The sequence below is a fragment of the Nicotiana sylvestris genome, chromosome 2 (assembly GCF_000393655.2).
Source record: "Nicotiana sylvestris chromosome 2, ASM39365v2, whole genome shotgun sequence".
NCBI classification, from domain to species: domain Eukaryota; kingdom Viridiplantae; phylum Streptophyta; class Magnoliopsida; order Solanales; family Solanaceae; genus Nicotiana; species Nicotiana sylvestris.
This window is the reverse complement of record NC_091058.1, coordinates 158,966,391-159,038,479: the sequence shown is the minus strand read 5'-3', so window position 1 is coordinate 159,038,479 and position 72,089 is coordinate 158,966,391. Positions and strand designations below refer to the sequence as shown.

At 38.2% G+C, this 72,089-nt stretch overlaps 2 protein-coding genes across 2 annotated transcripts; both read right to left on the bottom strand.

The window, feature by feature from the left end:
- Nucleotides 1-24,212: 24,212 nt before the first annotated feature.
- LOC104221597 (autophagy protein 5) lies at nucleotides 24,213-36,173 on the bottom strand. The gene is made up of 8 exons (XM_009772671.2): nucleotides 35,900-36,173; nucleotides 34,340-34,464; nucleotides 33,587-33,653; nucleotides 31,077-31,166; nucleotides 30,427-30,514; nucleotides 30,095-30,238; nucleotides 26,431-26,559; nucleotides 24,213-24,902 (listed from the first exon to the last, which is right to left on the bottom strand). Exons 1-8 carry the CDS (start codon nucleotides 36,020-36,022, stop codon nucleotides 24,553-24,555), a joined length of 1,116 nt encoding a protein of 371 aa, XP_009770973.1. The 5' UTR covers nucleotides 36,023-36,173; the 3' UTR covers nucleotides 24,213-24,552.
- An 8,720-nt stretch (nucleotides 36,174-44,893) lies between these two features.
- LOC104221596 (expansin-A13-like) lies at nucleotides 44,894-49,607 on the bottom strand. The gene is made up of 2 exons (XM_009772669.2): nucleotides 49,042-49,607; nucleotides 44,894-45,521 (listed from the first exon to the last, which is right to left on the bottom strand). Exons 1-2 carry the CDS (start codon nucleotides 49,509-49,511, stop codon nucleotides 45,212-45,214), a joined length of 780 nt encoding a protein of 259 aa, XP_009770971.1. The 5' UTR covers nucleotides 49,512-49,607; the 3' UTR covers nucleotides 44,894-45,211.
- Nucleotides 49,608-72,089: the final 22,482 nt, after the last annotated feature.

Sequence of the window (72,089 nt, the reverse complement as noted above, 5' to 3'; positions counted from 1 at the left end):
CTCGTTTCGATTGTCACTTAAATTGGAAAAAAACTCCCTTATACCCTTCCGGGGTAGAAAAAGGAGGTGTGACAGCTCTGGCGACTCTGCTGGGGACAAGAACCCAGAATCTATGGTTCAGGATTCAAGAATTCGAGCTTAGAATTATTGTTATATTTGGCTTTATTTATTATCTAGTTTTATTACATGTTTGGGCCTAATGTGCTAAATGCCACTTTTTACTGCTTTGATATTATCTGAACTGTATATAAACTGCTACGAAACTCTTCTCTTTTCATCTTCGGGGATGTGCACGCTAGAGTGACTCCTCTTCTGTTAGTGTCATACCTTAAATTAGGAAGAGGCTCGGACAAGTTACAAAGCCGGATGGCCTTTTGGTTCCCGGTACGTATCCCTCCCTCGGCTCGAGTTGTCCGCTCGGGTACACAAGTCTAGAACAACATACCCAGGTTTTGAACTTAAAATAACTCAGCCTCATGCCGGATCCCTAGTAGGAACAATTGTTTGCATCATGTGCATTTGACTTTGGGGACCCAACATAGGGGTTGGGTCCGTCTAGGATAGGTGTACCCAAATTAAAAGACTAATGTTCTAATCGTCAATACCACACAAGAGGGGGGTGATTTGTGTAGTACCCAATTTTCTCTCTAGAAGAACATGGTTCTTCTAGGTGTTCTAACTACTACTGTTTGCGGAATAATATGTACATAAAATAAAGAATACAGAGATTTTTACGTGGAAAACACCTGGCTCAAAAGGTGAAAAAACCACGACCTACTACTCAGTAGGATTTTTCCAAACATCCACTAAAATCACTGAGCCAAAACAGTACTTACAAAACTCTTTGTAAATCTAAGGATTAACTCTAATCCCGTTGTGGCACACAGCCTCAACTGTTGCGACAACTTCAAGTTAGCTATAACTTGAACACTCTAAGTACCTAATACAATTGCTTCTATGAAAGCTGAAAGGTACAACTTTAAACCACCTACTACAATTGAACTAGAATAAAAGAAAGACACAATGGAACTGGTTCTTCTATCTCGTTCAAGTAGCTTCAGGAGTGCACACTCAAATCTCACATAAATTGCTTGCAAAATCGCCTTACTCTTTTGCTCTCAATTTAGTTTAACTTCTGCATTTGTGCAATACCTTTAAAAGAGAACAATCACTGTCATTTAATAAGTTAGTAATCAGAGTTTGATTGGGACTTAATTGTTGATCTTCTATCGTTATTGAGTCCTTGAAGATCTCAAACTCCAAAACTATCTTTATCTTGGATTGTGTTCTCTTCATATAAGGAGACTTTCTTCCCTTATCCAATATGCAAACGTTTCGATCAGATCAGAAGATATTGCTGCTTGATCAGTATGACTTATCTCTTTCGTGTGCACCTCACATGTATAGGTTGATCATGATTGTGCTTCACAAGATGGACCTGGTCCATGACTGAGTTCATTTGTCATTCTTCAAAACTTCACCTGTTCTTGGGCCAACAAAGACCATCCAGATGCATTTTACGTGTTACTTGCGTATCTGTCTGTTTCAGCTTGCATGTTGACGGGCTTCTAGAATAGGGAAAGAAAATGAAAAAGAAAAAAAAGAAAAAAAAAGAAAAAAAAAGAGAAAGAAGAAAAAGAAAAGAGAGTAAGAGGTAGGTATTTGAAATATCCTCAAACTCTGCCGAAATTGTTTAAAAAAAAAAAGAAAAAAGAAAAAAAAGTCATTTCAAAATAAGTCATGTTTTCCTGTTGCGTCAAAACTGGCGAACTACGCAAGTCTGATTCTTACCGGATGTGAGATACGTAGGCAAACCTCATCGGTTCCGGCCCCAATTTTTAAAAAAAAATTAAAAAATATTTTTCATTACTTCCTTCTTTAGAAAGTCTTTCTCTTAGACCCCAATTTCTAAAAAAATACAAAAATATTTTCTTTTAATTTCTTCTCAAAATCTAAAAATATTTTTATTCTTCTTTCGAAAATTGAAAAGAAAATTCAAGATTCAAAAAATATTTTCTTTTTTCTTTAGAAGTATTTCATTCATAAATTCAAAATAAAAGTCCAAAAATCCAAAAATATTTCCTTTCTCGACGTTTTTCTTTCGAAATTCCAAAAAGAAAAAGTTAAAATTTAAAAAAAATTATATTTTCTTTCTTCGTTAGAAGTCTTCTTTTAAAAATTCTTTAAAAAAATCGAAAACAAAAAATTATTTTCTTTCTTCTTTATAAGTTTTTCTTTCGGAAATTAAAAAAAATTCAAAAAAAGAGAGTTAGTTTATTTACTTTATTCCCAATCTTCCCGAACTACGCAAGATCTGATTCATGTTCACACATGATACATAGGCAACCCACATCAGGTTCGATCAACCATTGAAAAAAGAGAAAAAAATGAAAAACAAAAGTGAAAAAATGTTGATAATAATAAGGATTGACTGAGTTCATTCTAACGTGTCTTTTGTTTTGAATTGTGAAAAAAGTTTGAGGTGGTCGGTTTGTGGTAAGCGGACAACACAAGATCCAAGGAAAAATGATAATTGACATCAAAGCTGTTACAAGTGCTCAAGAGACTCGGGGTCAGAGGTTTCGACAAGAGTCTACTATGTTTGAGGAAAATAGAATACTGAAACAGCAAATGACCAAAATGTGTCAAGCATGGGCCAATGGCCAAGGACAGCTTTGTCATGAGTCACAATTTGCTACCCAGCAAGAGTAGTACCACTCTCCTGAGTACCACTCGTACTTCTTTGATCTTCCTGCAAACATTGAGAAGCCTGCCCGAAAGATGGCACAGGAAGAAATGACCCAAAGAGTGAAAAGCTTAGAGCAACGGTTGAAAAACATGCAAGGGTTGGCAGGTCAGAAGATTATTGCCTTCAAAGATCTATGTATGTTCCTCGATGTCCAGTTGCCTCCTGGTTTCAAGACTCCCAAATTTGAAAAATATGATGGACATGGAGACTCCATAACCCACCTAAAAAAGTATTACAATCAACTAAGAGGTGCGGGAAGAAATGAAGAATTGTTAATAGCTTATTTTGGGGAAAGCCTTACAGGAGTAGCATCCGAATGGTTTATAGATCAAGACATATCTCGCTGGTATGTCTGGGATGACATGACACATGCTTTTGTCAAACAGTTCCAATACAACATTGACATTGCCCCAAACCGCAATTCCCTTTCAAACCTGAAGAAGAAACCAACTGAAATTTTCAGGGAATATGCCATTAAATGGAGAGAACAAGCAGCTAGAGTTAAGCCACTCATGGATGACCACGAGCTAATCACTGTCTTTCTTTAGGCTCAAGAGCCAGATTATTTTCAAAACATGATGTTCGCAATGGGTAAATCCTTCTCGGAAGCAATCAAAATGGGGGAAATGGTTGAGAATGGTCTTAAGACAGGCAGAATTATAAGTCAAGCAGTTCTCAAAGCCGCAACTCAGGCTGTCCAGATTGAATCTGATAATTTTAGTGACACAAATGAGAAGGACGAAGAAATCATGATGACATCAGGGTCGAGAAGAGGTCCTAGGAGAACGTCTCGAAGGTATGACCAGCCTTGTCTGTTTTCCGATAACTCCATGAGAATTACTATCCCCCTCAGAACCCACAATACTTTGTCGCTCCACCTCAGTATGTTGTCCAACTACCAAATCACCCAAGAAGGCGAGCACGAGCATCACAAAATCTCCACCAGCCTCCACAAAATTTTCAGGTGCCTTATAACCCACATCCAAGCCAAGGGTATAAAGGGAAACAAAGGTTGAAAGATAATTTTACACCAATAAGAGAGTCCTATGCAAACTTATTTGAGAAATTAAAGTATCATGACATGATTGCACCTATTACTCCAAATCATGTGGACCCACGTGCAAGAAGCTTTGACCCTTCTAAAAGGTGTGAATACCATTCTAATGCCCGAGGGCACAATGTTGAAAGTTGTCGGGATTTGAAAAGAGAAATAGAAAGGATGATCCAGGAAAAACTGATTGTGATCCAAGATAGTGACACCCAGAATATCGTGCAGAATCATTTACCTGCACATGATGATGCACACTTTGTGGGGATGATGCCTGGTGACATGGAGTATGAGAATCCTCTCGGGAGCTTGTCGACTGAAATTGGAGAAGGCCATGGTGATTCTGATGAGCAAATTTGTGGCTAAATGTCAAGCTTAGAAATTGAAAAGTTATTCTCTCCTTACTATGAAGGAATCTTGGTAGCTTCTTTTGATGTTTTTCCTACTATCTGGGTTATTTTAGGGTTGTCATCTAGATTTTATTTGTTTTATTGAGTCAAACCCTTTTAGCCCTCCATTCTATTTGTTTGAGTTTTATCATTCTGTTTTGTTGCTATTTTCATTATCCGAGTTATCTTAGGGTTGTAACTCGAATTTTGGGCTATTTGTCTTTTTGTCAAACCCTTTCATCCTTTACTCAATAAAATACAGCTTGTCCTTTTGTGTCATTCTGTTTCTAGTTCTTTTATCGCTAGTTCTAATGACATGATATGCATGCGGAAATTTTGGCCAGATCTTAAAAACTAATTTAATCTAGAGTTGGATAATTGAAAAAAACACTTTTGAGGATGAATAAAGAGTTGAAGTACTTTGTGAAGTAAGGTTGAGTAAAATTCACCTTCAAATCATTGTGAAGATCGGGCTTGAGGATGTTTAATCAATTGAAGTTTGTTGGAAAGTTTGACATTAAGGGATGGAAAGTGTCTTGTGACCACGACACACCAAGAAGACAGACATGTTCATCAATGCTGTGATCGCGAAAAGATACTATGATTGGCGTTCTCGAGGCTGGGAGGCCCTTTTTATGCTACACAAACACTTTATATCCTTTGCTACCCCTTTTGAGTCTGTATTATTTTCTTTGACCACCCTCTTTTGGAATCAAGTTTAGAGTCAAGAGTCAAAAAAAATGAAAAAAGAAAAAAAAAGTCTATGTCCCGAGAGTACAAACTGGGGCAATTTTCAAGTGAAAAAAAAATGAAGAAGAAAAGAACTGGCAAAGGTTCATGCCCCCAGAAAATAGAAGTTGGGGCAACCTGTTTTGAAAACCAAAAAAAAAGACAAAAGGAAAAAAAAGACCGAAAAAAAACGAAAGATGAAAAAATAGTTAGGTCGGATGTTTGAACTACGTTCGACCTGATTCCTTAAAAAAAGGATATATAGGCAACCTCACGGTTCGGTCAAACCAAATAAGAATTCGAAAAAAAAAGAAAAAAAATAGAAGAAAAATCCCAAAATAATCTCCAATAGCTGAAACTGGGGCAGAGATTTTATTTCATTTTGAAAGAGTCGATTCCAAGAGTTGTCAGTATACACCCCCATCATTTTGAGTCAACTTTGAGCCTTCATGCAGTCCTTTATTTCCAATCCTATCCAAAAACCTTCCAAATCAAGACCTCTCGATATGCCTTCAAGAACGTCAAGAGAAGCATGTAATGAGCGACGGTTCTCACGCGACAAACACTGTCAAATTGCTCACACAAGAAAGCAAAAGAAAAAGAAAAGAAAAATGAGAGTCTTACTAGTGAAAATCTTCACAGGCACTGTAAGACGACTGTGAGTAGAGAAGAATGAATGAGAGAGACTTGTTGGTGAAAACTCCCCGTGGCACCACTAGTCAAAGTGAGTCGCGAAGCTGATGCAAAGAATTGGCACGAACAAGCCTGACTTCAAAGCTCATAAGAATGGTAAAAGGAAAAATTAGATTAGTTAATAGATCATGCTGTTAAGTCCAAAATGCATGTCATTATCATTTAGGCTAGTTATTGAAAAGAAAGAAGAAAAAAAAAAGAAAAAAAAACCTTCTTTCTATCCTTCTCGACAGAGACATTTCTTGCTAATATTATTTCTTTGCATCATTTGTGTCGTTCACTCTGAGTCCGTCCTTGTCAAAACAAGCAAGAAAAAATTTCAAAATCTGCTACCAGCTTTTCAATTGCACAAAGTAAAATTGGCCAGTACACTCAGTTGTCACTTTCAACATGCCCTGAGGATTCATGCAAAGTCTCTCCCCAAAAGACTCTTGTCAGCCTACTTGGCGCAAACAAAGATAACTTGTGACTCTATCTGACAAACAAATTGCTCAAAAAGCAATAAGTCATTCATGATATCAGAAAGGGTCATCTAAGCAAAGATCTCCAGTTGTGATAAGGCTGATTAAGCTGCAAATACAAATGATACTGGGTGTGAAACAATCAGAGTGGGTGCAGAACAAAAATCTCTTGAGACCGATTGAGGCCGATCGAGCAAAAGCCAAGCTGCTCAAGACTCAAGGCCACAAATTGACCACCATTTTTAAAACTGACAAATTTTTATTTGTTGAAACAGGAACAAAGCAGTGCAAAGAAAATGGTTCAAAAAAAATGAAGAAGAAAAAGAGAAGAAGAGAAGAGCCGACAAAGGGAAGTTTCTCAAAACTGACTTTATTTGTTTTGCTATGATGCATAAAATCTTGCCATTGATCTTCACATTTTTCCTCCTAGGATAAAAAGTCCTAGTCTGATGGATTTTCCTCCCAATAAAAATCTTAATCTGATGAATTTTTCTCCTAAGATAAGAAGACCTAGTCTGATGAACTTTCTCCTAGGATAAAATCTTAGTCTGATGAATTTTTCTCATAAGATAGAAAACCTAGTCTAATGAACTTTCTCCTAGGATAGAAATCTTAGTCTGATGTATTTTTCTCCTAAGATAGAAGACCTAGTCTGATGACCTTTCTCCTGAGATAGAATACCTAGTCTGATGAACTTTTTCCTAGGATCAAAATCTTTGTCTGATGAATCTTTCTTCTAAGATAGAAAACCTAGTCTGACGAATTTTCTCCTAGGATAGAAATCTTTGTCTGATGAATCTTTCTCCTAAGATACTGTAAAAGAGACCTAGTCTGATGAACTTTTCTCCTAGGATCGAAATCATAGCCTGATGAATCTTTCTCCTAAGATAGAAAACCTAGTCCGATGAATTTTCTTCTAGGATAATAATTAAAAAAAAAAAGAAAAAAAGGAAAGGGAAGTCTAATTTGAAAAAAAGGGGGTCAATTTTTAGTTTTCTTAAGTTATCAATGTTTAGTTTTCTTGAAATCAGGGGGGCCGCCTGGAGAATAGGGTCAGTCTTTACTTTAGTCAAGTTTAGTATATAGTTTTCCGCAAGTTTAATCGCATTTAGGAGACGCACATCCTAGTCGAGTCATTAATTTTACTCTCATCATTGCATCCTTCATCAGCAGCGTAGGTGATTTATAGTTCTGCTAACAACTCACAAATCTTCCTAGTGCAAACTGGGGCAGAAAAGTTTCTTTTGTTGTTTGTTTTGTTGTAGTATCAGGCGCCTACCTGGAGAACAAGGAAAGACAGTTCAAGTTTCAAGGGAAAGCAGTTTCGAAGGAGGACAGTTCATGTTCAGCAATCAGGCGCCCACCTGGAGAACAAGGGAAAACAGTTCAAGTTTCGAGGGAAAACAGTTCAAGTTTCGAGGAAAAACAGTGCAAGTTTCGAGGAAAAAGCAGTGCAACTGTTGGAAATCAGGCACCCACCTGGAAGAACAAGGGAAAGTAGTTTAAGTTTCAGGGAAAGACAGTTCGAGTTTCAGCAATCAGGCGTCCACCTAGAGAACAAGGGAACGCAGTCCAAGTTTCGAAGGAAGACAGTTCGAGTATTGGCAATCAGGCGCCTACCTGGAGAATAAGAGAATTCACTTCAGAATGCAATTTAAGTCAGCAACAAAAGAAGCTCGCGACAAGAATGCGAGTCAACAGTCCGAGAGTCACAATCCAGAATAAAAAAAAGGCAAGAAGTGAATCCAAATGCAAAAGTAAAAAAAGATGTGAACTGCTCAAAACATGGCTGGGGTCACAAGCTCTGCATGTCCCGTCTTGATTTGAAAAAGCTGAAGAAGATTGAACCAACACCTGCAGCTAACAAGCATCAAGATTCAGAACAGAGTCCGCGTGAAGAACCAATCAAGACTCAAGATCAAGCTTCAAAAGACTCATAGATATGAATCTTGTAATTCGTAGCTGATAGGCTTAGTCAGTCTTTTTCATTTTTGATTTTGATGTAATAACGGGACCTCAGACCGGAACCTCGACGGCACCTCAATCGGCTCTCCACCTCGGTATACTCCATCATCTCACTCACTTCTGAACTACACGTGGCTTAATTCCTTTATAGCCAAGGATATGTAGGCAGCTCAAATACCAGGGATCGGTCACACTCCCTTTTCTCTTAGTTTTGGTCTCTCCAAATAAGGTCGAGTCAAAAATTTGTCTAATCATTCTTTGTCTGAAAATACTTCGTGTTTCCAGTCAAAGAGGGCAGCTGTAGACATGTGATTTTTGACCCTCCCCGAAATTTCACCCATTTTAGCGTAAAATATTTAGTTTAGGCCTAATCTCGATATTTTAAATAGTTGTGAATCTTTTACTTTATTTCATCACAAAAAATAAAAATTACAAAAATATTTTAATTTACGTATCTTTCATAAATTTAAATAAAAAATATACAAAAATAGTACTTTATACCTTATTTTTATATATAATCTTGAAAACACAAAAATAGTTTCATGTTTTAATATAGTTTAGTTCAATTAATTAAGATTAGTTTTATATTTTTATATTATAATTGTATATAATTTTAGAAGGAGGAATTAGTTTTGGGTTGGTTTATCTCGTCTTTATGAATTTTTTAGTCTATTTTTTTAGTCTTTGGCCCAATTTCCAAGCCCATAATTTCTAGGCCCATACCCCCTAACCTAAAAAATCCTATAAAACAAACAATACTTAAGACTAAAAGGGACCTAGAATCCCTGACCCCTTGAAAAACCCAAAAACGACACCTGCTTCTTCAACATACCCTCCTGGATCTCATCTTCTACGACACACCCCATATCTACGGGTACGGTTCTCGTAACGTAGTTGTGATGCTTAATTTCTAAAATCTGGGGGTACATTTATGTGACCCGGCCACAATTTAATCTTGTTAATAAAATAAACACATTGTGGATCGTGAGTACGGTTTCCGTGACATGATTCGCAATGTGTAATCAAATAATTATTAGTATAATAATTGGATTATTAAAAGCGGTTTAAAAGGAATAGAAATGTGCATAGGTTTCAAAGATGTTTTAAAATCAAATAAATAAGCCAATAATAACAATTGAGCGACCGTGCTGAAATCACGGAACCCGGGAATGCCTAATACCTTCTCCTGGGTTAACAGAATTTCTTACCCGGATTTTTGTATTTCGCGGACTGTAAAACAGAGTCAATCTTTCCTCGATTCGGGATTTAAACTGGTGACTTGGGATACAATAAATTATCCCAAGTGGCGACTCTGAATTTTAAATAAAATAATCTCGTTTCGATTGTCACTTAAATTGGAAAAACTCTCATATACCCTTTCGGGGTAGAAAAAGGAGATGTGACAATTATTAATTGACATACCCAAAAGAACAAAGAGCAAAGTGGGAAAATAAAAAGAAATATAATGGAGTTCTACTATTGCAATCACAAGTAAGCAAGTACTCCCACCGAAAAAGACATGCCGCAGGATAGATCCTATACATTAAGGTATAATAACTATAATTCAGAAAAATGATACGTAATTCTTTTATTATAAGAAAATGATGAAATTTTCAGTTCAATCTCTAACTCATTTGTCATCTCAATACTAGGTCTCTTTTGCTCTCTATTTCTATTCGTTAAATTTTGGATGTAGCCATATCAGGTTTGGAGTACCTTATTATGTGAGAAAGAATTAACTAATTCAAGTTTTATCATCTCTCCCTAAACCTTTTACTTTTCCTTCTTAATATGGCTTCGGGATTGAGGAGGATGTTATTGTAATTCTCATATTATTGTTTATCCTCAAAATCGGATAACAATTAAATTTGTAAATGCTTTTAAGGATACGTAAATTAATTTGACACAAAATGATGAATTGAATTGTAATTAAAGAGAAGAATGATTAAATAAATTCAGATCGTGCCGAGATTTCCGTCGTGATACTCGACCATTTACGGCATTTACGGATATTTCGCCTTCCATTATTCGGCCTGGCAATGTTTCCTCGAGCACATTCGGGGTCAAGGACTCGATGTTCTCCAGGACGGGCATTCTGACATCGTATCTTGGTTCGATGGACGAGCCCAATTTCAACCTATCGTGTTTCAATCCCAATATGTCGTGTAATAGACGAGCCCAATTTCGACCGTATACAGATAGTCCCTTCGTTTTTCAGAGAGTAAACGACGAGAAATGATATGAGCCCTCGATTTTTGCCTCAATACTCTGCGTTAGAAGCAAAAAAATGAACGTAACGTCTTGCCAGTCACGTCTTAAGAGAATTAAATGCTTGTCAGTTGCTGGTCAACCACTCCTGGTTTTGAACCATAGTTTGAAAACTATAAATACCCCATTTTTCATTCATTCAAACCTTCTCTACTCTTGTTCGTAAAAATCTTTGCATTTTATAGAACGTGTGCCCAGATTTCTTGAGCTCGAACTATTGCTTGTCTTCACTCCAAATCATCAAGTGTACCCTTTTCACTTCCTCTCCTTTATTTTTTACCCTTTATTTGAAAAGAAAATGGCGAAGACTTCTAAGACAGTTCCTCAAAAAGAAATTGCTTCTTCATCACGGTCGGCCGGTGAGGAACCAACGGCAAAACCTCCTCTTGACGCATTTATTCCTGGTGGGTGTTCGGTGGCTGCTGACTTCAAAGTTGAAAAACCTTCACCCGTTCTGGGTCGGGGCAAGAAAGTATCGAGGTATATTTGCTCGATTACCGAAGAGTCCCTTCCTACAGTCATAAAGGACTACAACTGGTCCGGAAAGGATGTGGTGGTTCCTGGGCCGAAGAATATATCACTACCCACACTAAGGGATACTTAAGTGTTTACATTTACCCCTTTATGTTGGGCCCGTTAGACCCGGTGATCATTCAATTATGTAAAAGGTACGAGGTATGCCTTGGTTAGATCCACCCCTCGTTCTGGAGGATAGTTATTCTTCTCCATTTCTTCGTGAGCAAGATTAATGGATGTCCATTCACCGTTGACCATCTGCTGCACCTATACAGTCCCCGATTCTTCTAGGGGGACTGATTAAACTTACGCGCTTGGCCTCTAAAGCCCCAATCTCGATCATCGATGAAGATCGAGACCGAGGTTGGCTAGGCCGATTTGTCCAAGTGAAGACCACGGACCTGATCCCGACCAAGGACATGTCGTTCCCCGAGGAGTGGAACACAAAACGTAAGTAAAGTTCTATTTTTCCCAGAATTTTATTTTTACTCTCCTTTTCTCCTTTCTTATGGATGTTCGGTGTCGATGCAGCTATTGCTCGGGTTCCGGATGCGGTTCCTTGACTCAAGGAATGGGTTAAGAACATTGTCTCACACAAAAATGTATTCTGAGCGCGCATGGCGCGAACTTTCGAAGGTCCGGAGGCTCGTTCTCACGGTGAGATTACTTTCTTAAGTGAGCAACACTTGAATCCCCTTTGTGATGTTGAGTTATTGATTATTTCTTTTTTCTTTGTAGGTCTTTCCAAGGATGTCGCCATGAGCCCTCTATCTGGTGACAAGGACAGCCCCAATGAGTCCCCTGCTCCAAGGCAGGAGAAAAAGAGGAAAAGGGCTCCGAGTTCTCCGAACTCGAAGAAGAAAAAAACGTAAAAAAGGCTGGTGTGAAAATCCAAGGGAAGCACTAGTGCCCAAGAGCTCCCATCGGACTCAATCCACCGGCTGAGGGATGAGTTTGAAGAAGAAGAGAAGAAGAAGAAGAAGAAGAAGAAGAAGAAGAAGAAGAAGAAGAAGAAGAAGAAGAAGAAGAAGAAGAAACTTCCCAACTGGTGGCCCGGGTACGAGGCAACATCTAACTGCCTCAAACGAGGGGGGGCGATGAGGAAATAGGGGACAAGGCCTCCGAACCAGAGAGGGGCGAGGCCGATTTGCCCCAAGTTGGGGAGGCCGATAAAGAGGCTGTAGCTGATGATCCTCGAGCAGAGGATAATGCCCTGAAGGATGCACTTGGAGTGATAGATCTCTCTGAGTTGCCCTCATTTACCGACTCCATGATACACGATGCCCAGAGGCTAAAATGACGCCAAAATGAGGGGGCCCAATGGGTGGTAGACCCCTTCCACAACTTCTTTGAAGTTTTAGACTCTACCGTCTTGGAAGACGTCACCGGGTTGGGTAAGGTACCGGTACCAAAGAAGAGTCCATCTTCAGGAACTAGCAGGCTTTCTTCGAGCCCGAAACTAGTAAACCGATTCCCAGCTTTGAGTGCAGATCCTGATCGGAGGCGGTCGATTATTATGTCTATTCTGGAGGATGCCCGATCCTCTTTGTCCCTATGGGGGTTGAAAGCTATCTTCGGTGCCTTGTGACCGAAGAGGATCAAGCAAAGATGAACGAGGTAGACGTGCCCTGGCTGTTCAACGAAGACCAACAAACATTAAACCGGGTACCTTCGAATGCTTATTAAAAGCATTTATTATATACTTAGATTAAGTTATAAAACATTGTAACTCTTTCCTTTGTGTTTGTAGGCCTTGGTGCTCCATCACGAGACTTTTCTCCGATATCGAGAAGAGTTTACCCAACATGAGGCCGAGACATGAGGGCTCATTGACAAGAGGGATGCTTAAAACTTCTTAGTAAGCAACGTGATGGGAGGTCATGAAACTCCAAGCTAAGTTAGAGGCGGCTCAGAAGGAGCATGGCAACCTGGCCAAGTAGGTAAGGAGAGTATTTGAGGTTAGTGACAATGAGTCAGATATAGTGGCTAATGGTCCGAACCCACAGGTCCAATAGAAGCTTGACCAGATCGGACAGCTCCGGGTAGAGGTGGATGCGGCAAAGGCCGAGAACGGAGAATGGAAAAAGAACATGGACCTTCTGGCCTTAGAAAAGGAGACCGCCCGGGTCCAACTGGCTTCGGCTCAGTTCCAGCTCCGAGCTGTAAAGGAGAAGTCCTTGGTGCAGGCCAAGAAGATCGAGAAGCTCCAGTCCCAATTAAATTCAGCAACCTCTGATCGAGAAAATTTGGCAACGGGGCTTGAAGCAGTCAAGTCGGAGGCCAAAGCAATTAATGTTGATACAGATGAGATGGTGGCCATTTATAAGGCCGATGTCAAGGCGGATCAGGTTCGAGCAAAAGATATCATCGAGCACGCTAAGTGGCAATATCGAAGGGAGGTCCTTGAGGAAATTCATGCTCGGGTTTCGAATTATCAGCTGAGATTGAGAGTGCCAAAGAGCACGAAGACGAGGCCAAACAATTGGCCTATCCCGAAGATGACGAGGAGCCCAAATATTTGGGCGAGTCCGAGGATGGAGAATATTTTGAGGGTGACGAAGCGGTCTCCGGCGAAGACTAGGCTACTTAGGCTATTTGTAAATATTTCTTGTTTTTTTACTTTTCATTTTACCTTTTGGTTGAGGCCATTTGGCCTCTGTAAAGAATTTGTGTCGAGGTCGTTTCTGCCCTTGTAAGAAATTTTTGATATGTATATAAAGCTTTTTTTCCCTTCAGCAATTTCTAAGTTTTTTGCTTTCTCATTTATATTTTCAAAGATTAAAATGTCTTAGCATGAAATAATTAGGTTATGCTCGGGGGTTCGAACAAGCCTTGCCTTCAACATTATTTTGTTTGTAAGGCATCATGGGGTTTCGGCATGACCGAAAATTTTTCCCCAAAGTACTTATACTTTCTTAGATCATAGTTTATCGAGGGTAGCTTTTAGAACCGGTTAAGAATTTTTAAGGCTTTTTTATTATGGGTCTCGGACGTCTTTGAGCCTATTTTAATTTAGCCGTAGCCTTTTCAGTTCGGGTGTTGCCCAGTGGGCTGGTCACCCTGAGTTATCTGGACTTGCCTAGGATAACAGTCCCCGAATGGGGATGGCCGTGGTCTTTAAGATTTGGGCATTGCCTGATAGGTCTTATGCCTCCGAGCTCCAATATCCCGGAACATCTGAGTTTGTTTTCGGACGGTGGTCCCCGAGTGAGAGTGATTGTTCGAACTCGAATTAAGATGGCCCTTGGGCTCGATACCTTTAGGGGATCAGATGTAGGAAATTCAATGAGAAATGCAAGAATTTTTTTTAAAAGGGCGAAATATTTATCCGCAAGGAAGAGACGTTTTTTTATTTTTGTGTGAAATAGTTATACATGCGTACATGCTTTGTGCTAGGGCTCGAGCAATTTATGCGGGCATGGTTAATTTGATTGTTTGGCCCTTACAATAAGTCCTATCTATCGAGACCCTTCAATCACTAAGTTTCTTTCCTTGCTAAAGTCCATATTCGAGTTTAATGCCCCCCAAGTATTCGAGGTTGATCGTAGAGAGAAGCCTCGGATATTGTTGATGCAAATTGACACTGATTCATAATTGGCCTTCTATTTAAGTTAGCACGATCCATTGTTGCCTCATTAAAAACCTTGCAGAAAAACCCATTTGGGACAAAACCGATTCAAGGGAAAAAGAGTGCAACGCGTGCTTTCAGACCTAAAAATCAATATCACTTCTTGTTGGTTACCTACAAGTGTTAGTTCAAAAAAAGGTAAAAATAAAATGAACGGGGTCGTACCTTAGAAGTAGTATCGCTTCAAGTGAGTTATATTCCAGTTATTCGGTAGTTGCTTGCCCTTTATTGTTCCAAGTTTATAGGACCGCTTTCCGGTGATCTCGATAATCTGGTATGGTCCTTCCCAGTTCGGTCCCAACTTCCCTTCAGTCGGGTTTCGGGTGCTTAGTGTGACCTTCCTTAGTACTAAGTCCCCGATATTGAAGTGTCAAAGGTTGGCCCTTGGATTATAATATCTTTCGATCCGCTGCTTTTGGGCGGCCAATCGAAGAAGGGAGGCTTCTTGCCTTTCATCCAATAGCTCTAGGCTCATGCTCATGGCCTTATTGTTCAATTCCTTGGTAGAATATTGGAATCTGATACTTGGTTCACCGAGCTCGACCGGTATTAGAGCTTCGGCACTGTAAACCAACAAGAATGGGGTGGCCTCAGTACTAGACTTCGAGGTCGTACGGTATGCCCATAAGACTTCGGGCTGGATTTCTTTCCATTTTACTTTTGCTTCAGTTAACCTCTTTTTGAGGTTTTGGAGTATAGTTTTGTTGGTTGATTCCACTTATCCGTTCCCACTATGGTGATAGGGTGTTGGCAGGTTCCTTTCGGTCTTATGGTTTTCGCTAAATTTGGTCACTTTGCTGCCGATAAATTGTTTCCCGTTGTCGCACATGATTTCGGACGGCATTCCGAACTGACATATAATGTGGTCCCAATTGAAGTCAATGACTTCCTTCTCCCTTATCTTCTCGTATTCTTAGGCTTCAACCCACTAAGAAAAATAGACAGTCATAAACAATATGAATTGAGCCTTATTGGGTGCCCATGGAAGGAGGTTAACGATGTCCATTCCCCACTTCATGAATGGCCATGGTGACAAAACCGAATGCAGCAGCTCTCCAGTTGATGTATTGTCGGAGCATGTCTTTAACATTCATCACATTTTTGTACGAACTCCTTTGTGTCCTTTTCCATACCTATCTAGTAGTAACTTGATCTGATTACGTTTCAAACCAATGAATTGGTGCCTGAATGATTTTCACAAGTGCCCTCGTGAACTTCCCTCAGAACGTACTCGGTCTCTCCTGGCCCTAAACATATTGCTAGTGGGGCATCGAACGTTCTTCTGAACAAGGTTCCGTCTTCGGACAAGCTAAATTGGCTGCCTTTGTACGCATGGTTATCGATTCTTTTGGATCTGAGGGTAGTTTCCCAGTCTTCAAATATTCTACATTTTTGTTTCTCTAATCCTAATTCAAGCTTGTAGAGTTTATTTCGGCATGACCTTCTTCCTTTATCGATCTCATGAATTGTACGAGTGCCCATGAGTTAAGCTCGTTATACTCGACCGATGACCCTAAGTTTGCAAGGCTATCAGCCTCGCTATTCTGATCCCAAGGTACGTGTTGCAAGGTCTACTCCTTGAATCTGTGTAATGTTACCTGCAACTTATCTAGGTACCTTTGCATTTGTTCTTCTCTGATCTTGAATGTCCCATTAACTTGGTTCACCACAAGAGGGAGTCGCATTTAGCATTGATCACCTCCGCCCCAAGCTTTTGGCTAGTTCGAGACCTGCAATCATGGCCTCATATTTGGCCTCGTTGTTAGAAAATTTCATAGTTCTAATAGATTGTCTAACTACATTGGCTATAGGTGGCTTCAATATGATGCCAAGTTCGGACCCTTTCGCGTTCGAGGCATCATCCATAAAGAGGTTCCAGATCGCTGAAGACATCCCCTAGTTTACCAACAACTCTTTTTTTACCTCAAGTCGTCCACAAAATCTGCTAAAATTTGAGACTTGATGGTTGTCCGGGGTCGATACTCAATATTGTACCCACTGATTTCCATGGCACATTTGGCCAATCGTCCCGAGAGTTAGGGTTTATCATTATATTTCGCAACGGGTAAATTGTCACAACACATATGGTATGGAACTGGAAATATGGTTTCAATTTCCTAAAGGCGCTTAGTAAAGCGAGCGCTAATTTTTCTAGGTGAGGATACCTAGTTTTAGCCTCACCTAGAGTCCTGCTAACATAATAAATTGGAAATTGCGTACCTTGTTCTTCCCAGACCAGGACTCCACTTACCTCCATCTCCGATACAGCTAAGTACATGTATAGTTGTTCATCTGCCTTCGGTGTGTGAAGCAGCGGTGGGCTCGATAGATACCGCTTGAGTTCCTCCAAGGCTTGTTGGCACTTCGCGGTCCACGAAAAGTTGTTCTTCTTCTTTAGTAGCAAGAAGAATAGGTGACTCTTATCTGAGGATCTCGAGATGAATCTCCCCAGGTCGGCTATGTGTCTGGTTAATCTTTACACGACCTTCAAGTTGTCTACGACCGTGATATCTTCGATGGCTTTGATCTTGTCGGGGTTGATCTCGATTTCCAGATTAGATACCATGAACCCGAGGAATTTACCTGATCTGACTCCGTACGCACATTTTTCCTGGTTCAGCTTCATATTGTACTTCTTCAATAAGTTGAAGGTTTCCTACAAATGCTTTAAATGGTCCTCTTGTCGCAGGGACTTAACCAACATATCTTCAATGTAAAATTCCTTTGATTTGCCTATTTGTTCTTCGAATATCTGATTTACTAGGTGTTGATAAGTGGCAGCGGCATTTTTTAATCCGAATGGCATTACGTTATACAGTATGTGACGTACTTAGTGATGAAAGAGGTTTTTTCCTAATCATTTGGGTCCATCTGTATTTGGTTGTACCCGGAATAGGCGTTGAGAAAGCTGAGGATCTCATGGCCGACTGTGGCATCGATCATGTGATCGATGTTGGGCAAAGGGAAAGAGTCCTTGGGACACGCCTTATTCAAATCCTTAGAGTCTATACACATTCTTAGTTTGTTCCCTTTTTAGGGACTACTACTACGTTTGCTAACCAATCTGGGTATTTTACCTCCCGAATGGACCCTATTTTAAGGAGTTTAGATACATCATCCTTGATGAAACCATGTTTGATTTCGGACTAGGGTCTCCTTCTCTGCTTGACCGGGTGGAATTTCAGATCTAGGCTCAGCTTGTGAGTGGTTATCTCCAGTGGATCCCTGTCATATCAAGATGGGACCAAGCGAAACAATCCATGTTAGCCATAAGAAATTGAATGAGTTTTTTTCTTGAACTCAAGAGTTAACCCCTTGCCTAGGTATACCTTCCGGTCGGGCAAACGTTCGATCAACGTGACTTATTCCAGCTCCTCGACCGTTAATTTTTTGGCGTCAAAATCGTCGGGGACTATAAAAGATCCGTAAACCTCGTAATCACCGTCTTTGTCAATCCCCTATTTATCCGATTGGATCGTGGCCGGTGTCGATAATTGCTATTTAGCCTCTTGATTTATATCCAAACTCGGTTCCTTTGATGTTGCCAGTGTTGATACCAGTATCAGTTCTTCGACTGCAAATATTTCCTTTGCAGCCGGTTGCTCCCATAGATTGTTTTGATACCTTCTGGCATTGGGAATTTTAACACTTGGTGAAGAGTCAAGGGTAATGCCCTCATGTTGTGGATCCATGGCCTTCCGAACAGAACGTTGTACCTCATGTCACCTTCGATCACATAAAACTTGGTTTCCTGGATGGTCCCGGCGGTATTCACTAGCAATGTTATCTCTTCTTTAGTGGTTTCGCATGCTATGTTGAACCCGTTTAGAACCCGGATCGTGGGCATGATTTGATCTTGCAGGCCGAGCTATTCTACGACCCTCGATCGAATGATGTTGGCCGAGCTACCTGGATCAATTAACACACGCTTAACTCGAGATTTACTTATGAGTACAGATATTACTAGTGCATCGTTATTGGGCTACAATCCCTTCCGCGTCCTCGTCGTTGAAAGACAAAGTTCCTTCTGTTATGTAGTCTCGAGTCCGTTTTTCTCTTGTGATGGATACTTTGGTGCATTTTAGAATTGTCCCTTGAGGAACGTCAACCCCATCGATGATCATGTTAATGATGTGTTGAGGCTCCTCTTGCTCGGTTTGTTTATTAGAATCCTTATTTCTGAAATGGTTCTTTGCTCGGTCACTCAGGAATTTTCGAAGATGCCCTTTGTTGAATAGCCGAGCCATTTCCCCTCTCAATTGTCGGCAATCCTCTGTTCTATGGCCAAGAGTGCCATGGTATTTGCACATCTGGTTAGGATCCCTTTAGATATGATCGGATTGTAGGGGTCGGGGCCATTTGGTGTCTTTGATGCGTCCGATAGGCCTATCAAAATCGTTCTTGCTCATGATTCCTCTGTTGCTCTGACCTCAGTCACTTCTCCTTTTGCTTCACATAGAATTCCGTCAGGATCCGTTACTTCTTCAATCTCCATTGTAAGGCTGATACCGATCCCTGTTTGACCTTGGTTCATGGTCAATATCTCTCTTGACTATGTCGAAGGGTCTAATAGGATAAATGGAACCGGAAGGAGTCCTCAGTTGATCATCTTCAACTATGATTTTCGATTGATATCGGTTATGCACATCAGCCCAAGTAATAGCCGGATACTCAATCAGATTTTGCTTCAACTACTATGAAGCCACCGAACTTCGAACGTTGAGTCCTTGGTTGAAAGCTTAAACGGCCCAATCATCAGCGACCGATGGTAGGTCCATTCGTTCCATTTGAAACCGGGACACGAACTCTCTAAGCATCTCATTATCCTTTTGAATTACTTTGAAGTGGTCCAACTTCCTGGTCTCGACCTTGATAGCCCCAGCGTGTGATTTTACGAAAGAGTCTGCAAGCATAGCAAATGAGTCAATTGAATTAGGAGGTAAGTTGTGATACCATATCATAGCTCCCTTCGACAGGGTTTCTCCGAATTTCTTCAGCAAGATAGACTCGATCTCATCATCCTCCAAGTTGTTTAATTTGATGGCGTATGTGTATGAAGTGACATGCTCGTTTGGGTCAGTCGTCCCGTTATACTTAGGAATCTCAGGCATACGGAATTTTTTAGGGATCGGTTTCGGGGCCGTACTCAGAGGGAAAGGTTTTTGCACGAACTTCTTAGAATCCAAGACTTTCAGTACCGGCGGTGCTCCCGGGATTTGGTCGAACCTAAAATTGTAGGTTTCAACCTTCTTGTCATTTGCCTCGATTTTCTTTTCCCCTGATTCTATCCGTTTTGTCAGCTCCTCGAGCATTTTTATGATCTCGGGGTTAGTCCCCAACTCATCTCCATTCGATCTCTCCGCGACCGATTCTTCTCTACGGTGATTTCCCGGGATGGATCGGACTTAATTCTGCTCGGTGTGCGGCTTTGGTTTTGTAACTGAGTTATCACCGCTTGTTGGACATGTTACATTTTGAAGATCATCCGTAGATTGATCCCATCTCCTCCATTATTTTGAGTATTATACGCCATTAATCGGGCTCTACCATAGATGCTATTTTCGAGATCGGTAGGCAGATTCGTGTCGATAGCCCCATGCGAGTTAGCGTCCAACGGGTCTGCGATCGGAATTCTGATGGGATCAACGGGTGGTACCTCGTTACCGAGCATTATGTTGTTATTTTCGCCGTGGTGACCGGACTCATTGTCAGCAGATAAGGGTGCCAATTGTGAGTTTGACATTTTGAGCTTTAAACTGACATTAGAGACACTTCAAAGAATAAGTGTAAAATAGTATGTGTTATGGAATTTTGTATCAAATAACCCCACAATAGGTGCCAAATTGTTTGCCCTTAAAATCGGATAACAATTAAATTTGTAAGTGATTTTAAGGATATGTGGATTAATTTGACACAAATCGATGAATTGAATTGTAATTAAAGCGAACAATGATAAAATAAATTCAAACCGTGTGACTTGAACAGTTAAAGCCTTGAAAAAATGAGTCTCACTTGGGCTGGATACAATTCAAACGATATCAAATACATAAGAACAATAGCTTACAGAAAGAAAATAATGCTATATTGCTTTGGGATGCGTGTAACATCCTTTATAAATAATCAGACCCCCTTTATATAGTAGAGGAGTCCTACTTTTGGTTCAATTCTATAAAAGGTAAAAAAATCCCATGATTTGCTAATTAGCCGGTTTCTCATTGATACGTGCCGAGATTCCCTTTGTGATACCCGACCGGTTACGGATATTTCGCATTCCGTAATTCAGTCTGGCAATGTTTCCTCGAGCTCATTCGTGGTCAGGGTTGATACCGGGGTCACAGACTCGATGTTTTTGAGGACGGACACTCTGACCTCGTATCTTGGTTCAATGGAACCCGGGGTCGATCTTCAACCCATCGCTTTTGAATCCCGATCTATCGTGTAATAGACGGGCAATTTGGACCGTATACAACTATACCTACTAAAGAGTGTATATTCTGACGTATCTAAAAGGATAAGGACAATAACTGGAGATCTGATCTTTTTCATTTGTCATGTTGAAAGGAAACATCTTCCAAATTAAATTTGGCACGTTGGTCATTTAACTAGTATATTACACATCTCCCTTTTGTTTGGCACTCAAAGGTATTGTCTTGTCGTCAATAAAGTAAGTAAAAATTATGAGAGATTAAAATTTTAGTAAAAATAATAAAAATATTAGGTGATTTCATTTCACTTAACTAAATATTTATACAAATAAAAGATAAGTATACTAGGTACTCAATAATATAATTAAAATATATACTAACTGACTTGAACCCACTATTAAGAATATCTCTTTTTTTTATTTGAAATAGTACAGCTCAAGGGAAAAATCTGATTCACAACCTATAGATGAGGAGGTTAGGCATAAAGGCCTAAAAATGGCAAGAAATGATATAAGACCATGTGGATATATAGCTCCATGTGTCAAGTGTAATATCTTAAAGCTACCTAATATCTTGACAACTCGGGACAAATTCACATGAAGAGTTTTGGCAAGATACATAGGGTTACCCTATTAATTGATCTTATGGGCACTTAACAAAGGTCTGCCATTAAAAGCTTCATGTCCACATGCTCTTGGAACATGGTATTGCCAAGATATTGGGTTTCCCTTATTGACAATGGCAAGGAGACATGCTACAGAATTGCCCCAAAATCAACCATTTGAATTGCCATGCATGATGCATTTGACCGAAACCTACTATCCAAGTAATTCTAACACTTATTTTTTTAAAAAGGGAAAGAAAAGAAAGAAAGAAAGAAAGAAAAGGTCATGTCATTTTCTCCATAATGAATGAACTCATCTAAAACTAACTTACATTAGTGGTGCGTCTGGTATTTGGTCAGTAAATAAAAAGTAGTAATATTTTCTCAAGAGCATTTATATAATCTAAGCAAATACTACAGAGACGAATAAAATTTTCTCACGTTTTTCTCCAACTTTTTTGATAATCAGAGGGGTACTTATAGTCATACAAGCAAGCACTAATTGAATGGAAATTAATTTACTCTTAATCTCAATGTTTTTTAAATGTTCTCAATAATCCTCCACATATGTAAATAGATAGTACACCTATTTATAATATTGAAAAATTTATTTTAACTTAAAAAAAACCTACACTACAAAAAAAAAACATAAATTAGCGACAAAGCAATTCCGTAGCAAAACAAAATTCGTCGCTAATCTAATTTAGTGACGGATTAGCGTAAAATTATCGAGAAATTTTGTTAGCTACGCGCAATATAGAGATGAAGTTCGTGCTAATTCCGATTTTTTTTGTAGTGCTATTTTAGTATGATCTTGAATACAAAACCTAACTAGACATGAATAAAATCAACTAGTAAATATCAAATTTTAAATAATTTAGGTTCCTACTACAACTTTGGATATTTTTCCTAAAATTCTCACGAACTTGACAATGTAAATACTTTTCTTCATCAGTTGTTGATGCACTTCTGTAACGACCCGATAAGTCGATTTGATTACTAGCCTATATTTTCGTGTTTCGAGACCTCTCATAGCTTCATTAGATGTTATACGACTTGCGTGTATGGTCCGTGTTATTTTTAGGAAAGTTTTTACGTGAAATTTTCAAGAAAATATGATTTTTGGCTTTAAAAACATTTGAGTTGACCATGGTCAACGTTCTTGGTACACGACCTCGGATCGGTATTTTTACGATTCTGGTAGGTTCGTATGATGATTTTGGACTTGTACGTACGTTTGGTTGGGGTCTAGGGTGCCCCAAGCGAGTTTCGACGCATTTTGTGAAAGATTGTGAAAATGGGTTTTTAAGTTGAAATCTTGAATTTTGATGATCGATTCTTGTTATTTGAGGTTATTTTGATGATTTGAGGTAGCAATCAAATTTATATGATATTATTACACTTGTGTGCATGTTCGATTTGGATCTTGAGGGACTCGCGCGAGTTTCAGAATGGTTTCGGACAATTTTTATACTTGTTGAAATTGCCAATTTTTGCTTTTGGTGTCCAGTGCTTCGCAATCGCGAAGCCTCTATCACGCCAGCTAAGGGAAAAGTTTTGGTTGGGGATGGTTACTCTTCGCGACGCGAGAGGCAGATCGCAAACGCGAAGTATTGGGGGTTACCCTTCGCAAACGCGACGGCCACTCACGAACGCGAAGCTTTGGGAATGACCTAGGGAGATGGCAGGGGTCTTCATTGCGAACGCGGACTAGGGAACACGAACGTGAAGGCGGGCTGGGGAATAAGCCTTCGCAAACGCGATGTAGACTTCATGAACGCGAAGGCCATTGGGACAGAGCACTTCGCGAACCTGAAGAACGCCTGAAGCCCAAGTATTTAAAAGCTTAAAGTCGGGATTTATGCAATCAACACCATTTTTGAAAACTAGAGCTCGGACTAGAGAGGATTTTGAGGAGATTTTCATCCCAAATTCATAGGTTAGTAAATTTTAACTAGTTTTGATGTATTTCTATAATCACTCATTGATTTTTAACCTTAATTTATGAATTTCATGGTAGACATCAGGGGTTTTGGATAGAAACTAGAGATTTTATAAAATTGAGATTTAGACCTCAAATTGAGATCGGATTTCGAACAAATCACATAACCAAACTCAAGGGTGAATGAGTAATCAGATTTTGGTCCGAATCTCGGGTTTGACCAAGCAGACCCGGGGTTGACTTTTGTTGACTGTTTCCAATTTCATTAAAGATTGAATCTTTTTCAATCGTGGGTAGTTTTTAAAGCTTATTTTGAATTATATTTGGCTAAATTTTATCAGTTTGGAGGCTAATTCTAAAGGAAAAAACGTGGTTGAGCATAAATTTGGTTGGGGGAAGAGGTAAGTGAGTGTGAGCGCGCAATATGTATGTGTGTGTGCTTTTTCATCTGTGGAGCTGGTAAAGAGAGGAAATGAAAAAAAAGTTTTGGTGGACACTGAGAATTCGAGAAATAAAAATTGATAACCAATTTCACTTATTAATATGTATTTGTAGATGAGAAGATAAATTGATCAATATGTAACCAATTGACCGGAAATCATTCAACTACGGATTCCTTGCTCAAAGGTAGCTAGAACTTTAGCTCGAAAACACAAAAAGCAATTAACGTACTTTTTTGAAAAAAAAAACATTTTCAAGAGCTATTAAGCGTTCCCAAAGGAACAATTCAGTGGTCACAAGACTACCACAGCTTGGATCGCAGTGTCACAAGTTCAAGGAAATGTTTTTGCTAAATATGTGAAGATCATTTATGAACTAAAAATATAGGAGAAAAGATCTTACTTTTACACGCCAACGGTGTTTCTTCACCTTCTAAGATGCTCAGAACAAAGCTAAGAACTGCTTCTGTTTTTTTTCTTTTTGCGTTGTCAATATGCCTAAGCTTCGGACCTTTGCTACCTTCATGAGTTTGAGATGTAGATGTTTCGACCAATTTGCCAATAGCATTGACAAAGCTAGAGGTAAAAACACATTCAAAATATCCTATGCGCTTATTTACAGTGACTGAGATATATGCACTATCAGAACTAAAGAATTTCCAAATCTCCAGAATTGCTAATCTATGAACAATTTGCTATATGGTGATGGGTTCTTGAATTTTGACATATACACAGATATGAAGAAAGTAATCAGGGTTCATCAAATTGTTTACCACCCATGCAAAAGGAATCTCCATCTTTGGTTCAATTCCCTGAATGTGTATGAGCTTAATCTCAGCACCATCTGACACAGAGCAGGAGACAATGCGCTCATTCAACATCTCTCCACTTTGTCCCGTGCTGCTCTTGTTTGTTTCTTCAAGAGATAATCTCTGTCCAACCTCAACTTCTTCTCCAGAAACGTCATCTTTTGGCAGCAGTTTTTCCCCAAACAGCTCCGGCAGAAGCTTCGTTATTGCGTCACACAAGGTGAAGCATTTGCCTCCTGCAATCAAACCCATCAAGGAAAGGGAACAAAACATTAATAATCACAACAATTTCCAGAGTGTAAATGCAGAAAGAGGTATCTCCCCTATGCTTTTGGGTCTTGTTTGCCCCATCAAATTGTGCAGAAGCCATTAATAACTACCTTTGACTCAGAACATAATCTCAACTGTTTAATCTACACAAACTTTACTAGTACAACTTGCTGAACATTAACACAAGAACCCATGGGATAGTTCTTCCCAAATGACATTGGTAATCTTCATTCCAACGGACTCTTTGGGTGTGTTTGGTATGAAGGAAAATATTTTCCGGAAAATGTTTTCCAATTTTCCTATGTTAGGTTGGCTTAAATGTTTTGGAAAATATTTTCCTTATGAACTCATTTTGCTTCAATTGGAGGAAAATGTTTTCCTTATCAAGAGAACGGAAAACATTTTCCAAAACTCTTTCTTAACCTTCCCCATCCTCACCAACGCACCCCACCCCACCCCCTCTCTCCAAAAAGGTTTTTTTTTTTCCGTCACCACTCACCCTGCTATCCTCTCCCTCCCCTCGCAAAAAAAATTATGTCTTTTACTTTTTTTTTTGTAATTTTAAATTTTTGTTTTTTCGTTTTTCTGCATCACCCGCCCCCTATTCCCCCCCCCCCCCCATCCCGCAATTGGAAAGTTTATTTTGTAATTTTTAAATTTCTGCTTTTTCGTTTTTCTGCACCACCCCCCCCCCCCCCAATATATTTCAAGTTTTAGTTTTTTCATCTTTCAATTTACAGGGTCGAAATTTTACAAGCTCCAAAGTTATGAGTTCGAAGGTTTATGTATTTGGAAGTTTACGGATTTAGAAATTATAAAGTTTATGGGTTCGAAAGCTTGTGGTTTTCGAAAGTTTAGCGGTTCGGAAGTTTTATGAAATTTGTGGGTTCGGAAGGTTGTTGGTTCGAAAGTTTATGGCTTCATGTTTATTGTATCTAAATTATTTATGAATACTCTTAAGAAGTTATTTTCCTTAATTTGCGTACCAAACACCGGAAAATGAATAAGATTACTACTTGTTTTTCAAGAAAACATTTTCTTGGAAAAATATTTTCCGTTATACCAAACACACCCTTTGTCTCAAGTTCTTTATCCAAGGGACTTAGGAGGTCACAAAAGCACCAAACACTTGAATTCTGAAGTCTTATTGCTCACAATCCATCAACATCCTAAGCTTGTCTAAAGTCCACCTAAAATTAAATTTGTGCGAGAAGAGAGCAAAAGATGTAGATTAATCATATCATCCATGGTATATTTAAGCAAACTGCTAGCCTCCTACCTGTCAACATTTCACCTCATAGGAAAAGGAACATTAAAGCTAACCCTGCAATGCCAGAATTTAATTACCAATCTTCCAGTATGGTTTTGATGTTCATGAAGTTAACGTAGGTTTGAGTTAGTGTGCATGCACAAATACAAACAACAACAACAACATACCAAGTAAATGCACAAATACAAAATGAAACTAAAAAAAATTATAGCCAAATTTCTTACCATCTCCATGGATCTCAACAGGTCTGTTTATGTAAGAGATTTTGTCCCAACTTTCAACTGCAGGTGCATCTTGCAAGTCATCAAAATCCTCATTGATAGTCCTAACATACAGTCGAACCGGTATTCTACCTGAATACAACAAAACAGAAGACAATTTGTATGGCAGTAACAAGTTTAAAAGTTTAAGAAGGAGCATATCTGTTTGTTCATCTCCCAAAAAGATAAGCAGCAAGAATGCATGAATTAAAACTCCCCCCCCCCCAAACCCAACAGAAAAGGAGATTATTACTGACATACTGATGCATAGTGTGGGGATGTCAAGATGAAGAGCATTGAACATAACATCTTGTACATATTGTTGGCATGTCAAGATTGAGGGAAGCAAATTGTGTTTCCAGAACATAGAACAGAAATCACATTTTGAAAGCTTTGCAAAAAATACCACCTGCTAAAACACAATTATATGAAACAGTATTTTTCTTTGTCTAGAAGCATAGTATTAGGAATTACTACACGTTTCAATGTATTCTACTTCTAGAATAAATTCAGAATCCATTCACTTGACAGGTCATGGGGTAAATGTGAGACTTTTAAAGATATTACCAGTCCGTTACCTGTTGTAAAAGAAAGCAAGAGAGAGAAATCAATTAGCTCCATCCACGTCTGATCAGTTTGGCTACGATTTTTACTCAAGATGTGTATATCTATCATCTAAACATAGTATCCTAATTCAGATGACTTGCAGGTTTTAACTCATCAGTGTCAAATGGACTAGGGTGTATGAGCAATCCATACGGAGTACCATACACCCATGTGAAACCTATTGACGTGCACATAAAATAAAGGTCCATACTTATCCAAAATCAGCTTATTTCCCTTCAGGGCAAAGTTTTTTCCACTTTCATTATTATGTGTATCACATGTCAGCGAAGAGAATGACGAGCATCATAGTTCATTCCTATTTCAGGACCACTTTCTTCATGCATATTATGTTCGCTTTGTAACTTGTATACTGTATCCTCGGGATGCCCATTAACAAAAGTCATACTAAATCAAAAAAGATGTTCATTGAACCTCGTTGGTCTGATCTTACTTGACCCCCAATGTGATGAATACTAGAATTCTTGAAACAAGAACAAAAACCAAAAGTTGATCAGGAAAGGCAACATCTAGTGAACAATTTCTGCAAAATGGAAGATTTCCAAACAAAGGTTTATTTGACCACATTCCTTTTATGAAACAAATTAGGTATATCTTCCTTGTTCTTTTTTCCTTTTCTTTTGTTATAGGTAGAGAATCATTATCCTTTTTGCTCTTAAATCATACTATATTATAAGTGGGAAGCCCCTTAGTGTGAAGTTGATTTACGAAAATACCCATAAAATTTTGATTGACTATTTTGGCCTTCTTCAAAAAAAAAAATTCTATTAAATGAATAAGTATAATTAAGAATACAAGGTAATTAAGAATTTTTACATCTTCTACTATTTATTGAGTGTTAATTTTTGCCCTTCTAACTTTCACCACTAAAACCATCCGTTTACTACTCATAATTAAATGTTGTAAAGTCTGTTCCACTACTCTAAATGTATTTCCTTTTCTTCAACTTCGCCGCTCCACACTATGTACCCATGAAGCCTTTTGCTAAACCAAATCCTCATCACAACAAAATAACCGAATGGTAACATGCCTTATCATTTGGATTTTTAATTACATTATATATGTATTCTTATTATTATTGATTAATTTCTTATGAGAGAGCCATTAGTTCTGTGCGTTGGTACGAAGGACAGTCAAATAACTATGATCAAGCATGCTCGTTGTTAGTTGGACCCATGATATTGCTAAAAAATTATGGGGCGTGAAGCATGAAGCTATCACCACCAGATGGTCAATTTTATGGGGCGTTTAATATCTGTTTTATACTTTACTTTTTTTCATTTAATTTTTTAGGGCATTTCATATCAGCCTTTTATTTTAGTTTTCTTTTTTCTTCCTTCCCACTGACAATTTTGGTTTTGGTTTTTGCTATTGTTATTGCTGTATTTCTTGCTTTTGTTATCGGGTAAAAATGTTCCCTCTTGCAATCACTTCATCTGCTGCAATTTTGTCTCTCGAGTGCAAGGGATGAGGTATAAAATATAGGTTCAAAATGCATCTTGAGTTGTCCTTTTGACAATTTCTTTTGCATGGGAGCATGACCATTACTAAAATAAAATCATATTTCTCTTTTTATTTTGGTAAGTAACGGTATATCTCTTCTTTTTTTAAAGTTATTTACTGCTTCTTTCTATTTATCATTATTTATTCTTGAAGGAATTCTACAAAGATATTCCCTCATTTTTTCTTGATACTAAAATTAGGGGAAGAGTTATTTTTTTTTTCAATGTAATTTACTTCTAGGTAGATATGGCCCTTGCGGTAAGGAATGAAACCGTAATGTTATTGTTTGATAATGTTTCTTGTAGATGCATATTGGAAGAAATTTAAAGTTATTATTTGTGCCAATATATACATTATGGTTTACCAATATTGGTTATACTTTATTGATATAAGAGTGTTCTTCTCCAGCTTTCTATACTTTTTGTAAAAAAAAAAAAAAAAAAAAGAATCATCACAAAATATATACCATCTTGAAATATTTGTACTAATGGATTTATACCATCTTGAAATATTTGTACTAATTAGCATGGGATACACGTGCAAGGCGCGTGTCCAGAAACTAGTTATAGTTAAAAGGACAATGGTGGGTTTTGGTCTATAAGATAGCTTCCCGAGGAAGACTTGACAGCCGATTTCCACAGTGTTTGAGAAGGAAATCCTAGGGTAAACTTCCCTTCCTGGCTGTTGACCAGTCCTTCCATCTTTACCAATAAACTACTGAAGCCCACTCCAATATAAAAGTAGAGCAAGAATTAGAGTCTTGATGCCTCCTAATGAAACTTCCTCATAAAAAACAAGTTAATTAAGCCTATAAAGGGCTCAATCTCCTACCCCACAACAGCACACGCAAGTTGCTTCAGCGAGCTCACCAGTGCCGCACTAAGAAAACATGTCATGGACAAATAATCACATTTCACCACTTTAAACAGAAATTGGAACAAATAATTTCTCTGGCACAGTTCACCTAATTGATAAGAAAATTATGGAAAAGGATGATTAAATTACAAGCCACAAACAGTTGGGATTAAACTAATAATTACATTGTTTTATCTTGAACTAAAAGATCAAGTCATGAACTAAGATTTTTTGATAAGTAGGTGACTAAGATTTGAAAGTGCCTTGACTGTGAAGCGATTTAAATAGCTGAACTCTTATCATGAAGGGAAACTGAAATTTTGAAACAGGAATAAAGCGACTTCCCTCCACTATGCACTAGGGCAAGCTCCTCTAACATGTCCTGGTGCTAAGTTAATCTCTCCCACTAGCTAGAGCCCTCAAATTAGAACATCATCATTACCAAGCTATGGAGCAACATTTATTACTCAGCAGTTCAACTTAACTACCTCCAAATACATCCAATCAAAAGAAATTAGAACAGAAGTTTTTGACTAACTTATTCAAAGGAAGGGGAACTAGAGAGATTTTGTGTGTGCGCCAACTGAACTTCCACAGTGTTAACATATTTTGTAGGCTAGACTGACTACATACACGTGTAACTCACCTGTTTTAGCTGGTCCTGTGCCATCTGCATTTTGAGTGCTTTCCGGTGATTTAGGAGAGGAAGAGCTAAGTTGTATTGAAAAATCATCCACCACTAGGCCAAGTTTAAGCTTAGACGAGATTCGGAGATAAGCTTCTAAATTACCTGATAGATCGAACACAGTACAGTGAGTGATCTAAACATAGATATAATAAGATCGCCTAGAAAGATGAAACCCTTCATGAAACAGTCCCCTAGCACTGTGCGTGTATGGCACTGGTGAAAATGACAATAGCCACGTGAGAAATGAACGAAGAAGCCCGTATTATAAACCCTGCAATTAAGATGCATACCATCCATAATGGAGCGCCAGAGTTCTAATTGATCAGGTTGGGACATATTCATTACATTCTTGCAGTTCCCATTGATTATGTATGCTGCCTGCAGATCAGCCAGTAGAAATATCAGAAAGTAAACAACAAGTCCAATATAGTGAGACCTCATTTCTAAAGCCAAAGCCCACCACCAATCCCCTGTGATTCACAGCTCTTACAGCCAGCATAATCCTCTGTTCATGGAGCACTCTCACAATTAAAATCCAGTGGATGCATTTGAAATGAATTGATTGTCAACCCCTACCATGACCCCCCCCCCCGGCTCGGACTCACATCTCTGACCACCAACATAGTCAGCTGTTCCCGGAGAATTTGCATATTATAAACCAGAAGATGCATTTGGAATGAACTTATTGTTAACTTGATACGTAATTTAGCTTCCTTAAAGGCTTAAACATGATTAAAAAACAAACAATCAACTGTATGTAAATTAAGCTAACTTCATAGACTCACTAGCAATTAGATATGTCTAACACCAAAATGGCGCAGCACCAGTATGACACCAAAGAATGAGGCAGGATCATACTTTTACAAGCCACATTGTCACTTGTAACATACAAGAAAGGAAGTTAACAGTGCAGAAGCAAACAAAAGAAACTATACCTAACCTCTTTTAGTGAATTGATAAAACTCCACTTTGCACTATCTTCGCCTTCACAAGGTGTTAAAATATTTCCAGGATATCCTCTAAAATGTACCTGCCGAGAGAGTGCATGAAGGTGTCTCCATTAAAGTGAGATGCATTGATGATAATATAGTAACTTGTTTTATTAAGCAATGCATGGTAAAACAATATAAAAATTTAAGTTCGCAAGGTAGTTCGACCTCTATCGTCAAAAGTCAAAACAATATCGATGATATTTTGGCCACCTTATGCTTTGATACACTCACAGAACCAATTATAATATATCATTTCTTGCATTAAAGTAATCATTCAAATGATATTTCTTCCATAGATGAATTTAATGAAATATCATGGATCCTACTTCATTCCATGTTCCATATGCATATTTGTAACACCTAAAGCTAATACTTTTTGAAATGAAATCCTATGATTAATTATTAAACAGAAAACTAGATGTAAGATCCACATTCTAGATATTGCTTTCACATATCTAATTCATTGTAATTTGATGTTGTTACCTTTCAAGAATGTTGAATGTGTTGGTTTCCACTTTAATGTCAATCTTTGAATTAGACAGGTCAAAATATACTAAAACCATAAGATAAATAGAACCTTATTTTTAGAATGGTAACACAAAATTATCTTAGCTAAATTGATGCTAGTATATTAGGATAAGCTACAGTATAATAATCTAATAATTAACTGCCTCCAAAAATTATCAAGTACTAAAGAGTAACTCAATCAATCAAGCAACTACACCTCAATTTTGAACTACTTGGCTCGACTATATGACCTACTTACATTCATTCTGTTGGACCCGGCCCATTTTGCTCCAATACTATCAAATAATTTGTCTATTAAGGCACATTAGGGTTCTCTAACATTAGAGGAATTCTCCGTCTCACACTTTCCCTATATTGACACATAAATTTCTAACCAGACTAAATGACTCCTGACAAATATCAGACCTAATGAATGTGTAACAACAGCTAAGTCTTAATTCCCACTATTTGCTATCATCTATATGAATCCTTTGCTTTTATTATGAATATTATTAACTAAATCCGCATTGATTTCAAGCGACTTTAGATTTTGAAACAAATCTCTACACAATTTTAATCTATATTGCCCCATTAACATCTTCAACCACCCAATATGACACCAATGGACCAGATAATTTGGAGGTTTGCATAGGACATGACCAAACTATAGAAATATATTGCCTAATTTATCATCATGAATTTGATTTAGACTTTTATGTTTTAGATTCATGTCATCAACAAGCATGCCAAGGACAACTGAGACAAGTTGCACATCATTTTCCAGTGTATGCAACCTGTACAACTACACAACCTTATTCCACAGACCACACATTAATGAATTGAACAAACAAATTAATAATCAAACGAATATTACTATAAGGGAAACTTAGGGTCAACTGGTATGGAAGGAAAGGCATATAAAGTAATTGAGTTTACTATAACTTAAAGTGAACTATATTTTTACCTTACCCTTTCCTTTCCTCCTATTATTCAAACCAATCTAAGTGTCATAATACGCACAAATTGTATTGAGCTACTGGGCTTATATGATCTACCAATAAAATGCAAGGAGGGATGGAAGATTGACCCGGCTTGTATATGGTGGACAATATGGAAAGAAAGGAATCAGAGATGTTTTGAGGATAACCATAGTTCAATACAAAAACTGAAGATGAGCTGTTTAATGCTCTTTTATTTTTGGTGTAAACAGGAATATCTAGAAGAGAGTTAATTTTTGATGTTTTCGATCAATTGTGAGTCTTATAGAATCTTAGGCCTCTCTTCTGGTTTCCCCTTTGTAATTATCAGAAGGTTACACTTTTAATGTAACCATTTTCATATTCAATACAAACATATTACCTTTTCAAAAAAAAATGCAAGGAGCCATTGATCTAAATGGATCTGAAATCTTTGAGAATATAATATGGTGGAGAGAATATTCATGCCCAGCAATCTCTTATTCAGTAGTTATACATATTCCCATCCTTGCCATTCTTAGAACTATCTAAACATTAGAGTATTTTTGGCACAAAACCATGGGAGAGGAGAAAAGTGACAGATTGCAATCTTAGCTTTGTAAGAGACAAAAGGGCTTATTTTTCTTCAACTGATGAGCAAATAGCTTCAACCTCCGTTTTCTCGAAAGTAAAAAAGGAAGTAACAGAAAATGTAGTAGCTTGCAAATTTAGTTCATTAAGACACTAAAATAGACTTCATATATTGGTACCAATCACTCTAATTCTTCCTCAATTTAGTGAAGAAGATGAGGCTTTGAAAAAGATGATGTCATGGGTTGCATCCCTCCTCTTCCACTTAGTATTTACTTCCTAAGTCTTATAAAATCAAGTTAAGTTACCAATTTTCACTACCCTTCCCCTGGAAAGTCCAGCAAAGATGGTGTTACTTTCAGCTGATAGTTCCTCATAGCTTAAAGCAAAATACATCGACATACCGTCAGATTCCAAGGACGTTCAGGTTCTGCACAAAGAAGATCAAAGAGTACCCCAGTTGGTATATACCTGCATCAAGAATGCAAATATCCATAAGAACAAATTGTTAATCGCATAACAAAACTAATTTAAGGGCAGTCAAAAACACACATAAATACACTTAAATGAGGCAAACGAGAAAAGCTAACAACTTGATATCACCCTCTCTAGATTCTTCAAATTTATTCAAGAAACTTGTCTCCCAACTTGATATCACCCTCTCTAGATTCTTCAAATTTATTCAAGAAAACCTTCCAGAATGAATAAGTCAATTCAAGATCATCAACTGCTATACCATCCGAGATGCAGATAATGTCCTAAGGCTACCATCAACAGAAAAAAGAGAAAGTGATACATGATTGATTCATATTGTGGAAACAAATGAGATAGCTGAATGGCATGATATGGAACCAAGAAAAGACAAGAACTAAATAATGGATGGTGAGATATGGAACCAAGAAAGCTGTAAGACAAAAACAAGATGAACTGAAACAAAGACTATAGTATATTTCTGGAGCATATGCTACTTGAACGAGAAAAACATCAGATACATGTTTAATATAGAACAAAGAAATCCACATCCGTTGAGAATGAAGTCATTAATGTCATCTATGTACCACAATTTGTCTCGAGCACAAGAATATACTTGAACAACACAGCAGTTCTACACCAAGATTATGCTAAAATATACTGATTGGCATGAGGGTATTGCGTACCATTTGAGAGGCAAGCCTTTGTACTCAAACCATATGGTATCTACACCAGGAGGAAGTGAATTACTGAAGAAAGGTTTTATTTTTGTTCCTAAAAGAGGCAGGTAACCTATTCGAGGAGCTAAAATCTGCAATATAAAACACCATCAAATACATAAATTAGCTAGTGTAGTTTAAATATAAATGCACACAAACACACACATTCAAGTTTCTGCATTGGGGTAATATCCTTTCATTTATGTGTTTGTAATAGCCACGAGGCAGCAGTAAATTGAGTAGCTGCAGAAAATCGCTTATTTCACAGTCACTGTGTCCAGGATTAGGTTTGACATGGATGATAAGATTCAACTCATGAAGAAACAGATTGAAACCAACTGAACACACCGGCTCTATAGGCAATGATTGATCTTCTTTAAACCAGGAAGAAATTTGACGAGTATGGTCAACTGGAAGTAAGAGAGCAAATACTATCTAAACCAAGCTGTGCTCAATTCTCAAAAAGCAGCTATATTTTTGTTTGGGATTTAGGAGAAAATATTTCTATTTTAATGCAGAATAACATTGACTCTTTAAGCAATCATTCAAAACAGTTATATTATTCATATTAACATTCTTAAAGCCTCTCCTATAACCATATTACACATGTACATCACGAGTAACAAAGAAAGAAAATCCACTTGCTTCCTAAAAACTGGGTTTTGCTATTACCCCAAAGACTAATGTAAACCACAAATCCCAGAACCTAAAAAAAGGGCATCTCGGTGCACTAAGCTCCCGCTATAGCCGAGTCCGGGGAAGGGTCGAACCACCTTGAGTTTATGTACGCAGTCTTACCTTGCATTTCTCTTGCATGTTCGCAGTTTGAACCCGTGACCTCCAGGTCACATGGCGGCAACTTTTACCATTGTGCTAAGGCTCCCCTTCACATTGGACAAAAATTATCAGCCCTCAACATTACTCTGCAATGCCACAATTCACTAGTGAATTCATCTTAAAACTTTCTTTCTTCTTCCCAACCGATCAACAGTGATTCCCCGCATGTCTTCAACCCTTGATACATAGGTTGGAGGTGGTGGCGTGTTATCACCAAACCATCATTTCGTAAATTCAGCTTTAAACTTCCTTTCCCCCTTCCAATGGTTCAACAGTGGTTCCCTACTTACCCCAGCGTAACGCATGATCCAGCCTGAGCTGGACGCACTTTTTACCTCTAAACCAATCTTCGGCGATCAATTCAGACAAACTCTCACTCTCTCCCCTTTCCAATGAATCATCAGGGGTTCTCCACTCACTTGTCAATTCAGCTTAACTTTAGTAAATTTTCTTTAGCATTGGCACATTCAGAAACTTACACTATTAATTCCAATTACAGATTCAAAAATTTGTAATAGACTCTTCTTGTGGTCTGACCCTTCCCGAACCCCGTAGCGGGAGCTTAATGCACCGGGCTGCTCTTTACAGATTCAAAAATTTGATTAACTAAAAACCAAACCCAGGCACATTCATCAAAACAAGAATATTCGTGCAGTAATAAAATAGGGCAAAAATGGAAAAGGAGAGTACCAGAGCAGGGGGGGGAGGAGGGAGAGTAGTGACTTCGGATTCGTGAAGGTGAATCTGTAGTGGAATTGCTCCTTCCCATACGTATTTCTGTGCTTCACTTCCTCCGGCTCCTTTACTTCCCATTATTATCTTCTCTTCTCACCTCTCTACTCTACAAAGAGAAAGGCAAGAGTCGAAGAACTTTCGCTTTCTTCTTTCTTTTTATTCAATCGCAGCAATCGATCACCGATGCCGTGAAGTCATGGTGAAGCTTGAGATTTAATAATTGGAATTGGTGTAATGCCACTAATTTTATATTTTTGTGTGTAAACTTCAAGTTACACACATAATGAATTGAGCCCATTCAGGTGCAGGCTGAACCAGATGGCAACTTGGGCAAAGTGCACAAATAGCCAATTTTAGGGGATGAAGTACATAAATAGCCCTCAATGTTATCTTGATTTTTTATTCCCTTTAACAACTATTACCTCTCGTTTATGCAATACGTTTAACTTTTGACCATCAAAGTTTGCTTATGGTACAAATGGGGTCAAAAGTTAAAACCACCCCAAAATGTATCATATTTTGTAGATTTTAGGACCGCTATTTAAAATATAATCAAAACTTGCAAATTATTTAAAATTTAGCTACCTCAAGAAGTTTCAATTGAATTTAGGCTCTCAGCTCTAGTCATTCAAAACCCCAGACCTTGAAAATTTAAAAACTTTCATCCAAAACTTTGAAGTTTTAAACCATTATTCTTGAATTTTACGCTCGTGATCTGAATATAAAAGAAGCAGTTTAAAGTTTTTACCATATGGTTAAATTTTAAATATATTATAAAAATTGATTATATTTAATAACATATCAAAAAGTGGCTACTTGATGCTATTTATTATATGTGTATCACATTGTGTATTGTTTGTGTATCACAAATGTATCATATTTGTATTAAATATGTATCACATGTATATCCGTGCATACCTGTGCGTTAGATACATGCGTGATACATGTTTGATACATGTGTCGCAGAAGAATTTTGAACTCGATTTTAACTATGAATTATGATACCAAATTGGTCGAAATCACCTCCAATCTTCCTCAAATTTTGTATGTTGACTCATCTATATGTTTTCAATGAATTTTAACCATACACATTGAAAATGGTCATTTTTTGCTTAGATTTTTGGAATTATATATATATTGTATTTCATCACCTTATTTGCTACCTCATCCATAAAATTTATTTTCCCTTGTATCTAATACTATATATATATATATATATATATATATATATTGTATTTCATCACCTTATTTGTTACCTCATCCATAAAATTTCTTTTCCCTTGTATCTAATACTACTGATCACGCTTAAAAATATGGGAGAAGTTCTTTGCATGTGATTCTTGGAGAGAAAGAACCTTATTTATTTGGGTTTTTAATATTTATATGTGATTGACTAATTTTATTAAGCATACAATTAATGGCTAGAGGTTAGTAAGTTGGGACTTACTTGGGACATTTTTATAAGACAAACTACCAGTTATGTCCATTTATAAGTAGCTTATTACAAAAATTGGTAAATTCATCAAATATTACTAATATTAGCCAAATATTGTCAGTATTAAATTAGTTATTTGTAGCCAAAACAAGGTCAAGTTTTTGCTTTCTTTTGAGTGGGCGTCGTCACAATAGATTGGGTATATCTTAAAGAGTTTGAATCTTAGTTTTGCAATGATTTGGCGGAGTTTTGAGGTGATTTGAATTGAAAATTCGAAGTAGAAGATGAAACATGACCAAAAAAAAAAGATATGTGTATCACATACGTATTATATTTGTATCTAATGTATATCTCATGTAAATCCATGTATATCTGTGTGTGTGATACATGTTTGATATATGTGTTGCAGAAGATTTTTTTTAACTCGATTTTAACCACGAATTTTGACAACAAATTAGTCCAAACCACCTCTAATCTTCCTCAAAATTTGTATATTGAATCATCTATATGTTTTCAATGAATTTCAACTATACCCCTTGAAAAAGTCCTTTTTTTTTACTTAATTAGTTTTTTGCTTAGATTTTGCTTATATATATATATATAGACACACACACACATAATTTTTTTGTATTTCATAACCTTGTTTGTTACCTCATCCATGAAATTTTCTTTCTGTCTTGTATTTAATGTTGCTGATCACGCTTAAAAATATGGAAGAAAATCTTTGCGTGTAATTCTAGGAGAGAAAGAACCTTATTTACTTGAGTTTTCAATTTTTATATGTGTTTGACTAGTTTAAGTCTATGATTAATAGCTAAAGGTCGGTAAGTTAAAATTTATTTGGGACATTTATATAAGATTCCCTTCCTAAAACGGAAGGATACCTAATAGATTATGATTTACTGACTAATATCCATATAGAGACATAGTAATGAAAAGTTTACACTAGTAAAGCAATTTAACATGATATTGAAGCTAACTTATTTTTCTTATATTTTTGGATTCCTAATGCTACTTATTAGTGATAATAGTATATAATTATTTTTTAAATGACATGATAGTAAAATAAACTTTTACACTATTTTAAATAAAGTTAAATTCAATAATTTTAAAACAATTTGTTCTTAAGAAGTTTTGTAGATTTTATAGTCTAGTGGTACACATTGCAGTCCTCGTAAGTGTAGTTGATTTTTGTTGTTCCCTTTTCTCCTTTCACTTTTTCTTCCTGATGCAATAGATATTTTCTAAGAAATTAAGTTTGTACCTCTTTAATTTCATAAGACCTTTCATTGCTTCATGTTACAGCAATTAGGTAACATTGATTTGTACCTTGTTGTAATTCTTCAAATATTTTTTGATACTTCCATATAGCCGATTCCAATTGGTTTTGGGCTGAAGGGCAGTAATTGTTATTGTTATTATTGTATTATTAATACTTTCTTTGAGGTGAGAGAAATTAAAAAATAGTCAGATTTATAAGTGGTCATTCAAAAATAGCCACCGTTTCAAAAGTAATCGAAATTTAGCCACTTTTAATGTAAAGATAAATCTGAACGAAACTGTTCAAAATCCGAAAAAATACTCCAATATAATATACTGGTCCAGCATAATATACTAGAGATAATATACCGGTGCTCTAATCTCCAGTATATTATACTGGAACTTTTTGTGTGTTGGAGCTCCAGCATAATATGTTGGAAGTTCATACACAGGTACACCGATCTCCAGTATATTATGCTGGAACTTTCCGTGTTGCAGCAAAATAGTTGCTATTTTTCAATGACTTTGCAAATACTGACTATTTTTGAATGATCAGTCCGAAAACTGGCTAGCCCATACTATTTTTATCTAGTATTTGCAATCAGTCCGACAATAATTTTGATAGAGTTTAACACAACACTTTTATCTAACGTATGTGTAGTGGCGGTGGAGCTTTCACCTATGTGTGTAAAAAACACAAAAATCAACAAATTTTAAAATTTGAACTTATAATTTAAAAAGTATAGATTGAACCCATTAATTTAATTTGTGATTCTGTCGTTTGCCTATATGACAGTCTTCAGGTGTTTTATATACATTTACCTATAGTAAATACTAAATAGTACTAAATTATTAGCCAAGTAAATTAGTAAAATTCGTTGTCATTTGGCAACGAGATTTTAGTCTGTTCATATATGTTTTATTAGTTTACTTTCTTTGCATAATAATACATACGTGCTTCTTATTTGATTGATCTTCCAGCTGTACTTCAATATGGAGTAGTTACTTGCTTATCTGATGCAAGATTTTTGTGTAGTTACACGATTAAATTTGATTATTTTTTATTAATTTCTCTATAGCTACTAAGAAGGTAAGTAAGATAATGTTTACACTGAAACTAAAACAAACGAGGTAAATAGGAAAGTCTAATATTTGTATTTAGTAGGACTATAAAGTGTTTGCTTTCGTGTAACCCTTTCAGATTTCATCCAGTTTTTGCAAAATCAGAGTTCTATTTCTTTCAAGTGGCATTACCTTCTCTAATGACAATTCAGATAATAACTATTGAGTGAGCCGTGAAGGTAATATTAGTTAACATTGTATCTTCCAAAAGATAGTTAATACAGAGATTAGTTCTTCTCCTCCGTCTCTCTACTTTTTCTCTCTACGATATTGTCCAATTTGTTAATTCTTCAATTGCATGTGTATGAGTTTGAGTTTGTGAGAAAGATCTCAGATTCTATCATGGTATCAGAGCGATCGATTGAGATTTAGGACCAAAATTTTCAGTGTTTCAATAGAAAGCTATTGCTGAAGCTGAGCGGCCATGGAAGAACCAGAAATTGAAATTCCTCGAATAGATCACAATCATCCTTTGTACTTGAGAGAATCAGACACACCTGGTGTGGCATTGATCGACATAAAATTCACAGGTCCAGAAAATTATGGTATGTGAAGTCGAGTTATGCGAAGAACACTGTTGGTGAAGAACAAATTAGGGTTCATAGAAGGAACTTGTGTAAAAGACTCATTCAAAGATGAATTAGCAAATCAATGGAAAAGATGCAATGCAGTGGTGCTGTTGTGGATAGGAAAAACAGTAGCGGTGAAATTGCAACCTAGCATCATTTATGAATCAAATGCGACAAAGGTTTGGAGCGAGTTTAAGGAACGATTTGACAAATCAAATTTAACTCAAACTTATCGGCTGTGGAAGATGATAGGATCATTGACTCAAGGCGCAGATTCAGTCACTGTTTACTACTCCAAAATGAAGGATCTTTGGGATGAAATGGACTTGTTAGTGACAGGACCTTGGTGTGATTGTGAGGAAACAAGGCCTTTCATTGAACAATTCTAAAATCTGAGACTTTTACAGTTTTTAGTTGGCCTAAATGAAAGTTATATCCATGTGAGGAGCCAGATGTTACTCAAAACACCTGTATTGGCAGTCAATCGGGCATATGCTTGGTTATACAAGAAGAGAGCCAAAGAACCCTCGGAACATGAGAATCTAATAGTGAGGTTTTGACCATGCTAGCTGGAAAATAAGACATTCAATCAGGGATTCAAAGCAAAGGAACCAGGGTTGATTTGTGAATTTTGCGGCTACAAAGGTCACTTGAAGTAGAACTGTTATAAAACCATAGGGTATCCTCCGAATTTCAAGAGTAAGAAGAAAGCACAGATACAAGGAGTCAAACCTTATGCTAATGTTGTTGCTGCTGAGACAAGGAATACATCAAACACTTAGCACACACATGGGAACTTCTTCACGGAGGATCAATACAAGCAACCACTAAACCTTCTGAATAAACAAGACACAGGTGACTGTCCCTTGCTTATGGCAGGTATAAATGCATTGTTATCAAATGCCTTTGATTGTGACTGGATATTAGACTCAGGTGCTTCATATCATATTACCTTTCATAAGGAGATCATGCATGATATTAAGGATTGTAGTTCACACAATAATAGTGGAGTGCAAGTGCCAACAGGGAATAAGTGCAAAGTAACCCATATAGGAAGTGTCTCTATATTGGACAATGAAGTTTTGAAGGATGTTTTACATGTTCCTGACTTTAAGTTCAACTTATTGTATGTTTCAAAACTGACGAAGGAAATGAGTTGTATTGCAATGTTCTTCCCTGACTTCTGTGTGCTGCAAGGTCTTTACAATGGAAAGGTGATGGGAATTGGTAAGGTTATGTGGACTGTACCTTTTGCAGATGAGATCAATACCTACAGCAGCAATAGTACAAATAACTCAGCCCTATGGCACATGAGACTAGGACATCCTTCAATAAAGGCAATGCAGCATATCCAATAGTTGAGAAATTCAGTGGATAGTAGAGTGCATCATAATTGTGATATATGCCCCTTGGCTAAGCAGAGCAGGCTAAAATTTCCATCTAGTAGTAATAATGCTATTAGTATTTTCCAACTTATTCATATAGATGTATGTGGACCTCATAGAATACCTACATATGGCAGGAAACACTACTTTGTTACAGTGGTAGATGATTACAGTAGATTCATTTGGATATGTTTGTTGCAATCAAAGATTGAAGTAATAGTTGTATTGAAGAGCTTCTTTTCAATGGTTAAAAATCAATTTGGTGTGACTGTCAAAACATTGAGATATGATAATGGCACTGAATTCTTCAATTCTAGCTGCAATGAACTGTTTTCTTCATTATGAATTGTTCACCAGAGTAGTTGTCCTTACACACCTCAACAGAATAGGGTAGTAGAGAGAAATCATAGACACATTATGGAAGTAGCTAGAGCTATGAAGTTCTAAAGTTCAATTCCTAACAAGTTTCGGGGAGAGTGTATAAAGACTGTTGTGTATCTGCTTAACAAATGGCCTACTTCTGTTTTAAAAGGAAAGTCACCTCATGTGCTTTTATACAATAAGCCACCTGACATAAATCACCTTAAGCTATTTGATTATCTCTGTTATGCTAGCAACCTCCCAAAAGGAGATAAATTTAGTCCAAGAGTAAACAGAAGTATATTGGTGGGATACTCAACAACCCAAAAGGGCTACAAGCTTTATGATCTAAAAAGGAAAGTCTTTCTGGTCAGCAGGGATATGAGCTTTAGGGAAGATGTGTTTTCATTCAAGAATGCTGCACTGGATTCTGGTGATTATTTCTCAAACAGTTAGAGCTGGTAGCGCAATCAGCTCAGCCTAGTATTGAACAAGAATCAGCAAGTCAACTTGGTGATGATGATGCCCAGGAGCAAGTGACACATGTTGAATCAGCAAGTTAACTTGATGATGATGATGCTCAGGAGCAAGGGACACATACTGAAATTTTGCCAGAAGCTCATGAGAATCATATTGCTATATCACCTGATGCAATCTCAAGAGAAACATTGACACCAGTTGCAGACACTTCACAAGACAGTTTAAATGACACAACAATTCCACCACAACCATCAGAAACTTCCACTCAACAGCCATCAGTTCATAAAATAGCTCATAATGTTAGAAAAGGAGGAAGAATATCCAAACCTCCCATTTGGCTGAAGGATTATGTGACAACAAAGAATACTGCCACCCAGTGCCTTTATCCATTGTCCAAAGGGCTATAGTATGGGAATCTAACAACAAGATAGCAGTCCTATTTGAAGGCTTTTTCAGCTTGCATTGAACCTAACTCCTTTAAGGAGGCAGTTCAGGATGACAGATGGGTTGAAGCCATGCATCAGGAGATACAAGCACTTGAAGATAATAAGACTTGGGAACTGGTTGATTTACCTATAGGGAAGCAAGCCATTTGATCTAAATAGGTGTACAAAGTCAAGTACAAAGCAAATAGAGAGGTAGAAAGATTCAAGACTCGTTTGGTTGCAAAAGGATACAATCAAAAAGAAGGACTTGATTATCATGATACTTTTTCATCTGTTGCCAAAATGGTCATAGTGAGACTTGTTATCAGTATAGCCACTTCTAAAGGTTGGCCTTATACCAAATGGATATTAATAATGCCTTTCTACAAGGAGTTTTATATGAAGAAGTCTACATGAGTTTACCCCAAGGGTTTATCAAACATGGGGAGACCAAAGTATGTAGACATCTGAAATCTTTATATGGACTCAAACAAGCCTTTAGACAATGGAATATTAAGCTTACTGAAGCTTTGATAGAGAGTGGATATAATCAAAGTGCATTTGATCATTCTTTATTTACCAAAAAACAAGGAGATGGTCTAGTAGTCATTCTCATCTATGTGGATGATTTGCTAATTACTGGTAGTCATCAAACACTGATAGAAGATGCAAAAATGACCCTACACAATCGATTTAAGGTAAAGGGCCTTGGGGAGTTGAGATACTTTCTTGGTGTTGAAGTGCTGAGATCCAAAAAGGGAACATTACTTAACCAAAGAAAGTATGCCTTGGAGCTTATTTCTCAAGTTGGCTTGAGTGGATTTAAACCTGCTAAAACACCTTTGGAACTTAATCAAAACTTGACCACTGTTGATTATGATGCTCATGTAGGAAATACTGATGATTTAGAGTTTGAAGATGCCACAACATATCAACAGTTAATTGGAAAGCTCCTTTACCTTACCATCACTGGACCAGATATTAGCTTTGCAGTTCAGAGCTTAAGCCAGTTCATGCAGCAACCTAAACAATCACACTTGGAGGCAGCCTTTAGAGTGATTAAATATCTCAAAAGTTGTCCAGGCTTGCGTGTGTTATTACTTACTGGTCCTATTACTAATTTGATTGCCTATTGTGACTCAGATTGGGCTTCCTGCCCTAACACAAGGAGGTCAGTCACTGGATATGTTGTCAAGTTAGGTGAGGCACTCATTTCTTGGAAGTCTAAAAAGCACCATACTGTAAGCAGGAACTCCGCAAAAGCTGAATATAAGAGCATGACAACAGCAGTAGCTGAAGTCACTAGGGTTGTTGGTCTATTACAGGAGTTGGGACTCACTATATCCCAACATGTGTCCTTGTTCCGTGATAAAAAGGCAGCTATCCAAATTGCTAGCAATCCCATTTTCCACGAACGCACTAAGCACATTGAGCTTGATTGTCATTTTGTGCATGAAAAAATCAAGTCTGGGCTCATTCTTCCTCACCATATTTCTTCTGCTCAACAGCTTGCCGACCTACTGACCAAAGGCTTACCTGCTGCTCAACATCAACTTCTCTTATCCAAGCTTGGTGTGTTTGATGTCTTTCACCCACCAACTTGAGGGGGAGTATTGAGTGAGGGGTAGTTTAGTGTATAGTTTGGTGTATTAAGAGAGGGATAATTTTGTCATTTCACATACCTTCTCCCCTAACCAATGTGAAGTGGTTATATTGGTTAACATTATTTCTTCCAAAAGATAGTTAATACAAAGATTAGTTCTTCTCCTCCTTCTCTCTACTTTTTCTCTCTATGATATTGTCCAATTTGTTAATTCTTCAATTGCATGTGTATGAATCTGAGTTTATGAGGATAGATCTCAGATTCTATAAATAACATACAACAGTAATCACACAACTTGACATCACACAACTTGACAGGCAAAACTAGGATTTGAACTTTATGGGCTCGAGTTCGAACTTTACAATAGTCCATTTGAGTAACTGGGTTTGAAATCTATTATATGCATTAATATAGTGAATCTTTTAATGCATGTACAAGGTCAGAGCTAAAGCTATTGGGTTCGGATGAACCATATCTATTACACCACATCCGCCGTGCACAGCTTTGCACTCTTGATATTAATATGGCAGTCGCTTGCCCAACATGAACAAGCACAAAAGTGCCTTGACATTGCCACCCAATTTCAACCAATCCTAAGCTCAGCAACAGATATAATTCTAGTGGACGTTTATGTTTCAAACTGCTTGCCTTGAAAGGTCTGACCAAAATTCCAGTTCTTGGGAGCAACATTGTAAGATGTCAATGTGACTCCATCACTACTAGTAATCTCAAAAGAAAGTGGCTGATTCTTCAGATCAGCATTGATGTGCCAGTTTTGGCCCCAATTCCTACCCATAGAAAGCCATCCTGTTCTGGAACCCTTAATTTTTGCTGCCACTATATCACCTGCACCTGCAACATTACTGATTAGAACTGACAAGAATATTCCAGCACCATCGAGAGTGAACCGAACTCCTCCTTCCTTTCTGCACTTTATTCTGTTGGAAATTATGAAGAAAACCGTCATATATCCATAAACTGACTGTTCAAAACAGAAAGAACTAAAGTATTACCACAAAATAGCACTTCCCAAAAACAAGGAAAATAAACAAAAACTGGCACATACAGTCATACCTCTCTATAACAGCATCTCTATATAACAACACTTCACTATAAAAACCAAGCTTTTCTGGGACCGATTTCATGTTATGTTATAATATATGTTCTATATAACAACACTTCGCTATAACATCCAAAAATATTCGGAACAAACAAGGGTGTTATAGAGATGTTTGACTGTATATGGTGTCTTGTTGGGATTTAAATCTAAGGAAGAACTGTCACGAGACAAGAAGTGGATGGACACCAAATATTACATGGAGAGAAGAGACTCTTGAAGGTGGATAGCTCATACAAGTGGTAAATTCAGTGTTAGATCTTTTCATACGGTGTAAAATTAGAAGGGGAACAGAAGAATTGCTCATGTTGGTGCCTTCCTATGACATCCAGAAAAAGTTGGGGGGCCTGGTGTTTTATTCTAGCAGCAGACAACTTGAAGAGAAGGAAGATTCTTAACACTTGGTACCTTATATGCGAAGTGGCAGGTGAACAGGTTGATTATCTGTGGGCGCTGGTATTTTATTTAGCAGCAGACAACTTGAACAAAAAAGAAGATTCACATCAGCTGGTACCTTATATGTGAAAAGGCAGGTTAGCAGGTCGATTGTTGGCTGGTGCATTGTGAGATAGCGACATAGCTGCTCTCTATGCTGCTCAATTCTTTTATGAGCTGTGTAATGCTAAGACTACAAATGACCTGTTGTGGAGCTGGAAGATAGAGGTAAGAGTTGTTGAGGATAGGGCATTTGCAGTCCATTTAAATGCGCTAATGTGGACTATAAGGAGAGATAGAAACCAGTGCCTCTCAACAGGTGGGGAACCCCCTAATCCAGTTTTTTAAATATTTATTTATTTTTCTACTTTTGGGGTTCGAAATGTATACCAACTTGTATTGATGATTAGATGAGTTTTATCACAGTAATATTTTTTAACATGAATGAGTCCTCTTATGCATGGGGGTTTCCCTTTTTTACTTTTCCTTTTTAGGGTATAAGGATGTAGAAATGTACTAGATTATGTTAGTTGCTAAAGAATGCAAATGCAGGAATTCTCATCATAAAATTCTTGCCACAAACATATAATGCAGATGGCATATGCATTGCTGAAATTCTACATAATGTTAATACTTAGTCACTTATGAATCTAAACGTATCAAGTTAGCTTTCCCGATCAAACATTCCTGAAGACCTTTTATGTAATTTTAGAGCCAAAATGTCAAAAGAAAGATCATACAGCTTGAATGCTTTCCAGATATCCTGAGAGGTTACAAGTTTCCACCTCATTAGGGGCGGAATCAAATTGACATTTCAATGTGATAGTACTCTTTCAACACGAGAATGCTCCAGACATTATGGAAGCTCTTCATAATACCCGATGAAGCCAACCCTACCCTACATGACTTGGGGGTGCGTGTGGGAAACGCACCAGATTAGGCCAATTAACACGGATGCATTGACTACAACTATCGCGGAGAAGGATAAGTTGGCTGGTATTTCTGTTTCGATTTTTGGGTTTTTACAAAGCAGTTAGCACATCTCTACAAGAGAAATCGATCGGAGTTAAGTTACATAGATCAAGTTACTAACTTTCTGTTCCGATTCAATGACTTCTTAATTCAATGCATAACTTAATTTAGGCCAATTTTTTGTGAATGCGTAGCATATATATATTAGTTGTATCTCATTCATGCCCGTACTCTTATCCATATTCCCAAATCCAAAGATTTAGGTGATGAAGAATCTGACTTCTAAATTTGGACTCATATCGGATTCCTGTACGTGCATACATGTAACATATATTTCTCCAAATCTGCGTTATCACAATCCATGACCATATGTACTCTGACTTTAGAAGCTACAATTTATAAAAGTAAGCCAATTTATAATGGTGCTGAAGGAAGTGTTCGTAGTATGGGCCAAGTCACTAGACATCATAGAGTAATCTGCCGATTTATAAAAGTAAGCCAATTTATAATGGTGCTGAAGGAAGTGTTCGTAGTATGGGCCAAGTCACTAGACATCATAGAGTAATCTGCCGATTGATACCCTCAAGCTTTCCTCCAAAACACACATATACAACAGCGCAATAAAGCTGTTTTTTGTAGAAAGGAAACGGCTGATTCAACTAGTTACCTATCCTTGTCAACGTAGTACTAGCTAATGATGATATGCAGGTAATCTATAAACAGTTTACTCTTCCCAATTCCCATCCAACATTCCACTTTTCCGATATCTAATTTGGTTTCTACCTCTTAAAGGGTCTGTTGGATTATCCTGACATACCATAAAAATCATTCGCAACGGATTCTCAAATTGCTTCTTCTCCCTGGCAATTATTGGACTACAAATTTCATCCAAATCTTCCCCAATATCTCCAAGAGTACAGTCGCTCAAATCCAGCCCTTAGAAGTCATGATCATGACCATGCATGAATATTTCATCTTTGTATAATTTGCTCACAGCCTCACACAACAACTGCTAAGGTAAGACAATAGCAAGAAGCTAAAATGTAGCTTTTCTATGCTGCTGTACTTTTTCTAATGCTCGTCACTGCAATAACAACAACAACATACCCAACATTATCCCATACCGTGGGGTCTAGGGAGGGTAGTGTGTACGCAGACCTTACCCCTACCTTGTGAGGATAGAGAGGTTGTTTCCAATAGACCCTCAGCTTAGGAAATCATAAGCACCACATTAGTGAAAATATAGACAAGAAGAGACAACACCAAAAAGCCATATAAAAGCAGAATAAAAACAACAAGATTGTAAGATGACCAACCATAAAAGAAAACAATAGTTAGTCATAAAAACCTACTACAAACAGAATGCGAGAATACGTGCCAATACTATCGGTATGACCCGTCGCTGCTTCTGAACTTTAAGTTCTTTCCTACAAGGAACTAGGAAGATTTTACTGATAGATTTTTCCACAGGCAGTGGTATATAAATATAAATGGATATTCAAACTAACTCACAGAGACATATAATGCATATCCTTCAGTAAATAGGATCATACTTCTATATTGAAATGCAGTACAGCTTTGGCCACAAATACATAAAACTGCAGAAATATTTCATGCTACTTGTACATTCTAGACATGCTTTGGATCGTGTAGAATGTCTAATATTTGGTATCAGCGCAGTCATTATAATCAATGTTTGCGAAGTTTACCGTAGATCTTGGGGAAAAGGTATAAAAACACCCCTCTAGAATTATCAGTTACACACTTATACTCTGCAACCTTCCTATGATCCCGTGGACTTTTTTGAAGGGAAATAATTAACACTCTAAACTTGACAATCTTCTTATTCAATAACCTTAGTCACTGGCGCATTAGTCCAGGGGTGCATGCAAAAAAAAAAAATGGAGAGCGAAAATTACTCTAGCTGCACGTACCTGCGATATTGAATGGGCATATTGGAAGCTTTCCAAATAGCAATTTTCTCAAAGGCTTCAATGGGCAACACAAAATGTGCATTAGGAGGGTTACAATGGCCCCCACCATCTGGTTCAAACCCATAATTGGGAGCACAAAAATTCGTCGCCGTCACAATAATTGATGTACCGGGAATGCACCACCGCAGGTCCTCCACACACCTGACTTGAAAGCACGCACCGCAGATCTGACCCCTGTCAAACAGCACAGTGCTAAGACCAGCTGTGGATTTACCGTAGCCGTTTCTCTCCAAATCCCCGTACCCGCAGGCGCCGCCCACAACGTCACGTGGGTCCGCGGCGGCGTAGTAGGTGGCCCGTGCTGGTCGCCACTCTGTGGTGGTGGAAGATGGAGACCAGTTATAGTGGGAATGGGCGAACGACGTCGTAGAACAGAGTGTGAATGCTACTAGGAATAGTAGCACTAGCATATCTGAGAGAGTGAGAATTGAACGAGTATTTGCTCAATGGAGGTCGATGATTTTAATATACTTGGGATTCTGGAAATAATCAATAATGTGAACATGGTAAAGCTACATTATTTTTGTTGAAGTTAATAGTAGCACTAGCATTAGCAGCTGTTAGTGGAGTTTTGGAGTAAAGTGAAGCAGAGTGGGGTCATTGGCTCCTTTTTTGAACTTTTAAAAGTTGGCGTTTTTCAATTCTCAGCTTGGACCATGCTTGAATTTAAGCTTTTCTAATTTTTAGCCATCTCAATTCCGGTGTACCCAAAAGCCCCATCATCAGGCTTTTCTGACTCTTTCTAATTCTCTCGTCCTTTCTCATGAAAAGCAAATCCGGTAATCTCTACCTTGTTTTTGGGCACACAGTGCTTATCAGGCTGCTGGCATTACGAAATGCTTCACGCTTATATTCATAGAAACAAAATCATGACGATGTACATTTGGGTTTTTATAAACCATTACAAGTACAACTAACCTATATATATATTTTAGGCTACTAGCATCACAAAATGCTCCGCTACGCTTATTCATAGGAGAATTATATAGTAGCAATACATACTGTTATGTTCAGAAAGAGGCAAACCCGAAAATAAAGAAGATAAAGAACATCAAATTTTTTGTTGCTCCCAAACACACACGCAAGTATACGTGGTCATACAATAATAAAATGATAAGTCAAGTGTCGTACCCACAGAGACTTGTATCAACTACCCACTAAATTCACCAAGATTATTATTCGGTCGAGCCAATTCGAGTTCAAGAGTTTAATTATACTATACTAAGTAGTAACTAAATTATCAAGCGGCAAAACGGTTGTTGTGTATTCAGTAGAGACAATATTTCAGGGTTGTGATCGATTCACCAATCCTATTATGTTCTAGTTAACTCTCCCTTTCGTACAATTCACTCATGGTTGCTAATTAATCGAACAATTGCTCTCATAGCCTTCTCCCGAAATACTACTCGCCTATTCAAAAAAGATTAACGTCTATATTCCTATGAAATCAATCTATTAAGAATGTATTAAGATTACAATATTTAATTAAGCACGGTGACTAGGTATATTCCTATCCTAACCATAAATGAGCACCCCCCCCCCTCTTCAGATTTAAGATCGTGGTCTCTTCAATTCTTCTCTAATCTAAACATGATTTTCCCAAGTATATCATAGATAGTAAATAGAACCTAACTGCTGGCCAGATAATTAAGCAATTAATCACATATATGAAGAAATAACCATATAATGATGAAGTATAATCAAGGTTAAATCCACGTTAAACAACAATATTCACGGCTAAATCACAATCCCAGAACTATGGGTTTTAGTCACTCATGATAGTATCAAACAAATTTATAAGTGTTGGATAATTGAAAATACTAAGAAAAGATGAAGAAATCTTAGATATCCTCGCTCCCGGATGTTCCTCGTGTGTCTCTAGGTCTAAAGTGTGTCCAAAGTCCTCAAAATAACGTTTTTACATGTATTTATACCAAGTAGGGTTGGGCCAAGACGAAATCTCACTTTCCTAACCGAAATAGAAAAACTTGTAAACTTAATGCTTTCCATGCGTCCCCCAGTGCGTTACACTAATGCTTTTTTTTTTTCCTGTCAAACCACAAAAAACCCAATCTCTGAAATTTGAAAATTTCTGACAAATCTTTGCACTATAATGCATTGCACAGTGCCTCGCACTAGTGCATTTCTTCAGTAGTTGCTTCTTCCTTGAATTTTGATGTCCAGAATTGATACTCGACCCCCGAACACGATCCCGGCTTAATCCTTTGGGCTTTTACTCAGACTTCAAAGCTCCAAACAGCTCGAATTCTTCTCACAACATCTACATAACTCAGAATCACTCCTACAAGGCATAAAACACACAATAAGTGCAAAATACTAGCGACTAAAGCTCGAACAAAATAAAAATGCAGTAAATTAGAGTGTGATAAGTGACTAAAATACGTAATTATAGCATACCATTAACACCCCACACTTAAACCATTGCTCGTCCTCGAGCAATCAAACTACACTTTATATAGACACAACCTTTTTAAACAATCATTCTAACTCATTACACCAAGAATATTTAAAATAGACTAAGCACAATAGTTTAACATTATCACCTCAAGATTTGACTCACAAGCACCATGCATTTTCACAACCCGCTCACTTACTCTAACGTAGAGGTCAAGCATTACCTTTCCTTTATGAATTAAGTTCCCTCACATAACAAAAGAGAGTAGTTCCACACTCAAAAAAATTTAAGAACAATTAGGAACTCAAGATAGAAAGAACTCTCTCACTCTCAGAAATAACATTCATATCCCACAAAAGATGCACCATAGGTTTGCCCGTAGTGTACTGCTCTACTAATCGAGCTCATTCAGTCTAAGATCAAGTAGGACTTTAATTGGTTGAAATGTACGCTGCGGGACGGGTAGGATACATTTGATATAAGAGTGACTATACCTCCCTAATCACTTTAACATTTAAAACCCCACACTTATGTCAAACCATACATTCACATTAATATACATCAACTCCCTACTTCTTTAAGCATAATTACATCAAGAGTTACCACTTTCAAGGAATATTTTTAACAACAATATAATTATTTTTCTTTCTTTTCTTTTTCAATTCATGTGGCTCTTACTTTTTCAAAATAGTGCACCTTTCTCCTTATTTCATTAGTTTCACTCAAAAGCCAAATCAACCACCCTACACTTTAACTTTTACAAAGTTCATAACAATTTCAAGTGCTCATGAGAAGTGAAAATGTTCAAATAAATGGTTAATTCAAACAAATAGGTAAGACTTGTAATGTGGTTGCCAAAGAAATATGATTACAGGCTCAAAGGGGTTAACTACGATACATAACAATTAGGTGGATAAAAGTATATAACTGGCTCAACAAAGAAATGCCTATATCACTTCCTAGACTGACCGAAACTACTAATTCTCTTTGCAAACAGACGGGGCAAGTTCTAGACATCAAATGCAATACACAGACTAACATACAAACTTCACACACACATGGCACAAAACTCACTCAGGATTGGACTCATCAAGACACTCTAGTCAAAGCAATTAAGCAAAGTTAAGATTATACAAGAGTAAAAAACTGAGTCTAAGCGTCACAACCAAAGTACTCACTATTCTCAAAGCATAACAAAGTCAAGAGATATTGCTTCAATTCCAATCACAGCACAATGGCTCATACTCCTAAAAAAAACTAACTATATTCGGTTCAAACAAAACTCTTGGGAAAGAACCACGACACAAAGAAAAACCAAGGGGTAATTGCTACACTACCTACAAAGAAAATCTTTGTGTCCTTTTTATTTCGACTTAAATCCCTCAAGAAAACTTCTTAGGAGATCCATCGTCGGGAAAAGTCCCAATTTTCTGATTTTTTTATAGCAAAAAACTACTACTCTAAGAACGAGTACTACAACTAAGCTAAGATAGCACAAAAAATCACCCAGATAATCTCCTCACCCCATACTTAAAATTTTACAATGTCCTCAATGCATATAATAAATAATAAGAAGGTAAAAGAGACTCTCTGGTAGGCTAAAGGTCAAAGTATTAGCAGTTCACGGGATACTCAGACTTTTCCCAGGTATGATCCTTTGTGTGGGCATCTCACACTTAGTCTCAACCATCTAGCTTGATTTTTGCACCGTTCCCATGGCTTTGCTTCCTAAGTTTATAATCCTACAAAAGAAAAACAAAAACTACAAAAATATTATAATAAAAATAAAAATAAAAGAAAATAGTAAAGCTGGGCTACCTCCCAACAAGCACTTGATTTAACGTCATGGCACGACACATAGCCTCGCTTACTCATCAGCGAGTACAACTTTGGTCTTCTCACGATTAATTATTCCTCCCCAATAGTGCTTGACTCTGTGCCCATTCACTAATAATTTCCTATCACCATTTAAAGCACGCAGCTTAATTGCACTATAAGAGTGACTCTCACCACCTCAAACGGGCCTGACCATCTCGATTTTAACTTTCTAGGAAACAACTTGAGCCTAGAATTGAATAATAATACCTGTTGGTCCGGCTCAAAGTGACTTGGCTTGATACGTTTGTCGTGCCATCCTTTTGTTTTCTCTTTGTAAAGCTTAGCATTTTCATAAGAGTACAACCTGAACTCATCTAACTCATTCAACTGCAAGAGTCTCTTCTTACCCACGGCTTCAAGGTCCATATTCAAATTTTAATGGCCCAATATGCTTTATGTTCAATTTCAACAGGCAAGTGACATGCCTTCCCATAAACAAGCTTATACGGCGACGCCTCAATTGGCGTTTTGTATGCAGTTTTATATGCCCACAAGGCATCATCTAACTTTGCAGCCCAATCCTTCCTATTCACACTCATCGTATTCTCGATTTGCTTTATTTCTCTGTTAGACACCTCAGCTTGTCCAGTTGTTTGAGGATGATATGTTGTAGCAACTATATGGCGGACTTCGCATTTAAAAAGAAGGTTATTCAACAACCAATTGCAAAAATGTGTCCCTTCATCACTAATCAAGGCACGTGGAGTCCTAAACCTCGAGAATATGTTCTTTTTCACAAATGCAGCTACCACCATGGCATCATTTGTTGGCAATGCGATGGCATCTACCCGTTTTGACACATAGTCGACTGCTAGCAAGATGTATTTATTTCATCTGGACAAAGGGAATGATCCCATAAAATCTATTCCCCACTGTTGATACCCAATTTTCCCTATATTTTTAATATTTAAAATACCTTCAAAATAACATATATATGCATACATAAGCATATCCAAGGTTTTTATTATTTTTTTCATAATTTTAAAGATTTAAATTGATTTATTTGCTCCCTTTTTATTCATAAAATTCCCAATCATTATTTCCAAGATTATTATTTTTGATAATTCTTCTATTTAATTTCTATATTTATGCCAAAATATGGCTAAAGTAATTTTTACATATTTTATTTAGTATTTTTAAAGCTAAATTGCACATAATTGCAATACTAGCCCTTTTAAATTTAATTATGTTTTATACGCATATAATTAGATCCTGTATTTTTAAATTGTTAATTATATATTATAAATCATTTTAGCCCTTTAAATTAGTTTTCAGAAAACTATTTACTATTTTTATAATTTAAATAGGGAAAATGTCTATTTAACTTATAGCCAAATTTGGCTTCTAATTATAGCCAAATCAAGACCCTAATCCCCAACCCAATTAAAACCCACCGGACCCAGGCCCAAACCCAATTTTATACCTGACCCACCTACCCCATTCATCTGGACCGTCGATCATTCATATTAACGGTCCCCATTTCCCCTTCCTAAATTAAATCCAAACGACCCCCCCAAACCCTCTCATTTCCTCACTCAACCGACTCTCATCTCTCTATCTATCTCTGGTTCTATCTAGAAGCTTCCCCCCTCCCCTCCTCTCCGATGAACTTCACCCACCTTCTCCGGCCATCTCCTTGCCTGAATCCATGATGGTCTCACCACCTACCAGCCTTATGGGAGCATGTGTCACCGTTTCAAGGCCTTCAAGTGAACCAGAGGTCCCATGGTTTCCCATGCCATTTTCCGGCCATCCATGGCCGTTCGAGTAAGATCTGTGACTTTTCCGGTTAGATCGGTAACTTTTCGAAGTTTTCTCACTTTTTCTAGGTTCTTTGAAACCCTAACTTTAAAGATTTTCCCATCGTCTTTCATATTTGCCTTAGATCTACATATATTATCAACTTCTTGGTGTTTTTCTCAAAGGTTTTCCCGAATTTTTTCAAAGTGACTCTCCGTCTTCAAGATTAGGGTTTCTCAAACGCTCTTAAAAGACTTCTCCTCTGATTTTCAGTGTTGTCTTATGATTTAACTATGTTTAAACGGTTTGTTTATGTTTTTTTTCTTCTACCTGATTCATCGTGTTTAAAACCCTAAGTATTTTTGGTTTTGTCCAGGATTCTGAAACTGTCTTTGTTTATTTTGTATGTATACTTGTTTCGATTGAGTTCTTTATGTTTAGATCCTTTTCTTTGTCTATCTTGACCGATTCTGAGTTCTTACCACCTTTTTACTCAACTTTGTTAAAACCCTAATTTCTTAAAGATCTCCTCACTTGTTACTGTGAGTTGTAAAGACTCTCTTTATTTGTTTCTGTGTGTTGGCTTGATCTTCTTTACCCGTTAGGTTGATTTTTCACTCTGGTTCTATGTGTTAGCCATGACTACTGGACTTTGTTGATTATCATGCTTTGAGTAGTCCTTAGTTTACTCATGTCACTTCTGCATGTTTGTGTTCATCTAGTTTGCTTCTTTTTGTCAATATGTTTGACCTTGCATGTCTGATACGCATGTTCATTCTTTTCTATTTATATGACAAAGTGCAAAATCATGACTCCCTTTTGATTGATCTTGATTTCCTTAAATTACGGTCTGATTGCAAGGTTTTCTTATAAACCCCTAAATTTTACTCGTTTGTTTAAGTTGATTGATTCCATTCCCTTATTTACTGTGGCGCTTCATTTTTGTTGAATCCTTTCCTCAAATTAAGTATATTATGTACTTAGACTCAGTTATATACTCTATACTTTTACTACCCCTTATATGGTACAAAATCAATCTTTCTCAAACTGTTTTTTTTCCTTAATTATCCCTGTTAGTATCCGTTTGAACTATAATTCCTTGATTAAAGGAGAGTACTTGTATTAATGAGATTCTAATTGTGATTACTTCCATATTTATGTTAAACCTTTACTTGTTACCTTATTTTCTACCTATTTTTCAAAGCTATAAATACTCTACTCTCTCTTCTCTAAAGACACGAACAAATTAGTTCAGAACACATACATACACATTCAAACTCTCTCTTCTTTCTCTACTACTTGTGCTACTGCTTGTCTAGCCGGCTGAAAGCCAAGGCTAGATTGTGGAATTCTACTTGCCTTACTTTTTCTGCACTTTGCTTCGTTAACTGGTATGTCCTAGTTTAATTTTAAAGCCTCAACAACAACATGCTTCTCTTATTGTCTACTTCTACTTGTGGTTCTGTTGTGAAACCTGCAGTTGAGTTACATTACTAGCATGCTATTATGTCTCCCTTTCCCTTTAAATTAATGCATTCCCTTATGTGTGTTTCAAAGCATGCTTTGTTAATCACTTACTGTGTACTTACCATCTTATGAATCCCAAATCCATGTCCCTTCCATGTGTTTATGTTCTTTCCGACTAGTTTGGGATTATGCCAGCATCAACTATTCCTGTGCATGTCCAAACCAGACCCTTGTTGGGGTTATACATTTACAGTCAATGTCTGTGTATCCCCAAATCCCTTGACCCCCTGTGTGACTACTGATTTTGTGTTTGATCCCATCTTAAGGTGTTTGAGTTCTGTTTACTACTGTCACTCCTACTTTTTACATACCCGCGAGGGTACAAGGGATTTTTTCCAATTAAAGGACAATCGAAACGGGATTCGTTTATTTATTTCAGAGTCGCCACTTGGGAGATTTAGGGTGTCCCAAGTCACCAATTTTAATCCCGAATCGAGGAAAAGAATGACTCCATATTACAGTCTGCGCACCAGAAAATCCGGATAAGGAATTCTGTTAACCCGGGAGAAGGTGTTAGGCATTCCCGAGTTTCGTGGTTCTAGCACGGTCGCTCAACTGTTATATTCGGCTTGATTATCTGATTTTATACAAATATGAACTTATGTGCAAAATTTTATCTTTTTACCGCTTTCTTACTTATTGTTATTATTTTACGAGAATTGCAACGTCGTGGAAACATATCTCGAACCACGTTACATCAATGCACCCGTAGTTGTTTGGCATATCTCGACTCGGTTGAGATTTGGATTTGGGTCACATAAATGTGCACCCGAGTTAAGGAAAATAAATTATTAAAGGCGCGCCTAAAGCAACTAGCGTCTTGTTATTTTGGGGAAGGCCGTAAAATTCGCTAAACGGCCTGTCCTCGAATTCTAAGTATTTTAATATATACATTTAGAGGGCCCCGCAGCTTGTGCATTTTTTGTTTGTCGAGGCTCGTCTCATTCATTATTAAAAAGAATTTGCAATGTCATGGAAATACATCTCAGACCACGTCACAATCAATGTACCCGTGATTAGAGACACATTTCGATTTCGTTGAGATTTGGATTTGGGTCACATAAATGTGCACCCGAGTTTAAGGAGATAACATTATTAAATACGCGCCTAAAGCGACTAGCGCAGGGTTATTTTGAGAAAAGGCCGTGAAGTTCGCTAAGCGGCCGATCCCGAGTTCTAAGTAATTAACACATACATTTGTGAGGGCCCCGCAATCTATATATTTTACTAGGCGAGGCTCATCTCATTTATTTTAAATGGACAAATCCTAAAGCGACTACATCTTTTCTATTAAAATTAGTCTCTAAAATAAATAAAGAAAATCCTAATTAATTACGAGCTTTTTTTTATTTAAGAAAGCATGGCATACTAATTGCTATATTAATACAAATATTGATGAACAAGAATTTTACTAAAAAAATTCGAAATTATAAATAAAATAAAAATTTGACAACTAATATTCAAAAGAATCAAATATAGTTAGATTGAAGCTCGCATTGTTATATATAAAAAAAACTATTGGAATTAATTATTCACAACCATTTGAAACTGGATTTAACCATAATTACTAAAGCTTAATAGAAAGTTTATTAGACTTAAACGTTCTTCTAATTTTGTTTGAACTCAAATCATGCCTTAATACCTAATTCACGAAATTTAGTTCAAATTCATGCCTTAGCTAAATTTAAGTACTTGTTCACAATTAACCTACTGTTGATAATCTTAGAACCTTCATAGCTAGTGAATTAACCCGTTTTGCCAAGCCGATTCATTAAAGACTAACTTATGTTATTTTCTCTTATTCCAATTATTATTCAATAATACATAAAATAGCCTAAATACAATCAATAAAAGGAACAGAGAAAAAGCGAAATTAAAACTTCAAAATTCGATTCTTCATATGTATTCATGCTTCCACATTTTTAGCTTGCAATAACTAGTATTACATTCGTGTACCTGGTATTGGAAAACAAGAGAAGATGAAGCTGAGAAGCAGCAACAGTAGTAACAATGTAGCACAACAACGACAGTCCAGCAACACAGGAATAGACCAGTAACAGTAGGAATAGTAGAAAACCCAAGAGACTATAAACGACTCCAAGTATAGAGAAGAAGTAAAAGGCAGGAAGGTTCTGACTATTTCAGATCTTAAGCGAGGCAATGAAACAGTAACTATTCTTTTTCAACTTCAAAACTCTCCAAAATGAATTCTGCCCCTGTATATTCAGTGTATCCAGAATGTATATCGGGTGTATACTTCTCACTCCGCCCCCTCTTTTTTTCTTCTCTCTATCTAGTTTTTCCTCTCTTTTTTTCCACCCTTCTTCCTAAATTTTCTCTTCTATTTATAGCAAAATTTTCGAAATTTTCAGATTTGTTTTTTATTATTTTATTATTTTTTTAATTAAAAGAAATCCCACTTACAAATTGCTTTTATTTTTTTAGAAAAAGAAATCCCACCTTTATTTACTTTTATTTTTAAAATTCCAACTTTAATTACTTTATCTTATTTAAAATCCCACTTTTTATTTTTTTAAAAGAGAATCTCACTTTATTTAACTTTTCTTTAAAAAACAAACCACTATCTTTTCTTTTTCTTTTAAAAATGCTACTTTCAATTACTTTAAATTTTTTAAATTTTCAGATACCTTTATATTTATTTTTTAATTCCAACCTTATTTTACTTTTAAATTTTTTAAAACTTTTTACTTTTTTTAAATTTTCTACATTCTTTTACTTTTTTTTATTTTTTTATTTTTTATTTTTTTAAAATCATTTCCGAAATTACTATATATATATATTTTTTAAAATAAAAATAATAAATAAAATAAAATATTTTCGGATTTTTTTATATATAAAAAAAACAAAAAATAAAACTATTAATAGTGATAATTCACTTTTTATTTTTTTATTTTTTTGGTTTTGTTTTGTGTTGGACAAAAATGAAGAAGGGGTGTTGGGTTAATGGAGCGGACCGGATCGACCCGGTTTGAAACGGACCGGGTCATGGGGAAAGTTGGGCAATTATTTGGGCCTGTGGTTTGAAATTGAAGAAGTGGCCCAATCCGATTTTTCTTTGTATTTTTGTTCTCTTTTCTTCTTTTATTTTTCTAAAACTAAATTATAAAAGTACTTAAATTATTATTAAGAACTAAATTAAGTTATAAAAGCGCAAATTAACTTCCAATAACAATTAACGCACAATTAAGTAATAATTAAGCATAAAATTGTTCATTTGGACATTAAATGCTAAAAATGCAAAAGATGCCTATTTTTGTATTTTTTATTAATTTAACAAATAAACATGCATAGACAAACATACAAATAGTTACACAAAATATCACAAAAATTGCACACCAAGAAAAATTATTTTATTTTTGAATTTTTTGGGAGTAATTCTCATATAGGGCAAAAATCACGTGCTTACAGCTGCCCCTCTTTGCCCGAAGACACGAATGGTTTTCGTGCAAAGATAAAGCGAGCGATTTTTGCCCATCCGAGTACTCCGTGTGAAGCATTTTTTTATTTTTTTATTTTGAAAAAGATTTGACCGAACCTTTGCTTCAAAGGTTTCCTACATATCCTGGGCTAAACAGGAATCAGGTCAATGTAGTTCGGGAAGTTTTGGTAGCTGGGACTACCGTGGGACTGCAATGTTACTGTTGTTGCATGCTATTACCACTGCTTACCGATCTCTTTGTTACACCGTGCTTAAAAGAAAACAAGAAGCTAGGCTAGACTGCAACTTGTTCTTGTTGCCTTCCTTTCTTGTCGGCTTGTGTTTCCTCCGGTGCTTTTCTTCCGTGAATTTGGGGATGACACTGGCCCTTTGCTTTTCTGAATACCAGTTTTCATCATTTTGTTCGGTCCGCTGGGGACATGACTTCCTTCATTAAGCTTTTTGGCGGTTCCTCTAGGGATACGGCTCTCTTCATCAGATCTGTTATGCTGGGCATAATTTAATGTTCACAGGCCGCTTCTTTCAAGACGCGTCTTTTCTTCCTTTTGACTCATGCGCTTGAACTTGTGTTGGGACCTCTTGTTGCAACTTTCTGCTTTCCGGTGCTGGGGATTTTTATTGTTTCCTGCTGGGGATTCCTGTTGTAACCTTCTACCTTCCGGTGGGTTACTGATTTCAAGATTTGCAGTATAAGACTCAAAAGTATTCCTCTTGTTATACAGGTGGGTGCCTGAATGCAAAAATATGAAATGTATGCCCGCATTATACTGGTGGGCGACCTAGAACAGAAATGAAAAGACAGAAATGTATTCCCGCATTATACTGGTGGGCGACCTAGAATAGAAATGAAGAGACAGAAAATGTATTCCCGCATTATACTGGTGGGCGACCTAGAACTGAAAGTATTCCCGCATTTTACTGGTGGGCGACCTAGAGCTGAAAAGTATTCCCGCATTTTACTGGTGGGCGACCTAGAACTGAAAGTATTCCCGTATTTTACTGGTGGGCGACCTAGAGCTGAAAAGTATTCCCGCATTTTACTGGTGGGCGACCTAGAACTAAAAAGTATTCCCGCATTTTACTGGTGGGCGACCTAGAACTGAAAAGTATTCCCGCATTTTACTGGTTGGCGACCTAGAACTGAAAAATATTCCCGCATTTTACTGGTGGGCGACCTAGAACTGAAAGTATTCCCGCATTTTACTGGTGGGCGACCTAGAACTGAAAGTATTCCCGCATTTTACTGGTGGGCGACCTAGAGCTGAAAAGTATTCCCGCATTTTACTGGTGGGCGACCTAGAACTGAAAAGTATTCCCGCATTTTACTGGTGGGCGACCTAGAACTGAAAGTATTCCCGCATTTTACTGGTGGGCGACCTAGAGCTGAAAAGTATTCCCGCATTTTACTGGTGGGCGACCTAGAGCTGAAAAGTATTCCCGCATTTTACTGGTGGGCGACCTAGAGCTGAAAAGTATTCCCGCATTTTACTGGTGGGCGACCTAGAGCTGAAAAGTATTCCCGCATTTTACTGGTGGGCGACCTAGAACTGAAAGTATTAAAATTGTTTCCTCGTTCTTCCGAGAAAATTTTTGACAATCGGCAGAAAATTTTCTGCCCCGGTTTTGGTGATTTCCCTGGCATCGCGTCCTGCTGCCATCATCAATCCTTCGCTTTCCTGCAGCAGACAAAAGGATTTAGTTAGTTTTAATCATGGTGGGAGGAGGTGCCTTTCCGGTGGATGATTTTTCCTCTCTTTCCCTTTTCTTGCTCTGTGCCCCCATAACTGGTTGGTGGACAAAGTTGCTTGCTGGGGGTTTCCGGCCTGCTGGGGATTGGTTTTCAATTTATCCCCTTTTCTGCTTTCTCTTTACAGTACATGCCGTGGGAGTCTGCTTTTACTCCCGGAAACACTCCCTTTAGGAGTTTACTTCCTCCAAAACTGCAGGGCACAACATTGCATTGCCTGGGGCTAGCCTTTAGGACTGTTGGGGTTACCCTGCATCGGATGAATCCCTCTTCGGTCTCTGGTAGTAAGCTTTAAAAAATCCTTTTCAAGACAAATTTTTAGAAAGAGAAATAAAAAGATAGAAAAGGAGAAAATCTTTCTGAACCAATACTTGGCGGGAAAAGAAATTCAGAAGAACTTATCTGGATGACATGACTGGTCCCCGTGATCATGACGTGCACCATAGATTCCCGACCCAGTCTATTTGTATTAATCAACTTGCCCGATGGTCTTACTTGCTGGGGATAAATGAGTGTCCATTTCTTTGCGAATGTGGACCCTTTTGTTGATCTGTCTTGTCGCCTCATAGTGCCCTTCGAGGGGTTTTCACTAATGAGACTCTCTCTTTTCTCTCAACTCCCGGCGCCTTATGGTGCCTGTGAAGGTTTTCACCGATAAGACTCTCTCATTTTATATCTCTCATCTTATGTCGCCTTTCGGTGCCTATGAAGGTTTTCACCGATAAGACTCTCTCATTTTATTTCTTCATCGAGGAATCGGGGTGTTGTCGATGTGACTCTCTCTTCTGGAGATCCCTTTGGACTATCAATTCATTTCCAATTTCATGATCCTCTTCTTTGCTGGGGATCGGCGTATTATTCTCGGCTTTATTTGCATGACTTGGCACCTCTTGGATATTGATCGGGAGGTCTTTTGGACGTCGATGTTGGTTTTGGTGTGGGGCTAAAGCAAGGCTATCAAAATGAAATAATTTGATGGGTGATCTGCTACAACTTTTGGAATCTAACCTTTGTTGGAATTTTTAAAACATAACCTCTGCCCCAGTTTTCTTGCTTGGGGGATTTTATTTTTACTCTAGGTTGAGCTACGTGCGTTATGCACACTGTGCCTATTATGCATACTTATGGACATTATGCACACTATGACCGAGCCGTGAGGCGCCTACGTATCCTCTTCGAGGAATCAGGTCAAACGTAGTTCCCACGGTTTTGTATTTCTTATGATTTTTATCTTCTTTTTCTTTTCTTTCTCCTTTTTTTTTTCATTTTCCTTTAATGATTTTTTCTCTTTTTTTTTCTTTTTCTTTCATATTTTTTCCATTAGTGATTCCAAAAGAGGGGTATGAAAGAATAACTTAAGGCTCAAAAGGGGGAAACAAGGGTTAAAAGTGTTTGGATAGAAGAAAGAACTGCCTCTGTCATTTCATTATCCAATAAGCACCAAGTACAAACAAACGAACCGATAATTGCCATAATTAAAGAAATTACGCATAATATCTCTTGACTGCATCAGAATTGATAGCCATGTCGACACATCTCCCCTCGATATCTGTCAAACACACAGCACCGTTGGACAACACTCTGGTCACAATATAAGGCCCTTGCCAATTTGGGGCGAACTTGCCTTTTGCCTCGACCTGATGCGGGAGGATCTTCTTTAACACCTGCTGCCCTACTTCAAACTTCCTGGGGCGTACCTTCTTATTGTATGTTCTCGCCATTCTCTTCTGATACAGCTGACCATGGCACACTGCTGCCAATCTTTTCTCATCTATCAAGCTCAACTGTTCCAATCGAGCTCTGACCCATTCATCATCATCAATCTCGGCTTCAGCGACAATCCGGAGGGACGGAATTTCGACCTCCGCCGGTATTACGGCCTCAGTTCCGTACACCAACAAATAAGGAGTTGCACCTATGGAGGTCCGGACGGTAGTGCGATAACCCAACAGAGCAAAGGGTAATCTCTCGTGCCATTGTCTAGATCCTTCCACCATCTTTCGCAGTATCTTCTTGATGTTTTTATTGGCTGCTTCGACCGCTCCATTCGCCTTGGGACGATATGGGGTGGAATTGCGGTGTGTAATCTTGAATTGTTGGCATACCTCTCTCATCAGGCTGCTGTTAAGATTCGCACCGTTATCCGTGATGATTACTTTTGGGATCCCAAATCTGCAGATGATATGGGAGTGCACAAAATCCACCACCGCCTTTTTAGTTACCGACTTGAAGGTTTTAGCCTCAACCCATTTGGTGAAGTAGTCAATGGTTACTAGAATGAACCTATGACCGTTGGACGTTGCTGGCTCGATAGGTCCAATGACATCCATGCCCCATGCCACAAACGGCCAGGGTGCTGACATCGTATGTAACTCTGTTGGCGGAGAATGAATCAGATCTCCATGTATCTGACACTGATGGCATTTCCTTACGAAAGTGATACAGTCGTGTTCCATGGTGAGCCAATGATACCCTGCCCTGAGGATCTTCCTTGCCAATACATATCCGCTCATATGTGGCCCGCAAACTCTAGCATGTACCTCTGCCATAACCGTCGTGGCTTGACCGGCATCTATACATCTCAACAATCCCAAATCCGGGGTTCTTTTGTACAAAACTCCTCCGCTGAGGAAGAAACCATTCGACAAACGCCGAAGGGCTCTTTTTTGGTCTCCAGTGGCCTGTTCCGGATATATCCCCATTCTGAGGTATTCCTTGATATCATGAAACCAGGGCTCGCCATCTGCCTCCTTTTCTACGGCGTTGCAATAAGCGTGCTGATCACGGACCTGGATGTGCAAAGGATCAACATACATTTTGTCAGGGTGGTGCAACATTGATGCTAAGGTGGCCAATGCATCCGCTACCTCGTTATGAATTCTCGGGATATGTTTGAATTTCACCGATCGAAATCGCTTGCTCAAATCGTGCAAGCATTGTCGATATGGTATGAGTTTCAGATCCCGTGTTTCCCATTCACCCTGAATCTGATGTACCAAGAGGTCCGAGTCTCCCAAGACCAAAACGTCTTGGACATCCATGTCCGCAGCCAATCGCAGACCCAAAATGCAAGCTTCATACTCAGCCATATTGTTGGTGCAATAGAAGCGTAGTTGAGCCGTAACAGGGTAATGACGTCCTGTTTCAGAAATGAGTACTGCTCCTATTCCAACCCCTTTCGCGTTTGCAGCTCCATCAAAGAAAAGCTTCCAACCTGGTTCCTCGGGTAACTCCAGCTCATTTGTATGCATTACCTCTTCGTCGGGAAAATATGTTCTTAAAGGCTCGTATTTTTCATCAACTGGATTCTCTGCCAAATGGTCGGCCAGCGCCTGGGCTTTCATGGCTGTCCTGGTCACATAGACAATATCAAACTCTGTGAGCAGAATTTGCCATTTGGCCAACCTTCCTGTGGGCATAGGTTTCTGAAAGATATACTTCAATGGGTCCAAACGGGATATGAGATAAGTAGTATATGACGACAGGTAGTGTTTCAACTTCTGAGCTACCCAAGTTAGGGCGCAACATGTTTTCTCGAGTTGAGTGTACTTGACTTCATATACTGTGAATTTCTTGCTAAGATAGTAGATGGCCTGCTCCTTCCTTCCTGTTTCATCATGTTGCCCTAGTACACAACCAAATGAATTTTCCAAGACCGTCAGATAAAGAATCAAGGGCTTCCCTGGCTTAGGCGGGACCAATACGGGTGGATTAGACAGATACCCTTTGATTTGGTCGAAAGCCTCTTGACACTCTGCCGTCCAACTTACCGCAGCATCCTTTCTCAGCAGCCGAAATATGGGCTCACAAGTTGCTGTGAGTTGAGCGATGAACCTGCTGATGTAATTGAGTCTACCCAGCAAACTCATTACCTCTGTTTTGTTCTTTGGCGGTGGCAAATCTCGGATGGATTCGATTTTGGATGGGTCTAACTCAATCCCCCGTCGACTGACGATGAATCCTAACAGCTTTCCTGACGGAACCCCGAATGCGCATTTGGCCGGGTTAAGCTTGATATCATACCTTCGGAGTCTTTGGAAGAATCTCCTTAGGTCTGCTATATGGTCTTCCTGACGCCAAGACTTTATGATCACATCATCTACGTACACCTCAATTTCTTTGTGTATCATGTCGTGAAACACAGCAGTCATTGCTCGCATGTACGTTGCCCCGACATTCTTCAGTCCGAACGACATTACCCGATAGCAGTAAGTTCCCCATGGCGTGATAAATGCTGTCTTTTCCGCATCTTCCTCGTCCATTAGGATCTGATGATATCCCGCATAGCAATCCACAAAGGATCCGATCTCGCGCCCAGCGCAATTATCGATCAGGATATGAATGTTGGGCAACGGAAAATTGTCCTTGGGACTTGCTTTGTTGAGGTTGCGGTAGTCGACGCACACCCTGATTTTTCCATCCTTCTTTGGAACTGGTACCACATTGGCCAACCACTCGGGATATCGAGTGACCCGAATGACCTTCGCCTGCAACTGTTTAATCACCTCTTCTTTGATCTTTACACTCATTTCTGTTTTAAATTTCCTTAGCTTTTGCTTGACCGGAGGGTATGCCGGGTCAGTGGGCAATTTCTGAACCACTAGATTGGTGCTTAATCCCGGCATATCGTCGTATGACCATGCAAAAACATCTTTGAATTCCACGAGGGTTTTGATCAATTCTTCCCTGACATTCGGCTCAATATGGATGCTGATTTTGGTTTCTCGGACATTATCAGCGTCTCCTAGATTCACAGCCTCAGTGTCATTTAGGTTAGGTTTGGGTTTTTCTTCAAATTGGCACAGTTCTCGGTTTATCTCTTCGAAGGCTTTATCTTCGTCATATTCAGATTCATCGTCACAAACGACCTCTTGCATCATTGAGTCGGATTCAGATTGATTTATTAGACTAGGTCGAAGATCCGCTGTGCATGCCATGTCATTAGAACCAGTAAAAAGAGAACTGTTCAGAAAGAAAAAGAACAAAACAAAATTAAAATGGGACAAAAGAAGAGAACTTTATTAAACTTGCGGGATAAAAGGGTTCACACTTTTACAAAACAAAAGTAAAATTTGGATTACACCCTGGAATAATCCGAACAAAACAAAACAAACAAAACATAAATCAAAGCCTACTACCAAGACTCCCCTCGGACAGGAAGAGGAGTAACTGTCCAATTGTTGGTTTTGGCCTCAGGCCCCACAAACTGTATCTCTGCTCTGCTGGAACCTTCTCCAGCTTCTACCATACTGACATCAGCGAATAGCCGCTCGAAACTCTGATTCAGGTCCCCATCCATACCAATCAATGGTCCTAGAATATTTGGGACCGGTGGCCTTTTGGCGCTTGCTCTGACAAAAGATCTTGAGAGACGTGGCACAGGTTTGGGAAGATACCAGACTTTCTTCTTCATTTTCCGCGCTTGCTTTACATCTGCTGCGGTTGGTTTGAACCCCAATCCGAAAGTTTCTAGATTTTTAGGCAGGGAGACAGGTTGGACAATCCCCTGAAGCTCGACTCCCAGGCCCTTTCCCGGCACAAATCCATTACCCAGCATTTCCGAGACCATCATGACTGTCGCGGCGGCTACCCTAGGGTGCGGGATGATTTCTCCTTCAGAAATTTTGTTTGCCGACACTGTATCGAAAATCTGGTAGACCCAAGGACCTTTGTCATCATAGGTCTCTATGAAGGGCACAATGGCGCCACCCATGGTGCATGCCGTGTCCTCGCCGTGTAGTACGACCTCCTGCCTATCCCACTTGAACTTCACCATCTGATGTAGGGTGGAGGGCACTGCTTTGGCTGCATGAATCCATGGTCGTCCTAACAGAAGGTTATAAGATATTGTGACATCTAATACCTGGAACTCCATGGTGAACAGGACAGGACCGATGGTCAATTCAAGTACAACATCCCCTACTGTAGCTGTTCCATTTCCGTCAAATCCTCGGACACAAATGCTATTCTTGTGGATTCTTCCGTGGTTGATCTTTAACTGGTTCAGGGTGGATAATGGACAAATATTGGCACTTGACCCGTTATCCACTAATACCCGAGTAACTACCGCGTTTTCACATTTGACAGTCAGATAGAGAGCTTTATTATGCTCCGTACCTTCCACTGGCAGATCATCATCTGAGAACGTTACCCTGTTCACTTCGAAAATCTTGTTGGCAATGGTTTCCAGGTGGTTTACAGAAATCTCGTTGGGTACATGAGCTTCGTTCAGTATTTTCATCAGGGCCCGGCGATGTTCCTCAGAATGGATCAGTAATGATAGCAGCGAGATCTGTGCTGGTGTTTTCCTCAGCTGCTCGACCACGGAGTAGTCCTGCACTTTCATCTTCCTCAAGAACTCCTCAGCCTCTTCTTCGGACACAGGTTTCTTGGTTGTAGCGGGGTTGGTTCTTCTTAGCTCCACCGGAGCAAAACACCGACCCGATCGAGTCAGTCCTTGCACTTCACAACTAACTTCCTCCACTTGTTTTCCTTTGTACATCACCACTGCCCTCTCGTATTTCCAAGGCACAGCCTTACTATCAACCATCGGCAACTGAACTGCGGGCTTTATTGTGACCAGTTCCCTGTATACCCCTTTTAACACAACTGCAGGTGTGGGCGGAGTCCCTGATATTACCAACTTGTTTGGCTCGGGTTTGCTTGTTATGGCGGACGGTCTCTTCCCCAATATCACTACCGGCTTGACGCCTTCTCCCTAGGACTGTACCCCTATTCCTCCACTGGTCGGTCCTTCTTGTCACACCTCCTTTTTCCGCACCCGCGAGGGTGCAAGGGAGTTTTTCCAATTAAAGGACAATCGAGACGGGATTGGTTTATTTATTTCAGAGTCGCCACTTGGGAGATTTAGGGTGTCCCAAGTCACCAATTTTAATCCCGAATCGAGGAAAAGAATGACTCCATATTACAGTCTGCGTACCAGAAATCCGGATAAGGAATTCTGTTAACCCGGGAGAAGGTGTTAGGCATTCCCGAGTTCCGTGGTTCTAGCACGGTCGCTCAACTGTTATATTCGGCTTGATTATCTGATTTTATACAAGTGTGAACTTATGTGCAAAATTTAACTTTTAACCGCTTTTATCATTTACTGTTTTTATCAAGAATTGCAACGTTGTGAAAATGTATCTCGAACCGCGTTACAATCAATGTACCCGTGGTCGTCGACACACTTTGACTCCGTTGAGATTTGGATTTGGGTCACATCAATGTGCACCCGAGTTTAAGGAAATTAAATTATTAAAGGCGCGCCTAAAGCGACTAGCGTATTTATTTTGGGTAGGACCGTGGAATTTTACTAAACGGTCCATCCCGAAGCCTAAACAATTTTTAAAGCAATATTTATTGAGGGCCCCGCAATTTGTATTTTTATTTGGCGAGGCTCACCTCGTTCTTTATTTCTAATGAATTTGCAACGTCATGGACATGCATCTCGAACCACGTCACAGTCAATGTACCCGTGATTAGAGAGGCATTTCGAATCCGTCGAGATTTGGATTTGGGTCACATAAATGTGCACCCGAGTTTAAGAAGGTAAAGTTTATTAAAGCGTATCCTAAAGAGACTAACGTGTTGTCATTTTAGGAAGGTTGTGAGATTTGCTAAACAACCCGTCCGGGAAACTAAATGCTTCAATGATTTACATTTAACAAGGGCCCCGCATCTGCGTGTTTTGTTTATTTTCATCGAGGCTCATCTTGTGCAAATTGAATAAGAGTCTTTATGGATTGAAGCAGGCACCAAGGCAGTGGTACATGAAGTTTTATGACTACTTAGTCATTTTCTAGATTTGCGGCTTCTTGCCACGTTTGGGAGGAGAGGAGGGATTATTTTATTAATTATTTATCCACTTATAAGTTAACTGGGTAATGTCCTGTTATCAGTTAATTAATCAATTACCCGCATAATTTAAAAATTACCACAAATTACTTAAAATTCTATTTATTTTTATTAAGGCGCGCCTAAAGCAACTAGCGCATTATTATTTTGGGTGGGGCCGTGAAATTTGCTAAACGGCCCATCCCGGAATCTAAGTATTTATTATATACATTTAGAGGGCCCCGCAGCTTGTATTTTCTATTTGGCGAGGCTCGTCTCATTTTTATTTATTTATTTATTTTTCTTTTTTTTTCTTTTAGAAATAGGACAAGGCTAAAATAACTATGTTTTGTGCTACTTCGCGAGATCATAGGTTATAAATTGAACTTATTTGATGAAGTGAGTATTTTCCCGCGGAATTAAAATTGCTACTATAATTTCAACATTACTACCACATGTATAAACAATTATTAAGACAAACTAAATAATTAACACCTTTCAGAATATGTGCAAACCCCTATTATGACAAATATTTGGATAACAACAGTTTAACACGAAGAAACAAAATGGCAAATAGCTACTTAAAATAACGAAACAACGGAAAAGAACTAGGATACCATACGGAGTTAATTATCAAAAATAGCAATTCGCAATCATCATGTATATATGTCTCGCGCAATTTCGCGTACTATCCGCATGAACTAGGATTGTATTTCAACAAAACACATGTACATATTACTAAACAACAAATATGAAGGACACGGACAGAGATGACCTACTTGATATTATCGTCCGATGCGTTGGACCTGCGACGAAACCTCGGACAACAAACTTGATGTACCGGACCTCGACGAACCAAAGGCGACCTCAACAGACTGCACGACGATAGTGAAAGAACAGCAATAACCTGGGCTGGTTGGTTGTCGCGTTTGGATAGTACAGCTGGAGCAGTGGTGTTTGGACGGTGTTCAGTGGTCGTTTGATCCACTGCTGGGCGTGAGGAAACGACGGGGAGACTGGTGGTGGCGTGAAGTCGAGCTGGAGGTTTGGTGGTGTACGCCGGTGGTCGACGAGGCTGGGTAGCAGGTGGTCGTGGGCTGCTGTTTGACGGACGTGCTGAAAACGAACAGCAACAACAATGGCTGCTGCTCGACCGACGCAGCAATGGGGTCGACGATGAACCTAGGAGGATGAGGAATGGTCGTGAGCTGGTGGTTTTTGACTGTAGGGTCGAGGGTTATGGAGGCTTGGAGGCGAGGAGGGTGACGATGAAGCTGGTGCGTGAGGGATGGTGGGTTGTTGATGGTGGTCGCGAGACGGAGAGGGAGCTGGGGCGACGACCGGGAAAGCAACAGTCGTTGTTGCTTGACAGATGCTGGACGCAGTGGAGGAAACGGTTAGCGGCAACAATGGTGGGTTTCACGGAGGTGGTGTTTGGTGGTGGGAGTTGGTTGCGACGGGGGGATGGAAGGGTCTACTTGGTGTAGGGTTCCGACTGGGTTTTTGTTTGGTGGTCGTGAGGGCAATGATCGACGGAGAGCTCCTAGGTTTTTCTCTTCTTCTTCTTTTTGAAGAAGATGTACAGTACCCCAAAAATTTCCAAAAAATTCCCTCCTTCGTTTTTTTCAAAAAAAGTCCTCCCTTCTTCAAGTCCTTTGTCCGTGTATTTAGTATCCCTGCCAAGGGAAATGAGCCCCACGCGTGGTGGGGTTCGAGACTTGTGTCCCCCACGTGTGGTGGGGTTCCCCATGTGTCATGGACTCGGTTTATTATGGGCTAGGTCCGAAAATTAAGCCTAAAACCGGGTAGTTTGAACCCGAATATTATTCTTTTGCCCGGACCCGAGAAATAGGAACACGGCGTTGCTCAACTAGTAGTCCTATGCAAGCAAAATAACTACCAAAAATAAGACTAATATTTAAACAAAACTATATCTTCTTTTTTTTGAATATTTTTTCAAGATTTAAAATAGCTACAAAATATTAATAAAATTATTTTTGTAATTTTCGTTTTTATATATAAAGATAAAATATGAAGTAATATTTTTTGTATTTTTCAAAATTATAATGACTGCAAACATTAATAGAACTATATATTTTTTGTAATTTTCGAATTTATATAAAATACAAAATAAAGTGCAATTTTTGTATTTTTTCAAGTTTATGAGAAATACATAAACTAAAATTTATATATGTATTTTTGTGATTTTCTTTTTGCAACAAAATAAAGTAAAAATAGTTAAAATGGCTATATTAGACCCAATTACATATTTATGCTAAAAAAAATGTGAAAATCCTCGGGGAGGGTCAAAAATCACGTGCTTACAGCTGCCCCTCTTTGACTGGAAACACGAAGAGTTTTCCGACAAAGAACGACTAGACATG

Excerpts from the sequence above, each read along its gene's own strand:
- LOC104221597 (XM_009772671.2), bottom strand. The coding sequence starts at position 36,022 with ATGGGAAGTAAAGGAGCCGGAGGAAGTGAAGCACAGAAATACGTATGG. Across the intron at positions 30,515-31,076 it reads TTATCAATTCACTAAAAGAG|GCAGCATACATAATCAATGG; the intron begins GTTAGGTATAGT and ends GCTGATCTGCAG. Across the intron at positions 24,903-26,430 it reads TGTTGAGATCCATGGAGATG|GAGGCAAATGCTTCACCTTG; the intron begins GTAAGAAATTTG and ends GTTTGATTGCAG.
- LOC104221596 (XM_009772669.2), bottom strand. The coding sequence starts at position 49,511 with ATGCTAGTGCTACTATTCCTAGTAGCATTCACACTCTGTTCTACGACG. Across the intron at positions 45,522-49,041 it reads ATGCCCATTCAATATCGCAG|AATAAAGTGCAGAAAGGAAG; the intron begins GTACGTGCAGCT and ends AATTTCCAACAG.